Genomic DNA, 72,089 nt, shown 5'->3' on the forward strand with positions numbered 1-72,089 from the left:
GTGGGGCAAAAGTGTCAAAAAAGAGTCTAACTGAATAATTTTACGCTCTTAACATACAGCATGTGTACAATTGTACCCACACATATTTTGGTTCAAATAGTTTTTCTTTTTTTAATGTAAAATATTAGTTAATGCTACTTTTGTCATGGACGCACATCATTCCCCCCGCCCCCTCTTCTGTATTCATAATAAGATAATAATAAATTTTTTGACATCCTTATTCCTGATGTTGTACAGAAAAATAATAAAGTGAATCTTGAAGAAGATATAAGGAAAATATATGCTCTACCTGTTATGTATACGTGTATCTATGTCCCGTGACTGCTTCAAGATGATGCTCAGATTTATTGGATTTGACAACGAAAACACCCGTACATAGAGTGCTCACCCGGATAAAGCTACACCAATACGAGATTTTTGGCTAATTGCTAGATAAAAATATGAAGAAAGCCTACAAACCAGATGAATGTATCAACAACATTGATGAACAATTATTTCTATTTCGAGCCCCTACAAAATTCGTGCAATATATCCCCTCTAAATTCACTAGTTATAGAATTAAGATTTTCTTGGCTTGTGATCCATCCAACGGTAGATGTCCCACACCAGATGAATTTTGGCGAGAACCCAGTTTTGGATCTATGATATCCATAAAGACTTTGGAAGAAACGTCACCACCGAACATTTCTTTACACGTTTGTAGCTGGCTAAAGTATTAAACAGCTGGCATACTACTTTAGTTGGAACAGTAATAAAAACAAAAGATTCCTGCCAAGTAATATACAATCAATAAAGGAAAGGGCAGTTTCTTTGATCAATTTTGCCTGCCATAAAAGGGTTTGTTCATATGAAACAAAGAAAAACAAATCAGTTGGTCTTCTGTCATATATATATATATGACTGGACAAGTTAATACCACACAATTAAGCAAGCTAAAGATTGCCATGTATCATAACAAAGCCAAAGGCTCTGTAGACACGATGGACAAAATACTGTGGGAGTACACCGTTTAATGACGGACAATGAGTTGGGCTTTGACATTTTTCTATAACATGATCGATATCACTGCCTTCGCGCCGTGCATCATCTACAGGAAAAATAACCCAGGGCTTAAAAGACTGGAGGAGGAAGTTCCTAAAAGATATTGCAAAAACAGCCATGCATTGCTGCTATGTTATCTTGTTCTAGTAACCGCATTGAGAAACCGTTATTTTCAACCTGCTTTGGAAATGGGCTTATGTTAGTACACTATCATACCTCCAGAAGAAGTAACAGCTAACACAAAACTAATCCACGCAAGTCGTTGAGCTACACCAATTGTTGGCAGTTGGTATATTTGAACAATTGCAATAGTTACTTCATATAAAATATGCATATCTTTTTTTTACTATTCTATACATTTTGCAATCGTAAATATCAATTAAAATACTAAAAATACTTGTATGAATATGAGATATTGAGAAAAAATATGTTATTATTTTAAAATAATAATAACAACATGAGTTTAGGCTTTTAATAAGACATTTGGTGTAGAAAAAAAAAGAATTTTTTTATTCTTAATGGATTATATTTTTTTTTTCCGATCAATGTTGATCTTTTTGGCAATCAAATCAGTGATTACATGACATTCAAACTCTACAATTTCTATTATTGTATACACTATTCAGATTTTGAGCCGCCTGGCTCACGTTTTCGCCTTCGTCGAAGATAACTGTAAAATATGGAATTTTACAGTTTTATTTAGTGGGTGTACGTTCAAACAATCCTCGTTAAAAAAATTGCAAACATCCATTACCAATGTTATCTACTGTAAGTCAGTGAAAAAATAATTGATTTCTTTACACTGCATCGATTATCATTTGTTATTCTTATAGTAAGAATATTAAATTTTCATTTTTAATAAAAATATATTGATGCATTTATTTTAAAGATGCCTCTTTGACCGTAGAACAAACCAACTGACCTCAATTCTAATTTTGCGTCTAGTATAATTTTTAGTTTTACAATCATTTTTATTCACCAATGAAAAAATTCCAAATATGAGCTCTAGAGAGAGAGAACACAAGAACTTAATTCCACTGCAATTTTAATTTATATCATTATAATTTTGATCCCATCCTGCCTTTGCTTATTACTGATGAATAGAAAAATAAAGTTTCCAATGATTTGACGATTTATTGGCATACAACCAAGATTTAAAAGTCGATCAACCATTGGAATATTAAGGCCTCTTTTTGGCTTCGAACAAGGAGGAGGTTTTTCTTTTAAATTCTACGAATTGTTAATTTGACTTTTATAATAATCTGAATAAATATTCACCAAAAATGATTATATTTTCCAATACATTCTTCACTAACTTTACTAACCATTAAAGACTAACGCTGTTTATTTAGTCTATATTAAATGTCTAAGTAAAGAACTTGAACTCATACAAACGTCGTCATCGCAACTATTATAAGAGGTGACGTAAAAAGTGCTGAGTGCCTTTCCGCTTTATTTTTACAATAAAATTAATATAGTTAGGATTGGGTCGTCCACAAACAGCACAAACAAAAATTGGCCACCTTTTCATCTCGGTCGTAGTGATACTGAAAAATATATCAAATTTTCCTTTTTTTTACATCCCTTTTGGAGCGCTGTAACACAGAACTGGCTTCACCAAACACAAAACCCATAAATGAAATTTTTTTAAGCGTATGCTTAACCTTTATGCATACTTTAAGTTTTTTAAATGCAATCTATTAATTGTGAGATATCGCTCAATTAATACTTTAGCAAAAAAACGCTCAGAACTTTTTACTCCACCAAATATATGTTATGAAAAAGGAATTTTAAAATCTTCCAAAACGCTAGGTTATTAATTTCATACAGGGTGAGAACTCAAAAATTAAAAAAGTTGATAGGCCTTTTCACTTCTCCAAATTTTATTTATTGACATTTTATGGTAAACTTTTGAGGTAAAAGTTGGTAATTCAACAATTTTCCACACTTTTTATTCGATATATACCCTCAATTCTGAATGATGGCGTCAATACGGGAACGAACAGAAGTACAGCTGGCCTCGATGTAGTCCGAGAACAAGTTGTTCCCCTCCTCTGTGATCAAGTTGCCGGCCAGAAGACAGCCATGTTCTCCCTGCAGAAATGCTGCACCTTCTTTGACGTGTGTGGATGGACGCTCTCTTGGGTAAACACATAGCTGTCCATGGGGAACGTGATCTTCAAGCATGGCAAGACACACTTTCTTGTTGGCCTTGAAGAAGTAGGGAGGCATCTTGCTAACGTCAGACGCCACGTCGCCGAGGACCATGACCTGAGATAGATGTACTGTCCTGAAGGTTCCCTTTACCTGAACTTTTGATTCAGCCAAGAAGCGATTATTTTTCCCTGTTCAACCAGTGTTCACTGTGAAGATCTTCTTATCTGAATAAAATCATGTGCATGGAGAAGATTGTACACACTCTGACGTTTAGCTTGTTGCTTGGGTAATTTTCATTCCACAAAAACAAAACAAACATCAAATTGTATCTTTTGTCAGCTCTTTTGAATAGCGCCAAGTAAAAAATTATCATACTTTTAGTACTCAAGCTATACGGCTTTGAAGATGATTCTAATTTTGGAGTCCTTGCCCTGTATATTATACAAAAATTGTGATATCTGATATACTTGTTACTCGATCTTAAGGGTTTTTATCTGCTAAATCTGAAAAAGGAAGAAAAAATAATAAGAATCACCCTAATGTACCGGTAGTTGGATAAATACGCGGACTATTTGTGGCGTATAATTAAATGTGTTATAAAATTCGTATGACGTATTTTTTTGAGAATTATATAATAGAGAATTTATTCTGGTATAAAATTTAATATAATTACTTAATATAACCGCTATCAGCTGCTATGACACCCTCCAAGCGCCCGTGGAAGGTCTTGCCCACATTGATGATGTAATGGTTTTCCATAGCTGCCCATTGCTCATTGACACTGGCTTTCAATGAGTCCAAATTCGGGTGGCGGGTAGCACAGGCCTTCTTCTCAATTTGCCACCACACACTGTAGTCAAGGGGATTCAAGTCAGGTGATTGAGGTGGCCAAATGTTTTTGTTCCAAAATGGCATGTTGGCAGCGAGCCAATCCTGAGTCATTCCAGAGGTATGGACGGGTCTTTCTGATATTTTCCCACCTCGACAAGCTTCTGGACCTTGAACACAGTAGTCCTAGATAGTCCAGTGTCCTTGATTATCTCCTTGACAGACCCACCGGCGCGGAGGAGAGTGGCAACCATATGACGTTTGGCCTCGTCATTCATCGTAAACGACTTTGTTTGATGCGAGTAAGAAAAACAAAACAAAGGCAAAAAATTTACCGAGATACTTGTGCTAGAATTTTTTATTTCCAGTCAAGGAACATCGATATATAAGCCTTTAAAAATTAGTCCGCGTATTTATGCAACTACCGGTATATGTTAGTCAAAAAGATATAAAAACATCAAAAAGAATATTCTTGTACAAAATGTTTTCATGTTGGAACTTTAATTATTATTATTCTTCTTTGTACAACATAGGTAATTCAGTATATTAGAGTCGCATTACAATATGTAATAGTGTACATACAACACACCAAAAGATGTTTTATTTATTCTAATATCATTGGAGTAATAAAAAGTTAATCTTGGAGATTCTGTGTGCACATGTTTACCTTTCTTTTACTACATGCTATTTACTTCCTTTGTGAATTTCTGATTCTCCCCGTCTTTTATGACCCAAAGTTAGAGTTGTGAGGATAGAGATAGATGACTATTAGTTATGAACAGACTTGGAGATAAAGTGGAGAATGGGTGATATGGATTTAGGGGTATTTTATATGGAACTGGATAGACAAGGATAACTTAACTTTAGATTCGAGTAGAACCGGGTATTTGCCCAGATATTTCGATACCCGCGATTAATTTGTAGCTACTAGACATAGGTCCTGATATATCGGATTAAAATCGGAAAACTGATATATGGGGCCATATATCCCATATCTGCATCGTATCGATATCCTCGGAAACTTTGAAATTTTTTTAATTTGATACTGGCAGACGTAACCCACCCTTGGCTGGGTTAAATTTGAGCGAAAATAAGGTAATAATTTGTGGAAAAACTTTGTTGGCTCATTCTCAGTAGCCTGGAAGCTTGTCATGTTGTAATCACAGTTGTATGGCCTGATGTTCGTCAGGAAGTATTTTGACTCCAAACTTTTGCCTTGCAGGAGAGTCTTCAAGGGGTCCGGGACGATTTTTGTGAACAAATATATATTATAATAAAAATTATATATTTTTTACTTAACTGTGGGGGAAAAAGAGAAGAGATATAATTATAAGCAAGGACAGTTTAGGGGATTAGCTATTTAATCGTGGTATACATTTTCATTAGGGTGACTACTTTATTATTACTAATATAATGTATTGTCTAGCTACTTACTTCTCTGAACGCAGTAGTATATTAACAGTACTACTTCCACATTTTAACATTTGGCAAAACGTTAAAAACGATGCGTATGAAGTTGAAATAGTATTAAATTGAATTTTGGAATACTAGAGATCATTTAATTTATTTCGAGCTTCTTCTGGAATTCCGGAAGAAAGCCCAGAATAATCTCAACGGGGTGTTTAAAGCTATCTTATGCCCTATTAATTATTAATCATTTGTTTGTTTTTTCTTTTGTTATGTATTAATATTGTTCATAAAAATGGCTGACACATTTGGATGAATAAAATAAAAATTATTTATTTTGGGGTCTTCAAAATGGCACTGTCCTATAAAAATATTTTTAATAATACTATAAAGAGAACCTTATCTTTTCTGTATAAATTCCTATTTATTGATGTTGTGAAGTCAAATACAGATGGAATGATATAAGAAAATCCTCACGTAGTCAATAATCAGATGTCATTCCTTAAGGGTACATAAGGATGCGTAAACGAGTTGATTTCAAATACAAATAATTTGTGACGTAATTACAGCCTCGTGTACCTTTCTATATCTTCGCTATGTGACTCTCTTTAATGCTTTAAAACAAAGTAACGAAACGAGCGGGCTAGCTTGATAGAGATCAAATACATAGTGTAACGATACTCAATAATAGCAATGGAAATTCATTCTTTCATGCCGTGACAGCAGACAAGAGAAAATTTATAGTTGACCTAAACATTCGAAAACATAGTTTTTCCCGCTGTATGTCCAACATTTTTTTTTTTTCCAAAAAAAAGTCTTAATTAAATACTTCAAATATAAGTATAATTCTCAGATCCATCATGAAGATCGTCACCCAGAGCAAGACACGATTCAAGAAGCTGATAATTAAATTAAAAAGGAGAGTGAGGAATTTCAAGACAAGGAAAATAAATGTTTTTTGCTTCATTATTTTAATATTATGAATAATTTATTATTTATGTCTATCATGAATCTTTATATTTGTATCATATATTTAGAGGATCTTTAATGCTTTTTTGAATGATCCTTGTTAAGGTTCATTAATGTGGGTTATAATTTTATAGAAATAGTAGAGATTGACTAAATCAACTGTATTAGTCTCATATTTTATTAAAAGTGTATAAATTATATATCATTTAGGAAAACACGAAATGAGAAAATTCATTGGACCAAAGTTATGAGCATGCTCAGGAATCTTATTCAATTTAAGAATAAATAATTATCGATTCTTGAATTGAATTAAAGCCAGAATAATCTCCCAAATCAATCATTAATATTTTGATATGCTTAATAAAATTATATTTCAATTAAAAAATTGGAATTTTTTTTAACATATTTATAAAATAATCTGTTCAAAAATACTAAATTAACCAATTGGCATCTCTAAATTTAATTGATAATGCTAATAGATTATTATTATTAGAACAAACATTTAAAAAAATAAAGATATTTGAAGTTGGTCTTCAGCAATGGTAAGATGGTGTACATAAGCACCTTATAGTAGGCCTCCTGGCCTATTTTCTGTCCAGCCTTGAAAAAGAACAGAGGTAACTTTTTTCCATCAGTGGTCACAACGTCGAGGACCATTGTTTAAGCCGGATATTTGGTATGGTAAGGTAAACCCCTTGGACTCTCCTTTTGTTTCTTCAAGCTGCCGGCCGTTCTGGCAGTTGTGGAATTGATCAACTGTGAAAATCTGCTTGTCTGAGAAACTTTTCACAATTGACGCGTTTACCTTGATCAATGTGAGGATTTTGTTGCACTTCTCAAGCCTCCTGGCTTTCCGGACCTATGTTACAAGGTCCTTGTGAAAAGATGTAAGTCTAAAATTGTGTCTTATAGCCCTTCTGATGGTCCTAGGAGCCACAGAGAAGTCGTTGAAGAGGCCATTCATCGACTTAGTAGAATCCTCCTTTATATTCTTCTCCAAACTTAACAAGAACTTTCTATCCGTCATTAAATTATGCCCTCCACTTCCTGACAGCCTGGAAAGGTTTTCTCCATTATTTTTATCTTGGCCAACTTAAAAACCAGGCTCCTAGAACGATTAACAATGTCCGTAATCTTCATCCCATCAACTCCAGCACCTAGACGATCTGAGATCTGCTCCCTTTTGGGTTATTGCTCGCTCATTTTTATGAAATAACTAAATGATTAGTATAGTTTGTTTATATAAAAAGAACGGCGGAAACAGAATATCAAAAAGTAATCACTTAACCTTCTCATTGATAAATTAAACGTTAATTAATAGTACAAGGTTTTGTTGCCCTACCTTGTATATTTTTGTGATATCAGTGACTTGTTTGGTATTAATTAATTTTTATGTAGATGGGAATTGATATGAAAATTGATGCATATTCCATTGTTTTATTTTATTGGTTGTTATTTAGTTATAAGTTTTATCCATGTTGTGTTGTTGAGATACAAATGTCGGGTTTTTTTTAAAATGGGATTTATGAAGGTGTATTTTGTAAGCATTAGTGAAGAAACTTTTAATTATATTGTTTAATTATATATCTTCAAATGCATCTTCACCAGATAATTTTAGATAATTCTTTATAGTATTTGCTATCTAAATAAAGGTATATTAAAATATATATACATATATATTTACCATGATAAGAGCAAACAATACTTCTCCTATTGCTAAGGACTTTGAATATATTTTATGATTAATATGTTTAAGTCAATTTATAAAAGATGTTAAATCAAATAATTAACATTATGATGATTCATCCTTTCTGGTTGAGTCATTATATTGAAAAAAAATCTTATATCAAACAAAACTAAAATTTAGGGGAACAGGATTTTTTCCACATAATTTACATCAAAATGATCAATAATATCACAGCTTTCAAATCATGATGTTAATTTAGCGTATAATATACGGGGTTATATTATTTTTTTAAATTGAAAAGTATGATCAATGAGCTCTACATTTATAAATGTTGTTTTTATATGTATGTATATGTTAAGCTAAATTAATAAGATCCATTTTTTTAAATATATGACTAATAGACTAATCTCTCAACTGTTTCTTGTACTAATAGGTAATTAGTTATACATATAACTATACTTCTTTTAATGAAAAATATAATTAATGGTATCTAAAATACTTATTTATTGGCAGGAAAACTATTATAATTAACAAAGGTAGGATTATATCTATTAATGAAGTTTCAGCGGACTATCAAGCTTGGTTGCCTCCAAAACTAAGCATGTAGACGTATAAAATTATCAAATCATGTGTCTATGATATAGAACTAGAAATTTTAGGCAACCTTCTTTTGTCATACCTAAAAGTACCCAAAAAGTTGTGATACAGACATGATTAAAAACATCTTTTACTGGATTAATATATACGCCAAGAGTTCAATAGCTTTATGCGAGCGGTTCTATTTAGAGGCCAAAATTCAGGAGATTTTGCTGACAATTTCTAACAAGTGGATGCCGGAAAAGACCCTTATTGTGACAATGGGAAAATATATTAATCAAAAATCGCTAACATCGTCCAGTCTCCGAAACAGTTGATCGCAAAAGTATTGCCAGATTTACCAAGTAAGTTCAGTGATCTTGCCTACCTCTGTGACTATTCATTTTTAGCTCCCCAAAATGATTATGTGAATAAATACAACCCTTAAGTTATGCTTATGGTATCTGAAGAACTGAAAACTTTCAGTCTATTGACAGTGTCATTAAAGAGGATGATACAGTCTGTTACACTATTAAGTTTCTGAATTTGCTCAGTTCAATTGGTACTCCATCTCATATACTACAGTTTAAGGTTGGAGTATCAATTATACTTGTAAGAAATCTTGAACCTCAACGCCTCTGCCATAGAACAAGGCTTTGTGTAAAACAACTTTTCTGGAATAGAATTGAGGCTATATATTGACCAGATGTGTCAAGGGGACAAATATTTTTATTCCCAGAATTTCTACCATTGCTTCTATTACTCATTTCTCATTGCACTTATTTGTGAAATTTTGTTTCACCATGACTGTAAACAAAAAGCCAAGGTCAACATCTTTTAATGGCCTAATCTACCTTAGCCAATACTGTTATTGCATCAGTGAAGCTTTGTAATACATAGATTCATTTTTTAACTATATTACAAAGACATATTTAATATTAAAAATTCCTACAGTAGATCCATGACAGAGTTAAGGTTATGGACGCCGACAGCAGGTCATGTGTTGCTGATTTTGATTCATTTGTTAGTTGAAACAAACGAAACTGTTACTCCTGTATAATAACATCCACACTTAATTACTTCAATCTAAAAGGATGTTGCATTAAGGTAATTAGGGCATTTCATTATTTGATAATCATTAGACATGGGATTTGTGAGCATTTTTATTTTTTGAATAAAAAAAAAGGAACACTAAAATTTGGAAAAATGAGCGCCGAAAATATCAAAATTAAGTCATTTGTATTTAAAGAAAAGGCAGTTTTATAAGGATAATTTAAAATAATTCGTATCGTTTCATATTTACCATAGTTTATTGATAAATTTTACTATTTTGACAAATCAAGACTTAAAAAGGTTTCCTGCCGTTAATTTTGCATTCGATCAGTAATGATATTTTTTAACATACTTAAAGACCGTTCAACGCCCATAAATTAGTAGTTGGAGCACATTTGAAGTGGGCAAGATCTTCAGGAGGCTTGTAAGACAGAGGCATTTCATCATCACCACCAACAATTATACATCCAACCTTTTTCATAAATGGAAGATCAGGATTTCTGTGCATGAAAGAAGTTACTTTAATGTATTTTTGTTTTTTGAAAGAGATTGTTTTAGTTATTTTTTTGGGTTGATAAAGTATATTCATCTTTGATTTGCAAAATTGACAAATTAGCTTTGATGGAAGGCTTCCAATCATGAAATTAATGGCAATTTTCAATGGCGAGTGCATCTTTTTTATTCAATTCACATACAATTTTCCATAACTCATCAAAATAGGTTGTACAGTAGATGGAAGCCTTGGCCCATGTCCCATGACTATTAAAAGTCATGCCCCAAGTTAAATTGCACAACATTCAATCAGAGTAAAGACAAATTTGGCACAAAAGTGTTTCTCCTTTTTTGCAAGAATAATGGGGGATTATTCAATGTTAATATTGTGGCAAATTTCCTCTTCCTCTCATAAGATGTTGTTGGAATCTGGCTTCCTCAAATATCCGATCATGTAATCATAAGCCAGATTGCATCATATACAAGTTTCCCGTCCAAAACGATAGATAGTTATTTCTATTGTTTTCCCTCCTAATGAAAGAGGGGTTTTGAATTTGGACTTTCCATCCAAAAATATCATCAAAGCAATTTTTTGAGCGATTGAGGGATCGTTCACAAATCCTAAGTGAAATCATGAGATACAATCTCAGTTGTGAGTGAGTTGATATATGTAATTTGAGTGAAACATCCAATCTTTTGCAAAAAATCTTGGTAATTATTGTGAAAAAGTCTTTAAAAAATTTTATTGATTCAACTGAAGAGCCATCTAAAGAGGGAAAAAAAAATTATGAATGTCTGTGAATCATGCTAAGTAATTTATGGGTAGAAATAGATATTTCAACTGTTAACTGACAACATCTAAATATTAGTTTATATATTGATATTCAATATATAAATTTAGGATAAACAATGATAAAGACCCCATTAAATTCCTGCAGGACTCAGGGCAATGAGTCCTAGAATATATTTTTGACTAATTTAGGGGGCCACTATAACCAAAGTAACTTGAAATATAAGATATGTTTATAACATACATTGGACCAGTATTGAATTGTTGTACCATACCGACTATAATAGAAGGTTTGTTTTTTGTGACGTATTTGAAACATTTAGATAATATTAATATAAATATATAAGATTGTATTTTAATCGTATTCATAGTAATTAGATAAAATTATTATTATTGAAATTTCGTATACATCTATTTATATAGTGACTGGTGATTGAGTCCTGCAATAAATCTTGGATCAGGGTAGTTGCCATTTTTGACTCACATAATAATGTGGTTTACCAGATTTCCCTAAGGATTACTCAAGGAGAAAGAGCTTGTCATCGAAAGGTTCGCCTTGGAAAGACATCCAGAATTTGTGCAAATCACTTTCAGGAAAGCAATCAGAAGCAAAAATATGGTACTCAATTATCTCTCCTCAAAAGGTTATACATATATTCAGTTAGGTGCCCTTCTTCCGGCTCCTTGTGTATCAACTATAAAAAGGCGGATTCGAAATTTTAAAACAGTCTATTATCGAAATTGAGCCTAAACAATTTTAATTGAAATTAAATTACGAAAGTAGAATTTTTTGTCATTCAGCCACTTTATGTGATATAAATTATCGTTATAATTTATTGTTTGTTAATGAGTTTTTGGCTAAAAATATTTAAATTAGATATAATGTGACTTGCAACGATAATCATTAGACTCTTTTTGACATACCACAGGTAAGGAATATTCTATTCCTAATATTTTGCAGCTAAATCAATGTATATATTTTCAGACTTTTTAGCCATCATATCTTGAGACAGATTAACAGCAAAGTCGATAGTAAATAGTCCTAAGATCTCAGTGCCCATTCTATAAATTGAATAACGCTACAGATACTTTTTTTTAGTATTTTACAAGCTATTATTATGTGTGTTTATGCTGGGAGTTACCTATAACAGCTTATATGTATATCCATGATAATGTCAACCAATAAGAAGTTCTATTTTAGAGCTCTCAGTATTCATATTGCATCAGTGGGATACAATCCTCATCTTCTAAGCATTAACTTAACCAACAATAAAGTAATAGAAAAGAAATATAGTGAAAAAGATTCATGAACAGTACCTAACATTTATAATAATTTATTTTCAGTACACCTTTGAATATATTTGACATACCAATGAGTTTTTTCTATCTATACTATTGAAGACCTTAAGTTTAATGAACCCATATGTCTTAGCATTACTTTAATATATTTACTTAGAAAGTCAATTTCATATCTTTGCAAAATGAATTTGGCTCTTCGTATCCGAACATAAATCCTTAACTAAGAAATTCAACATTTTGAGATTGTATCTAAAAAGTTGTTCAGTTTGTTTAAAGACTGAAAAACATTTTAGTCTCAATTATTAAGATCAATCACTTGATAATTATACGTTTAATTCAATCGATGAATTTAATAGTATATTGGTTGTGACGTCACACTCTATCCACAAAGGGGAAAAAAGGAACACGCGTGGTGAAAGACACACATCAGTGTAAATATGCGTAATTGACATACCTTGTATCTCAAGTTACCTTCACTCTACCGTAAACACCTTTCTCCTATTCAATTTTTTAAATTAAAACTGTATAGACTTGGGAAAAAAAACATTAATATTTAATGTTGTCATCATTTATTTGACGAAGCGTTCTTAAATTTTTTTTGAGAGCAAACAAATCTTTTACAAATTCTTTTTACATTTCCTATCAGTACAATATTTACACTTAATACTTTTTTTAATGTTTGTATTTTTGTATTGATGATATAAGTTGCAAGACTCAGGTAAATGAGTTCCATGGAAAAAATTACATCAATTATTACAAAAAAATCATGACTTGTTTCCGCTTTTCATTATTTATGTCACAAAATACAACTGGAACACTTCTACGTAATTGATTATCGGACATCCCATATAGATAGGATATATGTGGGGGAAAAAAAGTATAGCGATTAAAAATAGAAAAACGGTTGATGTTAGTACTTTTTCTACTTTTTTTTCATTATTTAATAAGTTGTGATATGTCACGGCGTTATTTTGCTAACGCAGAAATACCCTATGTACTTTGTTATAAGCTGTTGATTCCCTACTCCGACATGATACGTCATGGGTATTTCGTAGTTTATTCTTTTTGATAAATAAATATCGAAGTAATAAGTTATCAACACTTATGCTCCGTTTCCAAAAGGACAGGAATACAATTTCTTGTGGATCCCTCGATAATTTTTGGCTATCGTATAGAATAATAAATATGTAGCTGCGCTTTTTATAAAATATAAATAACATAATTATAATAGAGTATCCACTAAAATAATATGTAGGATTTGAAAATATTATGAAATATATTTAAATGTAATTCATTTAAAAAATTATTCAGAAATAATATGACAATGATGGCTGGGAGTACTTAGGAAATAAATAGCAGCTGGTTTGATTGACTCATTTGGCTTGCAACCAGATGATTTTAGGCTTTTCTCCTGTTTCTTTTTGGAAGAAAAGTTGCATGATACAATAAAAGTAACGACGTGGTGTTCATATCTCCCTCTGAACCATGCATTATCACATATCTATGGTGTAAATTGATTTAAGAACGCTTAAAAAAATAAATAGAAATGAATTTAAATGTAATTATAATATATTCACTGCAATAATGGTATTTTACATCTAACAAGTTCTCATCTTTATAGCAGTAATTCATTTTCTCTCTCCAAAATAATAGAACAGGCAGCTGATATCAACAAGTAGTACCATATGTCTCGCTTCCGCCTTCTCCTCGCATTCTTACGAAAAAAACATCTCTAGTTATAATATATAATTATATTATAATAGGTTCACAAAATACAGAAATGGTACTGGATGAAATATTCAAAAATAACAAAAAAGTAGATTTCTTGACTTACTATCATTTATAAAGAGGGTAACTGGCAAAAAAATAAGAAACATTATAAAACTTAGCAAGTTTATATTCTCAACTTTCATGAATAATTCTAGAATCCCAGATAACCAGCAAATTACGAAGATTACGAAGAGATACTCAATAAATAGTCACTGCATGGAAGGACTACAACCTTCGTAGCAACTCAGAAAATTATACTAAAAGTGATTAAATATAGCTCTTTATTTTAGGTTCAGAATGTACTTTTGATAATATATTTCTTTTTCAAACATTTACAATATAATTTACTTACGGAAAGTATCTAGATAAAGATTATTTAGTGGCAACATCTGGCTCATTTAAATAAATTTAAATCAGTGTTAGGCAAAAATAAAGTTTATTTCTGAGGAATATTTAGAAGTATCCACATCTACTCACACTTTTTCCCCTATCTTGTTGAATTACATTTTTGTAAAAATTAGGATTCATCTGTACTGGTTGGTCCATTAAAATCTGAACACTTTGAATTTTAAACTTCAACAAGATATAATTTATTAATTTACAAAATTAATATTATAAATAATATGTATCTGAGCTCTCTCAATAATTAATTAAGCCACTCTTAGCGACAATGACGGCTTCTAGGTGGTGGTGGAAGGCCTGGCACCCGTTGGGGATGTAGTTTTCTGTCATGACGTACCAGTGGAGGTTAGCAATGACTTTAAGGCCCTTGGTGTTTGGACCCATTCAAAAAGTTTAGTCGAAAGGGTTGGCATCAGGACTCTAGGGGGCCAAAAGTGTCAAAAAAGAGTTCAAAGCAACTCAAAGGCTCATTCAAAAGAGTCTTGCACCGGAGGATATGGGTTTCTGTCATTGCTGGTGTCAAAACTAGTCTCTACATCCTCACAAGTCTCTTTCGACCCGCTTTTTGATAAATCTCTGGATAGTCTGGTCTGGAACCCCGAGATCTCTTACATGGACCCTAATAGCCATCAGGGATTCTCCAAGGCTTCTTCTTTAACTCTTCTGAGTCCAGTTTGACCTTTTTACTAAGGCCTTCTTCCTCTTTAACATTTTAGACTTCCTGACGGCGTAAACGGTGGTCTTGGAGACGTTTAACTGCTTGAAATTCGTCGATTACGTTCAAATGTAGTTTTCCAGACATGTACGTAAGAGAAAGAGCTCAGGGTTGTCTTGTTTAATAACTGATTGTTGATGCTTTAATATATCAAAACTGTAATATCCATTAAATAGTGAATTCAATTATTTGAACAACATAATATTTTATTTACTTTGAATAGTGAATAGCAGGCGACCCAGCTATTTCTACTTCTTGGTCTGGTGTCATAGCAAGGAGTGTTGGTTTCTCTCATTTAGAAGGGAGCTTGGAAGATGACTCTCAACATGTGCTCCTTTTTTAACAACTTCCAATTCAACCAAGGAATGGACGCTCTTCTTCATGAATGACTTAATTAAAGGTTCATCTTAGCACAGTTCTTTGGTGCAGTCGGTATGAAGACAGCCCCTCCACCCCTCCCGGGGGTGCAAAAAAGGGAGTTATGAACTTGGCCGACCAAGAATTATCTCAAGAATCTCCTATAAGAGATTAAATTTGTACGAATAACAATTTAAAAAAAAAGAAGAAAAGTGGTTTATTTATTATTTTCGAAAATTATAATATTTAGAATTTTGTTGATCAAAGGAAATTTTTTTATCGAGATGACTTTCAAAATTCAACAAAAGTGGGTAGAGAAATGCCCCCTTGGTCCCTATGGTTCAGGTGACACTGGTCCTAATACCCCTTACATTATAAGTACAGCCTGGGCCAACCGTTAATATTGACTCATTTTAATACAAAAAATATTGAAGTCCATGGAAAGATCCTGGGTTAATTAGGAAACAAGTTTATTAACTATTGATTATTAATTGAAACCCAAGCAACATTCTTTACTGAATGTATCTACCGTCAGAATTGAAAGTAGCTCCAGGCGCCACAGTGATGGAAGCTATTGCTCTGGAAGTACTCGGCGCTCATAGATGCCCAGGGTTTGTCACTGGAGGTCTTCAGGGCGCCGGTGCTGTTGTGGTGTCTCCAACAGGTCTTGGGCGCAACATGTTCCAAGATCGAATAGTCTATGGGGTTAAAGTCTTGGCTCTGCGCCGACCAGAAGTCTTTTGCCCTGACATATATGTAGGCCCGGAGCCACTCTTGGGTTTTCTTTTCGCTGTGGGCAGGTGTTCTATCTTGTTGGAATACACAGGGAGAATTGTCAAACATAGATTTGATCCATAGGAGAACTTTAGTGTCCAGAATTGTGGCGTATTCATTAGCTTTCAGAGTGTATCATAAAGGGAACCACACGGGATTCATGGCCTTGCGTTGGATGTAGCCAGGGCTAACATCTTCACTGAATGAGGGTGTTTGGTGGTGTAGAAATATCGTATGTACTCTATCTTATCCCAAAATGTCACTACTCGATTATTCTGCCTGTTGAAGACAAGATCAACAGTAAATGCCTACACATCAGAAAAGACTGGTCTGTCAACAGACTTTCCTCCTGCCTTTTTTAGAGCCCTGGACACCACTGATAGGACTTTTTCATGTTCCTTCCCATGTCAGTAATTGAGGAATTCGGTTTTTTCTTGAAGGCCTACGTCAGGCGGTTAACGGACATGAAGTTTTCCTTCGTAATCATGGAAGGTGTCTGAGGTCCTCCCCGATTTTCAATTGCATTGATACATTGTAAATCGTCTTGTTTGAGGCCCCAGTCTCCCCTTAGATTGCCTTCTTGGATAACTCCACACAGAGGAGTGTTGCCATCCATTTCCTTTTCTCTTATTATGTGATGATGGTGGCCACTAGGACACTGTTTTTCTTAGCAATCGACAGTTAATTATATGGTCTACATTATTGTTTATCAAAACATTGTAAAAAATGACTCTTAACCTCTTAAAATAAACATAATAGAAATCAGTAAAGAATAACAGTTGGCCCGGTATATAATTATTATTTATTCATTTTTGAAGTCGAGTAATGAATATAAGGATGATTAATTAATTGATTAATAAATAATTAACTAGGACCCCTTCTATTCCAACACTGGGGTATAATGGGTTTGATAATTATTTTCCTCGTATCTGAAACGCTTAATCAGCTACAACATAAATATTATAACGATCAAACAAATGAAATTGAGTTTTAAAATAAACATTTCCCAACTTTTCGAAAGAACTTGAGGATAAAGAGACATCCATGACTCTTAAAAATAAAAGTCTTTCTACATTTTTGGAATGAAATTACTCAGTTTTTACAACTTTGAAAAGTATTTTTCTACTTCTAACATGTCTTGAAAATAATAATAATCTATTATTTTCTGAACTTTAAAAATATTATTTAAACATTTTTATCCTTTCCACTTCTCACAAAGAACTAATATAATTTACGCTAGCTAGAAAGCTCACAAATGTCTAGCTTAAAAAAACATATACATACATCAAATCAACTTTCTTTCATTATCATCAACTCCTTGCTACATTTTTGTTACTCTTTGAGATATTCATTGCTACTATAAAATAATTATGAACGGATATTGTTCTCAAACGGATACGAAAAAAACAAATATTTGCTTCAATGAGGAAAAATATAATATTTTTAATTAGAATGGAAATATAAATGACGACAGACACTAACTAATTAATAGAAAACTAATATCCCGCATTATAGGGTTAAAATTAGTGTCTGGAAATCCATTTGCATTTTTGTAAAAATTTGAAAATTATCACAATCAAAAAATGTCCTCTTTTATAAAAATTTTAAATGTCAAAATTTTAGTAAAAAGGGTTATTCGTTCAAACTTTGTCTCTTTTTCCTAAGTTTTAGTAAGTTAGAAAATAAATTATTTTCCAAATTTGTCATTTATAGAACAAAAAAACTATCCTGTTAAATTATCCGAAAACCCCATCCCCCCCTGAAAAAAATAATCATGTGGCCTCCGCTGATGACGTCACTATTATATAATCCCCGCATTTTTCATGAAATGTCTTTAGTGAGCTATATCTCACGATTAATATGGTACATTGCATCAAAAAAAAAAACTTAACGTATGTTTAAAGGTTAAGCATACACTTTAAAAAAAATTCATTTATGGGGTTTGTGTTTGGTGAAGCCAGTTCTATGTTACAGCGTTCCAAAATGGAATTAATAAAGAAAAAATTTGATACATTCTTCAGTATCACTTCGACCAAGGTGAAAAGGTGGAGCAGGTTGCCAAAGCATTGTTCCGTTTGTGGACCCAATACAATATCGAATGCAACAGAAAAGTAGGTGTACCAACGATTCTCCAAACTCTATTTATTTACATACCAAGTATATCAAATTGATGATCATAGAATGACTCTTGAGGATCAGGAGCCTGGCTTTAATTGACCATTTTTCCCTACGTCATAAATTGCATCATAATTGAAGGAGATGTCTTTGGGGTCTCAAAGTTGATATTTTTACTACATAAAATGAACAAATTTACAATCAATTTTGATTAAACAAATGGCTTAAAAATAAAGAAAAGACTTACTAATGATAAACACTGATATTCGAATTAAATCAAAGTAATATGTATGTAAAATCTCTACAGAATGTCTAAATTTGTAAATATTTTTCTCTTTTTGATGGATAAGGGACTAGAAAATTAAGATAATTAGAGAAAAATATATTATTTTTTCAATTGTAATAGTTAATACTTCATCTAATGATGTAATAACATATTTTGAATACATTTCAGAGTCAGATTTTAATACAAAATAAGCAATAGAATGAAACAAATTTTGATAGACGTACTGTCTATCTTAAATTTGTTTAATTCCTTTTATTCATTGATCCTTTTTGACATCTAAAAGTTGACTATTTTCCTTAATATTAATAGAAAAAGGCTTTTCATTATTATAAAACGTGGTTTTGTAGCTCCACAACTGGTCTACATCAACAATGAAATGACGTCACGTGAAAATGCTCTCTCTATATATAAATTGTTGATGACGCCATATGTTTTTCGATTATGAACACCGGTACAATGACGTCATATGATGTTTAAACTAGGGTTGTGGCCACCTCTTTATGTACCCGGTAACGCCCTATAAACAAATGAACTTTTCAAGCAGAAAAATATAGCCCTTAATTGGATACCCCGAATGTTAAAATATGGAGGATGAAATTAAACATTTAAGCTTCACACATTTAATACCAACCGACCTTTGTTATAGTTTATTCAAGCTGAACGCCAGTTTGGGTTCAAAGGTATAACCCAAGAGGAAACAAAGTATGACTACCTCTACTTGCCATTGGACGATATTACGGCATCTCGAGTGGCACCTCTCATAGAAAATCCTCACAAAGACCCATATTTTACTATTAAAAGTTGTCTTCTTGACATATATAAGCCTTCAGACAATGAGAAGCTCGAGGCTTTGCTCAAAATTGAATAATTGGACTATCATACACCATTGGCATTGTTAGACAAAATAATAAATATCCTGGATGGACACGGATTTTATTTTTTAGCCAGCAATGTCTTCCTTAAAACACTGCTGTTTCCAGTCCAACTCCAACTAGAGCAAGCTGATTTTGTAGCACATACTGCTGATCGGTTGCAGTCTGTCGTCAATAATAGTGGGAATTGGCTGGAAAGATTCATTCCTCCCCGCTTGCTTAAAATTTACAATAAAATTTCTTGGAAAAACTTCCATATCGATACAGGCTCGAAAATCAGTGTAATTCTTCTAATATATCAATAGATTAAAAAAATCCTTCTTTCTGAGAGCCACTAATGGTTGGGTGTTCATCCATTCCAGTGTACGAACAAAAAAAAAAAACCTGAGCAATTCATGTTTGTATCTTAAGGTTACAATATAAAATATATTTTTGACTTGGGATTATTTTTAGAATTTATATTTTGAATCCTGTTTTATTTAAGGATCTCGATAAAACTAATAAAACCAGGGATGTTATTCATGTATAAAAACTTCCCGTATAGGGTTTAATAAGTGGTCATATCCGAACAAAAGAGGACACTTGTTCATCCCAGTTTAACTGGAAATGGAGGAAATTAATCCATTAATTGAGTTAAACTGAATTTTTTTTTGGTCCAAGTTATGAAACTACGGTCTTCTCTGAAATATCGATGAAGAAAAAATCTCTTAAAACCAAAGCGAAAAAAAAAGTATCTGATCGATTTTCCGCACTACAATTAGATCTTATCTAGTGGTACACATTTTATAATTTTCAATCCGGAATGTCATTGGTACAAAATCACAGAGGAGGACAATAACACATTCTATCTCTGAACAGAGCAAGCTGAGACTGTTGGAAAGAGAAAAGAAAATTCAAATATTTAACAAAAATTCGGGCAATGTTTTGCTCTTTTCTGATGAATTTTTTTTCCACGTTCATGCCATTGTAAATAAGCAGAACAGCCAGACAATGTCTCAGCTTCAGTGGGGCATGTCTTCAGAACAAAAAATCCAGTGGCCCATACAGGCAAAGTCTACCCTCTCATTTCTGTAGAGAGGAAGGAGCGGCTTAATGCAGACACTTATGTCGAACTTCTGCATAAAAAAGTGCTACCCTGTCCAGAGAAAAGTTGAGAGACAACTTTGTTTTCACTCAAGGCGGACTTTTGGGGCCTCAACATGTGACCGCTCTCCTCTCCAGACATGAACCCCTTGGACTACTCTATCTAGTTTTGTCTGGAGAAGAGTATCTGTGCTACCCCTCACAGGGGCGTCCAGTCTGTAGATGTTTCCATAAAGAAGGAGTGGACCAAGCTCGAGTCTGACTACATATCCAAGGTCTGCAAGAGATGTAGGCCTCATATTGAGGCAATTACTAGAGCTGATATCTCACATATTAAATAAACGTTGTGCCGAACACTATTTTCAGGTGATTTTTCTAAATAAATCCCCCACGAAACCTCTTGTTTAAATTTTACTCTTGAAAAATTGAAAATAATAAAAGCTATACCCCTAGATAAGATCAAGCACGTAGTTCAAATAAAAGCATTCTACATAAAAAAAAACTTAAAACTATGTATATAGTCAATAAGTTACTCATTTTCAAATAAATTTGTCAATGCAACGTTCCATAACAAAGAAAAATAAGTAATACATAAGTAATGTTATGTTATGTTGAAAGATTTTTAAAAGTAAAGGAAACTTGTTTTTTTAATAGAGTATTTACTTTTTAACCCTTGTGCCCCATAGTCTAACTATAAAAAAAGATGTGTCAGTCTCATATGGTATTTTACCCAATAGGCAGCCAATATATAAAGGAGAAGAAAGAGGGGTGTAAAAGGAAGAGAGAAGGGGGGGAATTGAAATATAAGAGGGAATAATTTGAAATTTCCTATGCGTTTGTTGTGTGTGCGTGCGTACGTTAGTGTAGTAGCAGTATTACTATTAGTAGGGAGTACGAGGACTGGGGCGGAGGGATGGAAGGGAAGAGACAGAATAAAACGCGCTCTTTTTTTTTCTTCTCTTTTTCTTTTTTCAATGTTCTAAAGATTGTAATTTCCAACTTTATATTTATTTAATCAGTCGGATATTGGGAGTTGAATGGGAGAGTACACAAAAGAAATAAACTTGATTTTAGCAGAAAATTATATTATATTTTATTTATATCAAAATCAGTCCAGCAATGTCAATCTGAGTTTGAGTGTTTTTAAAAGAATTGGTGGTGATTTATAGCCCGTTTGCTTGCCTTTATGCATACTATAGATGTAGATTTGGTAAGACTAATTAATATTTATTAATATAATGTGTCCCTTAAGGTTTTTTAAGGAGCTCTTCTTGATTTATAAGTTTGTGTTCAACACGCTTTTGATCGTGTTTGTACATTTTTTGGATGCAAATTTATTTCGTCATTTCTGTCAATAGCTTCCTTTGCATTTAACATCCTTTTATTGTGTTTTGCATCATGATAATCGTTCATAGTTATATATTTATATGAGAGTTGCAATGTGCAATGACAACGGTGTTTTCTTAAGCAAATGGAGTATGTTCCATAGACACGGGCGTCTACAGGAAGTGGGCAGGAGGGGCTGTACCCCTCCGCCTAAAATTAAGCTATGGATTGGGGAAAAAAATTACAAAAATTTTATTATTTGAAATTTAATTTTTCAACTTTTTTTCCAAAAAAATTAATTTTCCAACTTTTTTTCCAAAAATTTAATTTTTTGTTTATAACTGTGGATTTTGGAAATTTTCTTCCAAAAATTAAATATATTAAATTTCATTTTTGAACTTTTTTCCAAAAAAATTTTCTAAAAAATTAAATTTTCCGTAAATAACTATGAATTTTTGATTTATTTTCCAAAAAAAGTACTTTTTTTAAATTTAAAAAAAAAAAGTTTTTCAAAGAAAATTAAATTTTGAAAAGCTATTGATTTTTGAAATTTTTTCCTACAAATGAACTATTTGAAATTTAATTTTCAATTGTTTTTTGCGTATAGTTATGAATTTTTGATTTTTGTTTTCAAAAATTTTAGCTTGTCAACTTTTTTTTTAAATCCAAAAAGAATAGCCCCCACCCCTCCCTGAAAAATTGTTGTCATCCAAATATAGCTTTGTGTAAAAATATCTTCAAATATCTCCATTTTGAAAGGTCCCGAAAAAGTTACTTTATTTTTTTATCATCTATAAAATCTTGTGTGCTCATGTAACATCAGCATTGTTGATCTGGGGGGGGGTATAACAATGAAAACTCTTTTTTGATTAATTTTATTAAGGAAGAAAATTGTCAAATATGGGATGTCAAAATCCCGACTCAATTTTAAGAAAAATCATAATTGGTTGAAGAATACAAATGCATACCTAATATCGAGAAAAATCCTTCCAGGTTGCTTTTATATCGATAGGTAGCATATTACAATTGCTTTGATATTCATTATATGAATCAGGATTAGTTGCCTTGGCGTATTGATTAATAATCTAAAAAATCTGAGATACTAATTAGAATAACCTTTTGTTTAATGCCTTTTGTATTTAATATGGTAAGTAATTGATCGATGATATACCCTAATCCTGGATAGATCTGTTCTTTATTTCTATATTCGAATTGAAGTTAATTACTTCTGTATACATATAATGTATTAATTTACACAGAAATATGATTTAATTAAGCAATTTAAAAATCATATCTTCGGATCTAACTCCTTTTATGTGACTAATGACAGCTTTTTGAATATATGTATGTATCACTGTATGTCATGAGATTTATGCATATCCTACTAACATATATCAGAGTTTAACAACTCAAGGTTATACGCAATTTGTTGAGCAATTTTCTAACTTTGAATCATAGGCGCGTTCTCGTTATATTATATGGAGAATGAAAGGGTTTGTCCTCTTACATCCGGTGAAGTCTTTAGAAGAACTAAATATGTATGTACATTATTTTATGATGTTTTGTCATAATTTCTCTCTCTTTTGTGTGCCTTCATTTTCAATATCCTTAGATTATGACTCATGAAATGGTTATGTATTATGACTTCATGATATTTCGCTCTTCATTATTTCTAAATCCAGGTTTTTCATAAATCATTATCTTCCTCATTTTGGCACCTTTTCCACCTTAATAGAAGATTATAATTTGACTTTGATGGATCGATTGTTGGTGGTATATTGTCATCTAAAATTCAAATTGATTGAACTGATAGATACTTACATAATCAGTCGATTTACTTACATCATTACATGACAGTTGAAAATGTAGGCATTCATACAGTGGCGATACCAAAATGTTAAAAAAATATCCCAACTTTTTCAAGATTCACAAAAAGTAGAAAGTTTATTGCAATGAAACTTCATCTACTTAATAATTAATTAGTTTTCAAAGTAATCATCATTGCCCTCAATCCTAGCCCCGCATACTTACCCACTCCTTCTTTATTGATGCCTTGAGGTCATTATCATGAGGAATAACACAGGTCTTCTTCTCTACAGCACCCCAGATACAGGAGTAACAGTTTGGTTACATCAAATAAGATGTATGAGATATGTATTATGAGCATTGAACATATCTGGCAAAAAATTATCATATCTTTATTATAATACAAACATATTTTATTTCTACTAAGTTATATAATTTATTTTATTTATTATATAACGGAATGATTTAAAATAAGGAACAAGACCCTCAATCACGTCACGAGGGATCAATTTTACCTTCTTTATGAACCGATGAGTGGGACTGGGCTGGATTAGACCACGGGTTTGGTCCAAATTATGGTGCTTCCTCTCCTACATTGTTTGTCCAATCTAAAAAGTTTATTTTTATTTTTTGGATAAGTTGTTTGTTAATTTTTGTAAAATTAGCTTGAAGAAGCTAAATGTTTATTTTAAACTTATTTTCACTGGACATTATGGACTTATTATGACTGTGTGACTTAGTCATTCAATTTCCTCTTACTAATAAGACGGTTGCGTGCATGTTATTAGAACAAGGTTAGTAACACGAAAATTGTAGGACAAACGCAGAAGATATACTAAGTAAATCTTTTTCGTAGTACGTCATATGCTGTGTTTGTGTGTGCATTGTCAAAAAGTAAAAAAATGTAGGGATATTAAATTTGTTTTTTCCGTTGGTTCCTTATTCATTAACACTATATTTAGGGGTTTAGACTCCCAATTATGTCATCCCTTATGCTTTAGTACATTTTCATTGAGAGCTGAAAATCCTTGCTGGCTTAACTTGTTATTATAACATTGGGTTGTGTGTTTTTTGTCCTGTATCATGTATCATAATTGATTATACATAAATTATTCTATAGGCAAGAAACGTCATTTAAATTTGTTACTCAAGTCCCTGAGCTTTTGTTGTTCAGCTCAAGAGATTTTGTGTTGCTGTTAATAAAAGAAGAATAAATGCCAATTAACCTAAATAAATTTCAATGTCAACAACTTTCAATGTCCTCCCTTTTCAGCAGTCCTATCCATAAAAACAAATACATGCATGTAAATGTATTATTTGAGTAGTATGCTGTAGGTATCATTTGAAAAATTAATAAAGATTGGCAAATCGTCCTTGTATTTGAGCATTCTATAGATCATAATAATTGTGTAATAGGCATGAATATATGATATGTATATTCAGAAATGGATTAACTTCTTAGATGTTCATACTAATATTTTCTGACTCCTTAAAAATAATCCGGAAATGTAGGTATCTAGTTATTTTATGTTATCTGATTTAATGGTTTTTTTTTAAAGAATCTCTCACACAATTTGTAATAATGTGCTCATTTCTTTCTCTTCATCCTCATGGGAAAGTTGTGTTGGAGATTCTTCATCTAATGAATAAATATTAAGAAAAGGATGAATTTGAATAGATCTCTTGTCAACAATTGTGTACATTTTTAGTAGGTACTTAGTTTACTAACTTCTAGGAAGTAACAAATACATACTTACATTATAATAGTTCCTTAATTTAGAGCATAATTGTTTTTAAAATGCAATTTTATTGCAAGGTATTTATGACAATAACCTACTTGTTAAATATTAGGTTGGGCAAAAAGTAATTTCGGATGTTTTGGGTTATTTCAATGCTTTATAAGAAGAATTATAATCAACCGAATTAATTCAAGGTTAAACTGTTTTGTTCTATAACTTGTTGTCAACGAGAATCCAATTTCATAATGACCTTTTCGTAGAAGCCCTTGTCAATTAGTAAACAACCACTGTTCATAGGCCTCTATTGAGACTAAATTTGTACCCCAAGCGTGTTGGCCATAGACAGGAACTGGTGGTAGTCTCTTCGTGCAAGGTACAGACTGTAGGGTGATGATTAAGAACTTCCAATCTGAGTTCCCGGAGCTTCTGGCGCGACATCAAAGATATATGCGACCTGGCGTTGTCTTGATTATGTCTCCTATTCACCAATGCTGGCCTTTTCTGTTCGATCGCCAAATTCAAACGGTTGAGTTGTTCACAGTAGAGGACAGAATTGAGCGGAGGAAGAAAATAGCTGGAACCACTTTTGTGCAACAAAAATCGAAAGAGTTTTTGCTCCGTACACATTGCAAATTTTCTTGATCACTTTTGACGTGTTTTCCCTTTCAGGCTTTAAAAATGTAAAATATGACGAATTTCTTCCATTGAGACCTCCATACTCGACGCACGATATTAACGAGTGAACCGGCCAAGTGCCATACTCTCCAAAAAGCGTTTGTAGGATATACTCACATCTTTACAACGATTTATCTTATGATCCGATGTGACCAATAATGAACAAGATATACTTAGTTTTAAAAAAGGGCGGGAACTAAAAAATTACTTTTTCCCCCAACATAATATAATGTGAGAAATGTCTTTGAAATCATCACGTACACAATATTGTTTTTGGTTGTATTTTCTGCATTAAATATACTAAGTCAAAATATAACCTTTGGTAGTTAGTAAGTACATTTTATATGGCTTGTCAACACAAAAGTAAACCTAAATGATTTATCTCTAAATTGAGTTTGGATTATATTTGCATTCTTCGACCAATTACTTATCATTCATTTCTATCAACAAGATACACCATAGACACGTTCTTCATCTTCAAGAGCTGCCAATCTGTTCTTTGGAGAGACAGTTATTACTTGTGAAAGAGGACATGTTCTATTAAAAATATTGCTACTTATAGTATTTAAAAAAATGATTTTAAATGGTACTCTATTTATTTCATAAAAATATCTGTTTTTTTGTAATTAAGTATTGATACTGCAAAGTTTTGCGTCCAAACTATGTAAATTAATAGAAGGTATTTTTAAAAGACTATACCTACCAGGGTCAAGTTATGTATCATAAATCAAATGAAGGTTTTAAAGTATAATTTACGTTCTTGGGTATTTTAGCACATCCTATCAATTGGAATACAATGTTTATAGTTGACCGAAATGACTATGAAATATTTGACTGCATACTTAAAATATATATTGTGCATTTCTCCTTTTCTTGATTTCTGTTCATGATTGTTTTTGTGTGAGCTCAATCTACATATTTGTAGCTGTCATTATAACTATAAATAAGACAAAGCACTAACGTATTTTATACCCTTATTTTTCAGAAATAACTCGAAGAAATCTAGTCATGTAATGAACCAGAGTGATTGTGCAGCTCCACATAAATCAACATCTCACTAACCTTTGATTTTTTGAACTTTTATTTTCCCCATCTACATATAAACTTTTAAGACAATGAAAACTTCCATTTTACATCTATTTCTACTTGTCCTTGTAAAGGGCTATCCTCGACGAGAGGAGGACGAAGTGGATCATAGTGAATCCATGTCATATAAACAACCAAAGACAATGGCTGACTCAAGGAAAATATATCTTAATGAGTGGACTTTGCATCTTCCCAAAGGACTTGAGTCAGCAATAACATTAGCTTCCAAACGTAATTTAATACTCTTGGGAGAAGTTATCCCAAACTCTCATATCTATCATTTCCAATCTGTGAGACGGGGTCACAAAAGATCCAAACGACAGGCTTCCTGGCTTTCTCGACGAAAAATAATGCAAGATAAATCAGTGACTTGGGGGGAACAGTGTACTGTCGTTTCACGAGTAAAAAGAGAGGGGAGTAAAAATCAGAGAAGAAGGCATCAACATTTCTCTTATGAAATGAATGATCCTTATTGGCACAAAATGTGGTATTTAAATCGTGAAGATGATTTAAATATGAACGTTGAAGGAGCTTGGGAACAAGGAGTCACGGGTAAAGGAGTGGCTGTTACTATCCTGGACGATGGAATTGAAAAAGACCATCCGGATTTATTGAGAAACTATGATCCTCTTGCTTCCACAGATATCAATGATAATGATAGTGATCCTAATCCTAGGTATGATTTCTCAAATTCCAACCGTCATGGAACAAGATGTGCTGGACAGGTAATCAATAGTTTTTATTCCTTCCTTCAATTAACAAAGTGTGATATATATTATGTACGGTCTCCTTACTTTAAAGGTTGCTGCCTCTCCCAATAACTCATTATGCGCTGTTGGGATTGCTTATAATGCTCAAATTGGAGGGATTCGTATGCTTGATGGTCAAGTCAGTGATGCTGTTGAAGCCCGTTCACTAAGTTTTAATCCGGATCACGTGGATATTTATTCAAGCTCTTGGGGACCCAATGATGATGGGAAAACTGTGGATGGTCCAGGGAAATTAGCTCATCGAGCTTTTCATAACGGTGTTACCCGTGGCCGAAGTGGAAAAGGCTCCATATTTGTTTGGGCATCTGGAAATGGAGGTAGATTTAAGGACAATTGTAACTGTGATGGATATGCTACATCTATATATACTATCACCGTGAGCAGCACATCAGAATCTGGGCGAATTCCATGGTATTCAGAGGCTTGTGCGTCAACCCTTGCTACTACTTATAGGTAGGACATTTTCTTCTTTCTTAAAAAAAAATATATATACATATATCAGGGTGGCAGGTTTATATACATATATATATTTATTATTTTTTAGTTGGAATATTTTTGAAAAAAAAAAATTCATATATTCACAGCTATTCACAAAAAATTAAATTTTGAGGAATTTTTTTTTCAAAAATCCACCATTTCAAATATTTAATTTTTTGGAATTTTTTTTTAAAAATTCAGTTATTCACAAAAATTTCAAAAATTCATTGCTCTTCACCAAAAAAAAATCACAAATTCACAGCTATTCACAAACAAATTTAATTTTTGAGAAAGAAACTCAAATATTTAATTTTTTGGAAAAAAATTCGTATATTTAATTTTTCGGAAAAAAATTCAAAAATCCATACATAAACATTAACAAAAAAATAATATATTTGGAAAAAAAATTGAGAAATCCTCTCTTGAATACAGAAAAATATTTAATTTTTTGAAAAAAAATTCATATATTTAATTTTTTGGAAAAAATTCCAAAATCCATACATATCCATTCACAAAAAAATAATTTTTTGGAAAAAAATTTCAGAAATTCACATTTATTCACAAAAAAAAAATGAAAAATTCACAGGTTTTAACAAAAAAAAATTATTTTTTGGAAAATGATTTCAAAAGTTAAATTTCTAATAAATAATTTTTTGAAATAAAATTTCAAATATGGACACCCCTGTATAAACATTAAACAAATCATGTATCATACAAAAATTGACCTCATTTGTATTTGGGTACTATTCTATACAATTGAAGTGTGGCATGATGACATACATGAGTACATACATGCAATATGTTGTACAACATGACTACTCTGTCTCCATGCTAACACAAATTTTCTATTTCTCCATCTCTTCATAATTATTTGCATGAATTAATTGGTGTATATTTTGTTGTGCGTAAGTTTTGTGAGATTATTTATTTGTAAATAAAGTCAAACCTGAGCGGACCGTCAACTGTTTCAAGCGTATCACTAGTATTGTGTCGGTCCTTATTAGGGGTACTAACTCTCTCTCAACACCTCATTGGCAGAATTGGGACGGGGTTGTTATTTTTTTTTCTAAATATGGATTGCGTTTTCAAGAGACGGTTGGCAACCAATTTCTCCGATTTTTTAACCATTTGATCCTAAATTGAATTAGATGTATATTTTTGATTTACATCAACACAAGGAAAAAAAATTAATATCCAGCAATTTACTTTAAAAAATACAAAATTAACTGAATACAGTATGAATCTTTCTTAAACAGAAATCTGTCATGCTTACATAAAACAGTATACATTAATATAAAATAATAGAAGGTTAATAGAAATACAAGAGTATACCTTTAAGTATGTAGAACTGATGTTTGACTTCCACCACGCTTTTAATATTGTCAAAATCTGTTTTTCTTGCCCAGTGGTCGGGTATGATACATTAAATTGAAAATTCTAGCAATAGTAACGTCATAGGCTAAAGGTGGTTATGTGTTTTCTCAAAATCTGCCTGTTTTGCCTAGCAGTCGGTACAATACATCAGATTAAAAATTCTAGCAAGCCCGATTACATGATATGATGGTCTAACATTGATAGAAAGTAGAACATCCATCCTGAAATAGTGCATCTATAGAACATCCATAGAAAAATTGTAAGACTATATTTGTGCCTCAAATTAATTTCCTAGTGACATTTTTTTTAAACTCCTAGTATCACGGAACAAAGTGTGTCCCGTTTAAGCTCAATACGGGACGGGTGTTTTTCTTTCTTTCTAAATACGGGACGATTCCGTTTTTCAGGGGATGGTTGGCAACTCTAGCCCTTATTTAGGACCACAGTTCAGTCCGGTCCCAATTAGTTCAGTCCCACTTGTTGGTACTTAAAGAACGTAAAACCATCCCTCGTGACGTCAATGAGGGTGTTTTTCCTTTTATTCATTATTCTGTTATACCATAGGATCAATTATATAACTAGTTAACAATATAATATGTTCGTATTATATTATTTTATAATGAAAAAAATAATATTTTTTGCAAGATATGTGCAATAATCTTACTATATATTTCATATATCTTATTTGGCTTAATAGACCCTCGATATTTGTATGAAAAATTCCAAGCACAGGTCTCAAGGACAGACTATCTTAAGGAACGGTCCCAATGATTGACAGTCCGAAGGACCAATAGGACTGGCCCTAATACTGAACTGAACTTACTAAATAAGGACCGAAACACCACTCCGTATCAACGTTTTAAGCTGCCATATCCAATTCCCACGTAATAATTTGGTACCAAAAGAAGCCCAATTCTATGTAAATTAGCACTTCCAAAATCCGCTTTGATCGGTTTTGGCCAAAGCCTGGATTGAAAGTAATTACTCATTTGATGAAAACGAGCCTCTACTAGGAAGTATTGCGACATGAGTTAGAACAACAGAAGGAGATTAAATCAATTATGATGACGCAGAAAGTGTTGGTGAAACAATACAGCATCAAGTAGATGTAATTTCGTATTCAGAGTCAAAAATCGAGAAGAAAGATCGGAACAAGACATTGGAGGCGCTAGAGGATAAGGAGAAAGTGTATGTCAACCCATTGCTACTATTTTCTAGGTTACTTGTACTGATCGTGAGAGAAGAGGATATACGAAGCTATTTCCAGTACGAACTCACTGCCGTACCTACCTTACTGTTTCAGAATAAATCCTATAAAGTTCAACCAAGAGGCAAATAATATAAGTAATTTGACTATTGATTGAAAATAAATAACTGCACAATCATAGAAATTCAGAATTTGTCAAGTGTTTTAGAATTAAAATCTGTTTTTAGTGTTTGGTCTCATGAAAGTTGGATAAGCGTATCTTCTATGTCAGATGTCCGATAGTTAGCTGTAGCGGTAAAAAGGGGTTATCCTGTTATGTTTTTGTGGACCACTATCTTCTGAGAAAATACTTTTTAAAATGAGCCAAAAGAGAATTATAAAAATATGTATATTATCATTATTTAAGTTTTGATACCATAATTTATATAATATTCTTCTTTTTTGGAAATAATATCTGGACCACTCTGTTTTGTCCCACTTCAGAAATATAGGAACCACTGCTTTATTGTATTACTTTATCCACTTTTTTCAACGATTGAATTGTTACAAATAGCTTGAGAGGTAACATGTACAAAGCGGTCATTTTTTCAATTTTCCCAATATAGGTTTTTGTAACAATTTTACAATTGTATAACTTTTTTCTTCACATTTGGAGCTTCTATATTGGAGTGATTTCTTAATCAAAATGAAAATAAAATTACAACTCGCCAGAGCATTAGTCAGTTCAAGTGCGCTTCCGCTCAGTTATTAATTTTATGAGCACGTCACCGCTCAATTAAAAATGAGTAGAGCTCATTATTTCGCTCGTGTGGGTGTATTTAAATTTGAAGACTTTTTATGAGTGCAATTAAATGCAATATATTGCAAGTTCAAGTGTACCGTACGCTTTGTGACAACTATACAATATTTGCAAAAGCTTATAATAATTTAAATGACTGGGTTTATTGAAATAGGGATGTCAAGAATTTTTTATTTATCGTTTTGTGTGACTTAACCACAAAAAAATTTGCGAGCCTGTATTTCCGAGGTTTCGTATAATATCATGCATTTAAGCCTGATAATTAGCTTGAGCATGTATAGAGATTTCTCAAGTTTTTGGACTTATGCTTGCGTGAAATTTTGGGATCTTATGTCAATTTACTACATAGAAATATAAGAAACTTTGTATTTCAGTTGTTTAAATTCGTTTACAAATATTAAAGATGTATCTTCCAACGGTATCTCCACAAAGGAGGAGCTGGGGGTGTCTCTAGGTGAACCGATAGCTGAGTGTTCTTAAAGTCGCCAGCTAAATGAAAGGCAACCCCATTAACTGTAAACAGCAGAGAGTCGCAGATACAGCAAAAAAAAAAAAAAAAGATTCTAGCTTATCTTGAGTCATAACGTCAACAGTCTATTCTTACAATCTTTAAAATTATTTTTTGTCTCTCAAATTTTTGATGATGTCTCATAAGAGGTAGAAACAAAAAAATTATACAAACTTATATCAAATGAGCAAAAATTCGAGCGATTTTATCGCTCTTCTCAAATAATGAGCGCCCTCCCCCTCAAGAATTTTGAGCGCCGCTCACTTATGTATTGCAACTCGCATTGTACAAAATAAATAATGGATTTCACAAAATATAACATTAATTAAGTCAACAATTATTGGATTGGTGATCTTTTACAAAATGCGTCATGTTTTCACAAAATATCAGATAAATACATAAGTTATGGCTTTTATTTTGATAAACCAACACATTTTTTAAGATGCAGTTCCTTCTTGAAATTTTGATCAACCATGTACGAGTCCATATTCGACATATCTCTTCTACACTCGCTATAGTAGTCATAATTGAAGAAATAATGCATAATCATCAATTATGTATTATAGTAAATATCAATTAGTAGTATTTATATAATTTAATTATGCGTAGAATAAACTTGTTTCTTTCTATATTTAACATTTAATCCTTCTATATAACTCAAATTATGAGTAATGTTAGAATTTGAGTGGAAAGAACATTCTTTAGCTCTCCATGTTCTAAATATACGCCGCAGTTTGGGAAAGGGAACATGACCCCCTCTTCCTCCATCACCAGTTTCAAAATTCTAGTTGTGCCCCTGATCTATTTATACACATAATATATATACAGAGAGGCTAAATATCAATTCATAACGTTGATGGTAGTAATTGATATAAAAGAACACAATGAATGATTTAAATTTGTGACATTTGTTCATAACATAGACTGCAGTACCGTTGTTGCACTGGAGAAATCGGGAGAGTAGGTTCGGTTATGTACAAATGTTCGAGGTATATGGGAGAGAAAATAAACCTTTTTTTTACTTGATGCGTCATGGCTATTTTATAATTTATTCTTTTTGATAAATAAACGAATTAGTTAGAATACTATTAGTGGAACAGGACATCTACCTCTATCCTTTAAAATCCTACCAAGTACACCCCGTCCTTTTTATCTCATAGCATTTCACTCCTCGAGCCATCTGGCCCTCGAATCCTTTACTATCCTTTTTTATCATTATTATTGAGAAGTACAGTTAGTAAATGATAGAGGGCTTAAGTAATAAATGAGTTTTTGGAGTCGTTGTTGGGCAATGTAACTAAGATCCATAAATCCTCAAAATTAAAAACATTTTCAAATGAATTGCTTCGCCATAGACATGATATATAAGCTTCAATAGATATTTCTACTTCATCCCATGACAAATAATTGGGAAAACATTCAGTTTAGGGAAAGATTAAGTTATAATAAATGTTTGAGTAGGGATTTTCGGATAACTCCTTAAATACGGTAAAGTAGAATAATGAATATCAAAAATGAATACTTAAATAGGTTAATTATATCTAATTTATAGTATATGTATTCTTTCAACATTTCAAAAGTCAAATATGTAGAATTCTCCCAAATCTTCTCAAGTAATATCAACGACATAATCGTAATAGAAAGTTTCAAAATACTGACTTAGATATATCTCATATTTGATTAAATCTATTAAAATGTTATAATACAATTATTAGAAAAGATCGATAACGTAGAAAATCCAACTTTGAACCCCCTTGATTAGAACATTTGAAGGTCCAAAGTATTAATTGATAAATGTATTATCACTAGAGGTGGTGGATAAGACTCGAGACTTGCAACTCAAGAAACTGAAATCAAGAAAAGCATTAACACCACAGGCCCTATATAATAATTATGGACTTGAAATGTCTGAAATTAGATAGAAAAACATCTGAGGACTCGAATTAGACTTGATAAAAAGATTTAAGGACTTGGAAAGTGGTTCTGATCGTTTGAGTATTCAAAGTATTTCGTTAGGCTACAATTTATTTTTCTTCAAAATGAAAAATAAGGATTATATTCTTATTTATCACCGCAGAAACGGAACTTTTGAAACTCAACAACATAACTTTAAAATTTAAACTTCTGAATCTATTTACAATTCGACAATGTCGTTAAAAAAAGTAATTTTCAAATGGATCTAGATATAAAACAACGACCTTAAACTTTACAAACATTACTTTTTGATTAAAATACAACAGAATATCGAATTAACATGTCTCCCTCAAAATTGTACACCTTAGTACACACACGAAAATAAAAATTTAGCAGAAGTTTACCTTTTTTGTGACCTTTGACCTTTTATATGACCTTACAACTGTACTGTTTAAACTTTAAACTGTTTTATAACAATTGCTTCAATCATAAAAAGGCTTTAATGATCAAGACATTTGCAAGTTTCTTCTTATTACATTAAAAATGGATTTAAAATATACGTATTCATTGGTGAAAAAGTAATTATGGGCTTGGGTCCTTTCTTCCCATAAGACGTCATTTCATTCGATGTACAGTTAACTGAGGTACGTTTAGTTCCTTACAATTTTCTTGTATTGCAGATTTCGTTGGGTTCTCAAAAATGCATTCAGATATTTTAAATCATTTTTTTCTTTTTTTTAAATAAACACGCAGAATAATAACAGTTGTATAATAATTATTTATGAAACTTTTGGATTGCAATACATCATGCTTAGCAAATATGTTAAAAATTGTGTATGAATTAAATTTACACTCGATAAATACATTCATTTTGATAATGAAATAATAATATTTTGACAATGCAAAATCCTTATTTTTCAACAACTTGTTTAAAATTAGAACTACCAAGGGGTCAATTTTGATCCCCTTTTAACTTTGAAAGTTAATTTTCTAACCGTCGAATAATAAAGGATTCTAAATTTTCATATGAGTTCCTATTTTAGAGTCTACCAGTAACATAATAAAATTTAATACCTGTACAAATAGTACATCTTATATAACTACCAAAAGGTTTGTTTTTGTCCTCCAATAGTAGAAGTTATTATATTATCTATATAGTGATATCTATGGAAGACTATCTCAAGGATCTTCCACTTATTTTTGTTTGTTTAATAGACTGTATTCAGGGGCGTCCGCAGGATTATATTTTGTGGGAAGGGCCTTGTTTTATGGATTTTTTTTTTTGAAATTTTTTTCCAAAATCCACTGCTTTACACAAAAACTAAGATTTTTGTAAAAAAACTTCTAAAATCCATATTAATTCTCAAAAAAATTTAAAGATCCACTGCAGTTCACAAAAAAAAAAAAATATGATGGAGAAAAACTTCAATTATTAAATTTTTTTTTAGACTAAATTTTGTGAAGAAAAATTTCCAAAATCCATATTTGTTTCCCAAAAAATAAGATTTTCTGGAAGAAAATTTCAAGGATCCATAGATATTCTCCAAAATTTCAAAGATCCATAGATATTCTCCAAAATTTCAAAGATCCATAGATATTCTCAAAAATTTCAAAGATCCATAGATATTCTCCAAAATTTCAAAGATCCATAGATATTCTCAAAAATTTCAAAGATAACATGCTGTTAAAAAAAATTGAATTTCTTGGACAAAAATTCCAATTATTAAATTTTTTTTTAAATTCAAATACTCGAGTTTGCGAAGAAAAATTTCAAAATCCATATCTATTTACAGAAAATTAAATTTTGTAGAATTAAATATTAGAAAAATGATATTAAATCTCAAATATTATTTTTTTACAAATAAAAAGCAAAAATTCTGTAATTGGGGAGGGGTGACTCCGGGCCACCCCCTGCAGACGCCCTTGCTATTGTATGACTATTGGCGTCTTTTATAACTTGCAATCGAGTGACTACGTTCTTCATAATATGGAGCGAAATTGCATTAAAAAAATATTAGCTGCAGGATAGTGTAACAGTCTGTAGCTTGAGCGCGCAACATAAATAATGTAAAAAGGGCAATTCTCTTTCATTTTCAATTAAATAAAAATTCACCACACCCTTTATGAGAGTAACATACCTATATTTTATATTAAATAATATTATCATTCAGGGAGTTGTATTGTTTTGTCGTTAGAAGACAACACTCTCTATTGATTTGCTTATAAACTAATATAATTGAGCAATGCGCATGCCTTATTGAAGGAAACACCATTTTTGTGCCTCCAAATTGAAATTTTTACAACATAAAATGGACAAATTTCCTATACATGCTAATTGAACTCCATCTAATGACTTTTATAATTTAAAAAAAAATTCAACACCTGCATTGAATACTAATACTGAATACAAGTGATAAACACGGATATTCATCGTGTTGATCTAAGACTGGACTGAACCGGACCGACACAACACTAGATATTTGAATTAAATTAAAGTAATACATACTAAAAATCACTATTAAATAGTTAGACTTGCACATTTTTTTATCGATTAGGGAAAGGCAAAATAGTATATTTAAAGAAAAATATATTTTATTCTTTCCATTGTAAAATGTAATTCTTATCTCTACAACACGGTAATCAGATTTTAAACGATGTCATAACCACTCATGTGGAAATTGTCTAAATCCTCAAGAATGTATTAAAAGTATATGTCGGTAACTTTGATGGACGACGACATATCTACTGAAAAATGTCATTAAATAAAGTATAAGTGCTCCTTACTCGCTAATACGTTTGAATTTTCTTAATTGGGAGAAATTATTAACAAGAGCACTACTAATACCTTATATATATATATACAAACATCTATATATTTAAATGTATGCTCGCAAAAATTCGGACAATTTTCACATGCCCAAGTCATAACATATTTTAAATACATTTTGAGGTCAGATATATCATAAAACTATTCAATAGGGGCATAGAAATTTTGATAGACAACCAGCTTTTCGTTCTTTTTATTTGTTGATCCTATTTTGACATCTAATAGTTCACTAATATTAATGAAAAAATGGTTTTATTGTTTAAAACTGGGTTATTTAGGTGCTAAAATGTGCTGACGTCACGTGAAAATGATATTTTTACACTCATTTGCTCTGTTGGTTCCCTATTTGCAATCTTATGCTTGTACCTCTGCAATAAAATTGAAGAAAAAGTTGTCGAAATTAAGTGCAAAAACTGTTTTTGAAAGTAAATATTGGTTATGTATATTCATATGTAACAAATCAATTAATAAATTGGTTTATTTATTAAAAAACTATAATGTTTTCAACGACAAGTGTAAAAATGTACCCATTGGTTGTTCATATGGGGTCAATTGATTGATTTTTATGTTAAGTTGCAACAAAAATAGTGAAGGGCTGAATTTAATTGTCGTAGAAAAATATTAAATCCAAAATATTATCATAAGTAAAGGTTGACTAGTATTTCTAAAATGTAAAAAGTAGTGATGGGAATATTAAAAAAAAAAATCCCAATGTCTATTAAAAATTCGCATTTCCTATTCTTTAATATTTTAAATAATAGTTAAAAAATACGATTTTGTTATCCGGGGGTCCATATGATTATATTTTAGAGTGTCTCTGATTTTGAAATTTTTCTTTTTTTTTTAAATTTAAATATACAATATATTGTTGTTTTTTTTCAAAAATCCATAACTATTCACAAAAATTTAAATTTTGGAAAAAAATTCAAAAATTCATAGCTATTCAATTAGAAATTATATTTTTTGAAAAAAAGAATTGGAAACTAAATTTTCTGGCATTTTATTTTTTGGAAAAAAAAATAATCCACAGCTATTTACAAAAAATGAATTGTTAGGAAATAAAGTTCAAAAATTGAATGTTAAATATTTAATTTTTTGAATATAAATTCAAAAATTCATAGCTATTCATTTAGAAATTAGATTTTTTAGAAAAAATACTGGAAAAATTAAATTTTAGCTCGTAATCGAAATTTTCAAAAATCCACAGCTATTTACAAAAAACGAAATGTTTAGAAAAAAAAGTTCAAAAATTGAATTTTTTGGATAAACAATTCTAGTAAAATGAAAAAAATCCTAAATTGGGGGGGCTATAAAGCCCCTCCATCAGACCCCTGTCTATAGTATACATTTTTGTATAACTCAACTTATACCCGAAATTTGAGTAGAAGGACCATAATTGACTTATGTATATATATATATACAGGTGTGCGCGTACGGCTTGAGGGTTTGACGAGGGGTTCTCTTGTAGACCTGAAGACCAAGATCTTTCTTAACTAACCGGTCCATGGTCCTTCTGCTGACGTTGAACTCCCTGGAGAGGCCGCTGACAGTGACCTTGCCTCTCTTGTCCTCGACAGACTTTTTCACGGCAGCAACCATTTAGTCCGACCTTTGAGGCCTTGACTTAGATCTTGTGGTCACCTCAGGAGTCCCTTTGGCTACCACGCTGTAAACGGTGGTGCGGTTGCATCTCAGAACCTTGGCAATTTCAATGGGAGTTTTTCCCCGCGCGGAAAGTTCCAAAATTGCGACTCGACGTCTCTCCATATTATCGGCTGTTGTTTCTCTGTTGCTATTTAGATTTTGCTGGAGTTTTGTTTATAACTAGTCAAGATCCTTGTCTCGAAGTATAAACCGGTTTCAACTCAATAAAATCACGAGTATGTGCATGGTGTAAGATCTAAAGGAGTATTCAGTTTTAGACGCGCACACATGTATATGTCCATATTAATTAGTGGGTTGTACAAAGGATAAATTGGACATATTTTTTCCTTTTTCTTGCTTTTTGTTCAGGATTGTTTTGTGTTAACTCACCAAATATATATTTATATACAGGGTGTTTCATCCAAATCCGGTACTTCAAATAATATGCTTTTTCTGGCACATCAAAATTGTGCAATGCTTTTTTTAATGGTGAAATATACAAATAAACGTTTCACTTAGTAATTAAAAGACTGCAAGAAGTCAACCACTGAAGATTTTTTTGCCTATTACATTTTCAAAGTCAGAATTTTTGTAAATAAATGTGTATTTTTGAAGGAAAAAAATTACAAAAAATTTCAAATTTCTAGCCTATTACATCTTCCAAGGGATAATTTATTGTTAATGGCTATAGATTTTTGATTTTTTTTTTTTTTTTTTCAAAAATTTAAATTTTTGGTAAATAGCTGTAGAATTTTGAAATTTTTTTCTAAATACTTTGATATTTTAATTTTTTTACAAAGATTTAATTTAGTATTTGGTTTTACCCAACCTAAATCCGATAGATTATTTTGTTTCGAGTAACATTGAGTCAAACGTCATGAGAGGTCCATACATCTCCACTCCTTTGCAGGAGTGTAGGCTGGAGGGTCTGTAGCCCATCACTGAAATTAAGTAATTTTTGTTTTTCTCTAGAAAATTTAATACATGCAAAAAAAAAAAAATTGAAATTTTTTGAGAACAGCTGTGAACTTTTCATATTGGAAATTTTTTACAAAACAAAATAACATTGCAAAGACTTTTAATTTAATTTTTGAATTTTTTCAAAAAAATTACAACCCCCTCCACCCTCCCCCCCAAAAATAAAGTTATATATTTAGAAATGTAATTCTGCGGACGCCCCTGCATTGTCTCTAGTTAGTTTCTATGGCCTGCACGCGGTTCATGACCCGAGTCGAGGCTATGGCTGTTTGAGATATATTTTCAATAATAATGTTCTTGTTTTTTGGTTTTTTTTTAATAAACCTTAAAAAAAGGACCACTTTATCTGAATTTAAAGTAGATAGATCAAAAGAGCGGGATTTTGTTGTTATACCCAGTATAGTATTGTATAGTCTACAAATGTTTAAGAAAATACATGTGTTTCATTGATTGATCTTTTCTTCTTTCATTCGAATCACTCATATGAACAATTATAAAGAATATGACGCATATGGCTATATTTTTAAACAAAATGAATATCTATGTATGTAAATAATAAATTTCCATTTTCGGAATAATCATTATTTTCCTTTATTTTTTCCTTCTCTCTCAATAGCTCTGGAACTACCTCGGAAAGACAAATCGTCACGACGGATCTTCATCATAGCTGTACCTTAAAACACACTGGTACCTCTGCCAGTGCACCAATGGCCGCAGGGATTATTGCTCTCGCCCTTGAAGCGAATCCCAATCTTACATGGAGAGATGTTCAACACCTCGTCGTTCGAACTTCTCGTCCAGCCAATCTACGTGCCCCTGATTGGCGGATGAATGCCATGGGACGACTTGTATCTCATTCATATGGCTATGGACTCATGGATACAAGCGCTCTGGTCAAAGTTGCTAAAAAATGGAACTCTGTCCCTGAGCAGATGAAATGCAAAGTGGAGTCACCCTACTATTATAAAGTGATCCCTGCTATGGGATATATTACTATTCATCTGGAAGTGAAGAGTAGTGCCTGTCAGATTAAGCATTTGGAACATGTAAGCAGCCATACAGCCGTAGTGTTATAGATATATTATAATTTATAAATGTTCAATTAACATTTTTCATTTTTAAATATCTAATTTAACATCTGGTCTTGCATAATCAAATAGTCTCTTTTTTCTTCCTTACATTAATTAACTGGTATAAAATGTGAACATTGATGCAGATTCTATTTATACTTTTATGTGTAGTACATATTATGTACAGGGTGGTACAGATATATTGGGAAAATATTTAAAGGCTTATAATCACCGAACTAGATGGGATATAACTTTGCCAGTGTACTGGTTCTGGTTTTTTACTTATAATTTACACCTTCCAACAAGACAATGCACCAACCCACAAAGCCACAATAGTACAACATTGTCTAAGCCACAAAATATCCTCACTTTTGGAACCCTGGATTTTTGACCTGCAAAGAGCCTGGTCCTGAACCCATGCAATTTTTATCTCCGGGGGAGGGTCGACCATGAGGCTTGTGCCAAGTATCATACGCCTGTGGAGGGCCTCAAGAAATCAGTTACCAGTACATTGGAAAAGCTGGATCCCTAGGAGGTCGCCCAGCCTTCTAAAGCTTCTTGCGCCGTGTTGCCGAGGTTATCGAGAGAAGTAGATTTCATTATAAATAATTGAATAGGATTAAACGTAGCTCTCATATAATTAAAAAATATAGTTATATCCAAGGTTAATAGAAATATAAGTTTAGACCATAATATAATCGGGCTTGGTAGAATTTTCTATTTGATGTATCGTGCCAACTGCTGGGCAGGAAAGACAGATTTTGACATAACAAGCAACCACTCATACAATATGACGTCAATATGAAAAAGAGTGGTGGAAGTCAAATATCAGTCGTATATGGGTTATGATATAACCTTGCATTTCTATTAACCTTGGCTCGAACCTGTTTTGTTCGTTCGTAATAAGCCTTTAAAGATTTTCCTAATTTATTTGGACCACCTTGTATGTTAAAGTAAAACTAAAGAAATACTAATTTGGATATTTGCATACATGCGTATATTGAACTGATGTAAATGTGTTACATAGAATAATCACTTATTCTCTATCTGCTCTGCTTCAAAAGAATCCTTGACAAATATGATTAGAGACGGGACCATGCCTTTCATCACTATAAACGATACTGTTTTCTTACTCGCTGACACGTTAGAATGTTAAAATAGGAAGGAATCTATTAAAATGCATTATGTACTTTATAGACTAAAAAGACTATTCCTAGCTCAAATGGAATCCTAGAATGTTTACTTATAATTAATCAGTGCAACTCCATTTAATCAATTAAAGGAACTTTCGATAAAGTTTAGTAACGTGCGTGTGTACAGAGGGGATGCTTTAGTCTCTCGAATAAAGCATCCCCTGGATCAACACGTCATATTAAAAGATATATTTATTAAGATGTTAGTATTATTATTATAGGAGAGAACATTTAATTATTGAGTAACTTCATGAGAATGTGCTCCTAAAAATTGAAGAATAACAGCCCCATGATTTCTTAGGGAGTTATTTTTTGTATATTGTTAAAGCAATCATGTGACTCAGTCTTACTACATATCAAATGTATCCCCAATGATTGAGTTTTGAATTTTAATGAAATTATGTCAACTGATGGCTAATGAAACAATAACTCAAATGATATAAGTTACAGCAAAAACAATTTCAAATGATATAAGATACAGCAAAAGCAATTTCAAATTATATAAGTTACAGCAAAAATAATTTCAAAAGATATTGCTCTTTTAAAAAGAATTGCTTTTACGTGTATAGTTTACAAATGTTCCGCACATAGTCGCCAAGTCAAGCAAAGTGACACCAATTATATATTACTGCCTATAGGAGTAGAGGATATGGAACAAGACATCCTTAGAGTTGACATTGTTGTAAGGAAAAATTACCTTGGAAATTTAGAAAAGGAAAAAATGTTCTTCTCTGTGCTCTTTTTTTTTCATTGCAGCTAATACTAACAAGGATCTTAATTTATGTGTACCATATGTCTCACTCCAGCCTTCTCCTCGCCCCCCTTACAAAACATGTCAATTCTTCCGTTACTCCATAAGGGACGAACTCACAACTCCTCCACATATGGATCCTTTCATCTTCTTACAAGATAAAAATATTGATAATTATCCGAATAACTCAAAAGAGTTGCGTTTCATCTCCTCCTTCTAATAATGTATAACGCTTCACTTAGGGAAGTTCTTTAATATTATTAAAGGTTGCCGTAATTGAATTGTTATTTTCCGCTTATGTTGTCTCCTATTTCGAGTTAGAACACGACTTTACCCCTCTAACATAAAACTACCCTATGTATTTTATTGTCCGCTGTCAATTCACTCATCTTACTTGATACATCATGGCTATTTCACAATTTATTATTATTTTTGATAAATCAACAAAGTAACGAGTTATTCTATTCTTATGCTCCGTTTCCAAAAGGGCAGGAATACAGTTTCTTGTTGATCCCTCGTTGTATATATTATATACATCTATTGGCCATTTTGTTATTTCTATGAAGACATTTTGGCTATTGCACAAAAACTTATGTAGAGCTACGCTTTTAATAAAGTTTTATTAAGCAATATCATAATACAGTATCTAATGAAATACATTTTAAAAATTGTGAATAAATTTTAAGACATTTATAGTTACATTTGAGATAAATAGCAGTTGTTATTTTTGACTTATTTGGCTAACTACCAGATGGTTTTTGACCTTTTATCTGTTTTTTTCTTGGAAGAAAGCTTTCGTGATGCCATGAAGGTAACGACATGAGAAAGATAAAGGATGATGTAAAGGAAAACTTGTAAACTATATCCACTTATACTCCTCAAATCCGTCTCTATCAAATATCTCGAAGGAAAGTTGGAAAAAATTAGGGGTTTTTAAACAAACATCTGCATTGTATTATAATATAATTTTTGTGGCCATATCTTTTTTGATATTCAAGACAAATGGCCTCTAGCAACTATTCTATGTCCCCTACATTTGCATTTAATGGGAAATGAATTTAAGCTAATGCATCTTTATATGGTTAGTACATAAATTAACTAACAAAAATGTAATTGAAGTATTCTCCTTAAGGAAGAGCATTATACGTGCAGATGCTAGATCTTAAAAGCGTAAGTATTTGTTTGCAGTACTTGACAGGGGAATCCTTGAAAACTCTACTTAACTTAATGGAATACATAGTTACTGTTCTCTGCTCAACTCTATGAACTTTTAGTGTTGTTCAATTATACAATTTGGAAATCAAAAACGAGTTTGTTCATATTACATACTATACACGTTTGATGATTTCATTCATATTTGAGAATCCCTGTTGACTTCTTTTTTACATTGTGTATTAAACATATAAGGAGCGGGTCAACACAAAAGCAAGCTAGAGTCTGGAGGAATGTTATTATGCAAGGTTAGTCTGCAATGATTTTCTGTTCTCTCTGAAAATGTACTAGCATAACGTATGCCGTCATTGGGACCCTAAATACAGGAATATGTCTATAGTAAATAATGGAAAAACCTAAATATTGTTCCTATAAATAATGAATCAATGGATAAAATAAATTTAATATGTCTACATTTTTTACTTTTTACCTCCGCCAACGAAGATGAACGGAGATAATATTTTTGCCACTGTTTGTTTGTCTGTTCTTTACCAGGATTATGTTCAAAGTTTCATATTTATTTTGGTTAAACTTAATATGAAGATAATATAAGGTCAGAGTATGAAGCTATTAAATTTTGAGAGGCAAAGGTAACAAAAGACGTATAAAATGCATAATCGACCATAACTTTGGTACAAATTGAGATACATAATCAATAATATTTCAAGCCGAGGTTTTGCGCTCTACTTGGAGCCCCTTCTAGTTATGTATTATATTAACTCAAAAATACACCCATGACGTCATCAAAAAGAGAGATACTTATGTATAAATCTGCTGTTTTTGCTCTACGATTTTCTTGTTTAACCATTTTCACGGCGTTAAGGTGGATTACCACATCTAGCGAGATTTTGTGAATATACGTGTATAAGTTTGGAACGGACCAATAGACTATGTATTTTTAAGGACTTTGCGTATTATAATCCTCAAACCTCAACAATTCTTCATTTCAAAATCAAGAGGTTTTGTGATTTAAAATTAACCTTGTTTGGAGGAGAGAAAATGCCACAAGAAATAAATTTTGGAAGCACTTTAGTTACTCATATGCAAAATCTCGATGGATGTGGTAACCTCTCTTTACCTCGCTAGCACAAAAATACCCAATGTATTTGCTGTCAGCTGTCAATTGCCTCGTTTCACTTGATACACCATGACCAAGGTTAATAGAAATACAAGGTTAGACCAACCTGTAATCAGGCTCGCTATAATTTCAATCTGATGTATTGTACCGACTCCTGGGCAAGACAGGCAGATTTGTACAAAACACGCAACCACTTATAGTCTATGACGTCACGATTGCTAGAATTGTCAAATAAATGTATTGTACCGGCTGCTGGGTAAGATAAACAGATTTTGACTAAACACGCAACCACTCATCTACTATGACGTTAATATTAAAAGCGTGGTGGAAGTGAAACATCAGTCGTATACGCGTTATGGTACAACCTTGTATTTTTATTACACTTGCATCACGGCTAAATTTCTATTTCATAATTTATTCTTCTTCATAAATAAACGGAGTAAAAACTTATCCTACTAATGCTCCCTTTCAAGAAAATGAATACAATTTCTTGTTGATCCCTAGTAATCGTTGTAAATAAATATATATATATGAGTCATTTTATTATTTCTATGAAATTTTTTTGGCTATCATATACAAATAGAAATGTATAGCTACTCATATAATAAAATATTACTAAGCAAATTATAATAAAGTATCAAATAAAATACTATGTAGGATTGTAATACTATGGATATAGCTCTATATAACTCATTTTAAGATTGTGCAGATATATTATGGAAATAAGTCATATTTAAGAGATAAATAACAGATGGTATGAGTAACTTATTTGGTGAAAAGCCAGATGATTTCGGGTCTTTTTCTGTTTCTTTTTAGAAAAAAGATTGTGTGATAAAATAAAGGTCACAACGTTTTTTCTAATAGCATTGTATCCCTTGGGTGTGCTGCAAATTGGTCATTAAGGAGCACAATGAAAGAATTTGAAATTGATGGGCCAAATGAAGATGGATAACCCTTGTCAATATTCTTGGGTATATCATCTCATTTAAATACAAGGCCGATAGTTGTAATATTGTACTGGCCGGCCTAGGTATAAGATGTAAAACAGGATTAATTGAACATTTTTCATTTTCTTGATTTTCCCTCTAGATTGTTTTGTATTAATTCATCACATATTTAATACCTTTCAGGTCCTTTCTCCAATACACGTCGCAACGGGTCGAAAGCGTGGAGACCTGCGAATTTATCTTCAGTCTCCCATGGGCACACGCTCAACTCTATTAGATGCTAGACCTCAGGACTATTCCTCCAATGGTTTTACGAATTGGCCTTTTATGACTGTTCATTCATGGGGAGAGGATCCAAGTGGAACTTGGATTTTAGAGATCCACAACGACGCCTATTCAAAATTGACAATGCACGCAAAGTTCTTCAAATGGTCACTTGAGCTCTATGGAACTGCAAATGATCCTAACCAAAGTGATGAAGATAAGGATGTCAATGTCATTCGTGAAGTTCCTGATACAGACTTTCTTGACGTTATTCACTCAGTTAAGTTCTCTTCCTCCACTACGACGACACCCACTCTCCCCCCGGTCTTGTATTCTTCTACTCGAAAAGCTAGTACGACGGAGCTTTCCTCAACAAACAGTCCTTCAAAGAGTCATGAGCTTATCGTCGTGACCCCATCTAAAAATGTTATTTTACCTTCTGGCTGTGTGAGTTTCAATATGAAATGTACTCGAAATGTGTCTCACTGTCGCACGTTCGCTCATCGCTCCGTCGCTAATATATTTTGCAAATGCATTGATGCATGTTTGGAAGTTGCAGTTTCCCTTAGCGAGAAAGACGAGGATATATTTAATATGCAATGTGACAGTGCTGGCTCTAAGCCTCCATCATCGACCAAAGTTCCTTTCTTTTGTAACTTGTTACCATTTTTAAATAATTGACGTGTGGACGATCCGACTCTACTCAGTTCTCTCGTCATACCTACATAGAAGAAAAAATGGGAATTATTTATTTAATAGTGTGTATACATGTTTAATAGAATTATATTATTTTCATAATTAAATATTAAATTATTATTATTATATCTATGAAAAAGTAGCTGTAGTACAAAAAGACACCCTCAAACAGAAACACAAACAGATAAGAAAGTTAAAAAAATATACATAAAATACTTATTATATGAGTCTATTCCAGTTCATTTAATCATTCAGATTTTACTTTCAGTATATGGGAATTTTTTTTGTTACAAATACTTATTTTTGGAGAGACGAAAGGGATGAACGAATAATCAGGTGGGTTTGTTACTTCAAATGAGGCATGAGTGTTGTTAGGGGTCTTACATAATGATGAAAGTCCAGTCTATAATGGACATGTTAACAAAAAGAAACAGAAAATCAACATGGTAACCCTGACAATTAGAAGAATGTTTTGGAGATCAGCTGTGACAATGGAGGAGGGGGGAAAGAAAGAAACAAGGACAATGGCATTTGGCAAGAAATACTCCGATGTCGATCCACAATTTTACTCTGACTCGCATGAGGGTGCTCTCCGTCTTTTATGATCATACACGAATGTTCAATCAGGGGTTTGAATATGATTGAATCTATTTCGGAAAGAATGTTCACTACTCAGGAATTAAATAAGAAGGACAACTGCTAAGGAAAAGAAAATGCATTCTTTAAATTACCAATTACAAATTAACGAGCCAGCAAAAAAAATGCACACGGTTAACATCACTGGTCATACATATATGTAATGATGAAAATTGGGTGTATTTTTTAGCTCAGCTCCCCGAGGTTTTTGGAGTTGCTTATCTATATGATGAATATTCTTTTCCTTAGCATTTGTCATTATTATTTTACTCCTGAGTAGTGAACATCCTTCCCTACTACATTCGATTTCATAAAAAACTTTATCGAGCATTTTTGTCCAAGAATAACCTTGAGGATATTTTGCAGAGTTATAATTCTAAGTCCTTTCTTGGAATCGGAGTCGAATTGAAGATCGACATTGGAGTTAGTCTTGCCAATGTCCTTGTTTATTTCTTTATCCCTTTCCTTCCTCGTCAGAGCTGATGGTAGCTAATCTAATGGAACGTCACGACAGATAAGCCTTCTTCAAATGGTCAGAGTTACCATGTTGACTTTCGGTAATCAGCTTGAACAAGCTGTAGGGTGTAAAAGCTACGATGCTAACAGGGAACAATCTTACAAAAACAATTAAGTACAAAAAAAATATTTTTGAAGCGATTCAAAGGCGCAACTTATTCGATATCGAATCTCGGTCTCTTTTAGATAGAGAACTATCTATATACATACTATATGTACAGGTATTTTAATTTCAACACATTTTTATAGTCAAATGGATTAATTGTATTTCTAGAAATTTATATATTGATACCCATTCGTTCCCTCCGTTAGTGAACATCCTTTTCATGACGCAGAAACGGAACTGAGTAAACATTAGCTCCGAAAATATTACAATTACAATATAAACGATTATAATTATTACTTCATTTAAATTTAGTATCATTTTTTTTAATATTTCATCCATTTTGTACTCGTAAATATATATTAGAATACTAAAAATACTATTATGAATATAAGTCATGGAGAAAAAAATAAATCCTTATTTTAAAATAATCCTGGCAAACTGTAAAGAAGGATAAGGCCCGGAAATTGAATTCCCACAACCTTTTTTGGCTGTAAGGAAACCTTAAATAAATAAATTTTTGATATATATTTGATAATTAGCATGAGTTGGAGCAAAATGAAGTAAGTGTATTAACATTGAAATTATGTGTAAAGAGTGGACGCTCAAGGCAAGGAAGGTAGGGTTTAGTAATTCTCAATTCTGATTGGCTTAAAATTAGAAGCTGCTAAATGTTCCTCCAGCTGGGCACACAGCACGGGGGGGGGGGGATGTGAAGGTGTTCCCATAGTGAAAAGATAAGAATAAGGGCGACTCAGTTAGCTATAATTGTTTATTTTCCCCTTGGCCGCTCTTTCCCTTGAGTCCTTTAGCGTTTCTTATTTTCTTGCACATTAACGGAGGGATCATAGCTTTTAACTATGAAATTAAACGTTTTCCTAGCTATTAATTCCATCAATTTAAAAATCATAATATAATGTTACTGTGCATCAAGTACTTAAAGTACAAGGCCCAGTATATATATTAGTCTTCTTCTATCCGTAATGATAGTGAAGAACGCAAAATTTCAAATTTTAACTTATTGTAATACGAGATAATAAAAGAAATTAATTCTTCTATTTTCGTCATCAAATCGTTTGGCTCTAGACTCTAGTCTTCCTCCCCAAGAATAACTTACAAAGAATCTATGATGTTATGAATTGCATCAACAAACTTAACGTTATTTGAGCTCAAAATATATACAAACATTGACATTGGAAGCTTCTTATGATTTAGATCAGGCTTGTAAGTGTTCCGCTATTGTGATATCATTTTCTATAAGTTCTTTGTTAACCTTTGACAATACTAATTTACTTTGGTACTCCATTGACTTTTTGATAGTATAGTAAGTATAAAAATGATGACAGCTTTTGTAAATAAAAACAAAATGTACTCTTCCTGATTCAAGTCTTGCATCTCTGGTAATATCCCAGTTCACTTACGGAGGGTTAAAAAATAGCCTGTATTCCCTTCATAATATTCATTGTAGTCCACTTAAAAAACATTTATTTATTTCAGCTGCCAGTTTATCAATTATGCAAAGGAGGGAATTTATCCTTAAAGTTTGTTCATGGATAAACTTGAAATGATGGTCATGGGTTGACTTCATGGTTATCTTTTAAACTTCTAGTAGTCAGTAGTGTCTTTGTTCTTTTTGCTTTTCATGATATTTCAAAGAACATAAAATTATATTTTTGGGGTGAGCAAATAATTAATTCACTTTGAATGAAGTTTCACCAATATCTTTTCCTATTTTTGTTAAGTGTTTATTTGCTTGACTTAAAGTAAGGGAAAAATGTTTAGAACCATACCATACTTAATATGAGAATACTCCTACATTTGAAGAAAAAAAAGTTGATAAATATTAAGAATTACGACATTCAGTCTCGAAAAGTTCTTTTGATGAATTTCTTGTTTGGGTGTAAGTACTCAAAAGAATTGATGCTGTAGTGATCCATTTTGAATTGTAAACATTCCCTTGATATTTTTTGAGAAATTAGCTGGTAACCGAATCTGGTCCATTTTGAGCAATGAAGCAAATTTCCTTGGTAAACATGTTCTTTTGCAACTCATTCATGATCGGAACACATCCTTTTATTTCTTCAAATTGTATTGGATCATTATGACGAAATAAATTTGATACAAGGTTCTTAATACTCCTTTAAAAGTTTTGGTCCACATAATTTTCCATTATACCATTTAAAAAAAAAAACTTTTTATAAGGCAATTCATTGAAATGAAGAAGAAAATTACCCCATTGTAATGGAGAATCTAATTTTTTTTCCAGAAGTCTAGTAATAATTTTAGATATGAAATTATTTGGAAAAAAATTTCAAAGACTAACAGCTATTCATAATAAATTTCAAAAATCCATAGCTATTCTCAAAAAATAAAATTATTAAATGTTGTAAAGAAAAATTTCAAAAATTCATAGCTATTCACAGAAAAGTTTATATTTTTGTATGAAAAATTTGTAAAATTATATCATATCTCAAATTTTCTAATAAAAAGCCAAAATTCCTTAATGGGGGGAGGGAGGGGATACATCCTCTCCAGCCTATTCTCTGCGTACGCCCCTGAAGTGTTGCATTAATTATATTACCGAAGCACAATTGAACTTGACAAATTTTTAACAAAAGTAGCCTGTTGCATCAAATCGATACAAAATTTCATCCAAAATTGAATATAGAGGCGTCATAAGTTCTTAGTCTAAATCAAGATCAAGTTGCTGAAGTGGGGCCTAAGGTTTTTATTGATAAATTAACCAAAGCACATGAATTGGATTTTAAATTGTAAGCATTTTCGATATGTAAAAGAACCTTAAAAATGAACAAGGTAATATTCCAATTAAATGTATATTTGAGATCAAAAAAGCTTAAGGTCCATGACATTTCATTAAACTACTTTTGTGAAGCATAAACATGAAAAAAATAAAAGAAAGTCCCACTCCGCATGGAGATATACATTATTAGGCCCGCCCGCAGGATTGTATTTGAGGGGGGGGGGAAGGCTTGGTTTTTGGATTTTTTTTGATAAAAAATATCCATAAATTAACATTTTTTGGGGAAAAAAATTTAAAAAGAAAAAAATTCTAATATTTTATTTTTTGAAAAAATATTGCAAAAATCAATAGATATTCACTGATAATTATTTTTTTGGAAAAAAAAAATATTAAATTTGATAGAACATTTTTATAAAAATTAACAGATATTGGGAAAAAATTACATTTTCTAGTAAAAAATTGAAAAGTTCGTTGCTATTCACAAAAAAAATATAAATTTTTTGCTCTGTTGCATAATTTGCCCGAATGACCTTGTTTTTTAAAGAAAATAAATCTTTAAAAAAAAAAAAATTATTTTTGCGTAAAATTTTTTCAATAATAATGATAACATCCCTTGAACATAAAAAAACACTTTTCACTTTGCCAAAAACAACAAAACTCGAATGTTAAAAAATACTTCGTATTTGAAGCTATACATATGACCTTCTCCTATCCTTGGAATTGAAGATCGTACTAGTTATGCTATCTTGGCCCCAAAGTTGGTTTTTATGTAAACAGGGCCTTGTGCATAATAGTTTCACTCTTTAGAAAATAAAATGCTTTCTTTTTAAAACGGGATTTTTTAATAAATACTATGAATATGTAAGTAAAAAGTTTTTTATAAAAGGAATACTTATTTTTTAACGATTTTTGTTTGTTTAGTTTCTATAGTCTTACTTTATAAATGTCTGTTTATTGTTAGTGTCAGGTGTGCCGATAGACCCTTTTTGTGAATATGGGCTCATGCTCCCCCCACCCCCCAAAAAAGATCATATTCATACATTTATTTTTTAAGTATATATGTATACTAAGAAATATACCTGTAAGTAACTAGCAGAGGGTGCCCACGTTGCAGGTCTGAAGAGAGTACCTTTAAACAATGATGTAAATCCGGTGTGTTTTTTTAGCTGGCCCGTTAATTTGTCATTGGTAGCAAAAACAAAGAATTTTCTTTTCCTTAGAAGTTGTCATTATTATTTAATTTACTGAGTAGTGAACATCCTTTCTTAAATAGATTCAATTATATTCAAAACTTGATAGAACATTCGTCTCTGCTCATAAGGGACGGAGCGTAACTCTGAGGATTTGTTTGGAATTATAATTGTTGGACTCTGAGTAGAATTGGGGTCGACATCGGAGTAATTCCACCAAATGCCCTTGTTTTTTTTCCTTTTCTCCTTCCCCTCTTGTGACAGCTGATTGTAACTGATCAAATGAAACGGTATGAGAATTATTCTTTCTCTTCTCCAAACATGGCCTTACCTCGCTAACACAAAAATACCCTATGTATTTTGTTGTCAGCTGTCAACAAAATGCCTTGATACGTCAAGGCTATTTCATAATTTATTATTTTTGATAAATAAACAGTAAGTTAAAGTATACTTATGCTCTGTTTCCAAAAGGCCAGGAATACAATTTCTTGCTGATCCTTTGTCGTATATGTAATATATATATTATACATTTTATTATTTCTATGAATACATTTTGACTATTTCTTGATAGAAATAATATAAGAATTACTCTTTTAATAAAATATTACTAAGCAATATTATATTACAGTATCGAATTAAATGCCACAAATATTTTGATAATATGTAATTCATTTTAAAAATGGCGATGAAATAATATTACAGGGATAGTCTGGGAGTATATAAAAGATATTTGGCAGTTTGTATGTCTGACTTATTTGTCTAATTACCAAATACAATCCTTTGAAAAATGTAAAATTTTGTTCGAGAAAAACTGTCCCCTATTATTGGAGATGGAGGAGCCCTCGTTGATGTTATTGCTACAACAACTTTAACTCTCAATCTAGAAAATTTAGGAGATTTCCAATGGAAATTTATTTTGGTACAAAGTGGTCGCCCAATTTTGGGTGGGGATTTTTTATATAATTTCAGATTTAGAATTGATATCTTCAATAAGAAGTTATTCCGAGATTAACCGTGCTTTATTACAGAACTATCTAATACTCAAGAAATCAAATATAAAAATAATGATGTCTTTAATAACGAAAGTTTCACTGAAACTTATGTTGCTCATGGAGTTAAACACCATATCCAGACGATAGATCCTCCTTGCTTTGCTAAATCACCCAAGTTGGATAGTGAAAAGTTTAATTTTGTACGAGACGAAATCAACGAATTGTTGAATAGAAGGAATCTTACTATCGTTTTCTTTTAATGTTTCTTCCGCTATTCACGTCGTACCAAAACCCAAAGGAGGCTGATGCATATTTGGCGACTATCGTCAATTAAATAGGTTGACGGACTTTGATCGGTATCCCCTCCCAAATCTAAGAGATTTAGGGGATAATCTAAAAAGTATGACTGTTTTTAGTAAAATGGATTTACACAAAGCGTATTACCAAATACCTATGAATAACTCTTCTATAAATAAAACTGCAATCATTACGCCATTCGGTTTATATGAATATTTGATGATGCAACTCAAACATTTCAGAGATACTTTGATTTAATTCTACGAGGAATTCCAAATGTGTTTGTGTAAATTGATGCATTGTCGCTTTAGAGTCAATGGATGAACATTGTAAAACATTGAACGGGGGTTTATCAAGACTTAAAACAGCTGGTATGATCCTGTCTCCTGAAAATATGTGTTTTTTATGAAATCTGTAGACTTTCTTGGACATTTTAATTCATCAAAAGATTTTAGGTCTCTAGAATGTAAGATAAAGGCAATCCAAAAAGTACGAACTCCAAAATCAAAAAAATGAACTGCATATATTTTTGGGCATGGCGCAATATTACTCTCAGTGCCTCGAAAGATTGTCTCAATGGACAGTTCATGCGTACCCCTGTTAAAGAAAAATTTACTTAAGTTTAAAATTAAACCTTCTTTTAAATACATTGTAGGAACCCTACTTACTGTTTTTGGCAATGTTGACGCATTCGTGTGCATGTGTCAACACCAGAATTGCGTCAAAGAATGGTGCATTCTGCACACAAGGACAATCATCCGGGATTCAAAGAAACGTTAAGGAGGATTTCACTTTTTTATGCTTGGCCTATTTTTCGAGACGACGTCAGAAACTTCACTAGCGAGTGTCTAACGTGTCAGAAAACCAAAGCTTTCAGGACATCAAAACCAACGTTGTCCTTCAATCCTCCATCTGAAAGACTTTCCTTTATTCACATAAACATAATCGGTCCATTCCCACTAATTCAGGGACAGCGCTATGCCCTAACTATTATGGATTGTTTCACAAGGTGGCCAGAAGTGATACCTACCCCAGATACCTGTTCTAGAAACAATTGTGTTTGACCGAGAAACACAGTTCATTAGTACATTATGGATAGGTGTTTGCAGGACACTTGGAATTGCAAGTAAGAACACAGCCTCGTATCATCCAGAGTCCAACCGATCATAGATTTCATAGATCTTATAAGACCAGGCTTGTAGCACGAACGCTGAAAGAAAAAGGAAGACTGGAGCAATGCGCTACCTGTAGTCTTATGGGGATTGAGGAACTCAGTAACAATAGACCCGGTTTCTAAATATTCACCTTTTCAATTACTCACAGGTTGCTCAGGATCCATGGCCGTTAATTTCTTTAATGCGCCCAACTTTCCTTCTGGCAACATCGACGTCGAAAGTTTTTTTTAAAACAATGGATAAAATAACACACTTTAATAAAACAGCCATCAACAAACATTTAAAAAAAAAATCGAATTTGTTTTTGTTAAAAATTTACCCATAAAATAGTATCTTTCTCCAACTTTCTTGGGCCTGTTTTGAGTGATTGATCGTTACTATAGATTGTACTTTTGATCAAGAACTGACAATGTCTTGATGGATAGACTTTGACCTGCATTTGGAGTTCCAAGTATCCTTCCAGCGTCTCCGACTATGAGATGCACTATATCTACAGCTCGAAATGATCAATTTTTTTATTTATCGATGTTATTTATGATGAAGTTTATTGTGTATTGGCTATTACTAACTAGACGATCTCTTTATTTACTCTGTCGTCTAGGAGGAGGAGTGTAGAAGTTTGACTTGCATGGAGAATATTAATTGTTCTTCATAGTACCTTATTTTCCTTCTTTTTTTTTTCATGAAAAGGAATTATCCTTTTACTCAGTTAAAAAAAAAAAGATATTTAAAGCCTAACATATATTTTAATTTGAATAAGTATCGAAATGTCGATACTAATATTGATAACGGAACTGGTATAAGATATTATTACCGTGAAAACACTCAAATGAACGATTTCAGCCACGGAAGTATAATATTTTTCTCAGCTTTCAATTATATATACAAAGATTAATTATGACTTAAGCATTATTTGGCTCCCCCGTTTGTTGAGTTGGCTACATACAGAGTGTTGTTTTTTTCATTTTCCTTAGCTATTTTTTTTCATAGTTGATAATAAATGGATCTTCCAGTAGGCTAAAAAATAAAGGGAACATTAACGTGGTCACCATGACAGTTTGAAAAATAGTTGTGAGTAAAGTAGCGTAGCTGTCATGACATTATATTAAATTAACTGTGAGCAGCTACGAAGCTATGAAGGAAATACATACACAGCCAACTTAGTATCTATTGTTATTTTTTTGTATTTCATGCACTAGTCATAACTTTATATATTTGTGTTCTCTCTTAAAGAATAAAATAATAACAGTTCAAAATAATAAAAAAAAACAAAAAAAACCACCTATTCATATAGGAACTACAAAAATTTGGGCCTCTTCCATTATCATATTATTTTCATTTATAATCATTATATTATTTAATTCTCTTTTTTTTTCTACTACATACTACTGAAACCATATTGTTGATTAATAAAAAGCCAGATTGAACATTTGTATGTGCTCTAAAAAACAGAGAGTAGCCTTGAGGATTTGTTGCCGAGTTATGGTTGTAAGTCCTTGACGGACGCATAGTAGATTTGAGGATCGCCATTGGAGTAGTTTTTGCATATGTCAGGGGAATCCCCAGGGAATGGGCTGGATGGGCTGTAGCCCCCTCCAAAAAAAAAATTAAGAAATTTTGCTTTTTACTAGAAAATTGAAAAAATGTAACTTTTGAATGTTAATTTTTTAGGAACAGCTCTAAATTTTTTAAACATTTTTTTTTCTAAATATAACAAAAACCACTTCCCTCCCAAAATGTAATCCTGCGGACGCCCTTGTAGGTTCTTGTTTATATCCTTCTCTCTGTCCTCCCTCGTCACGTCTGTTTGCGGATGATCTAATGTAATGCCATCTCTGCTAAGCTAATTTCCCCCCAAACATTCTTCCAATTGTCAGAGTTACCATGTGATTTTCGGTTTCCTTTTTTTAACATACACAAAATGCTCCTGATTTTCAATACTAGAGATTATCCAACGATTTAAAAAAAAAACCCATATCGTATTTTTTTTAATTTTTTGTTCCACTTGTAATGTGATATTTTAAAATTATTATTGGCTTATTTTATACTTCCATTTTAGTCTTTCATGATTGCTTTGCAATTTAAACCATAATGTTTATTTATCCACATACTTTGTAAATTTTTTAATGAGTGGTGAATTTAAAAAAAATTACTTATAAACACGATGTGAGCACACAGGCTTAACTCTTTATGTATTATTTTTATTAAATTAATTTATTGTAAAAAAAAATATCATAGGGAACTTCAATGAGCACTCTGTAAAGTGCAAAACATCAGCATAAAATGAAATTGATTTATGTATCTCAGTTTGTTACAAAGTTATGGTCTAATATGGATTTTTACATTTTTTGTTACTTTGACCTCTAAAAATTACATGATCTCTTAATGTGACTATATATAATCTTCGTACCAAGTTTGATAAAAATCAAATTGTTCCAAGCGCCAGGGTGTCTTTGGTTGTCCTTCAACCTAGAATGTTTCTGAACTTTATGTAATAATTGTGCAAAAAGTTATAGGCTTCCTGACGTTTGAGGCTATATAGGACAATACTTCTATTTAACAATCATCAGAATTTATTTTATGGATTTTCTCCTAAAATAACCATCTCATTTTAATAAAAACCAAATGGAAGCTGAATATATTTTTTATTATTATTGAATATAATCGCCTTTGGGTTCAATACCGCCTTCAATTCGATATCTGATATGGAAGCAGGTCTTGATGACACTTTGCTTTGGTCTGGGAATTACGCCAGATCCTAAAAATTAGTTCGGATTCTGTACTGCAGGAGGATTTGTTTGCATGCCCTCAACTGCGCCCCAACACAAAAAAATCCATGGTGTTGTGGTCCGATGAGCTTGAACGCCAAACAATGTCCAGTTTTAAGAAGTTTGCAATCCAAACATTGTCTCGTCCGGCATATATCGCAACAAGGACACTGACTTTTCCACGATCGTAGACTAAATATTTCATTGATGGACGCCATTTTTTTAAACTGACACAAAACACTGCCGACTATTTGGCAAAACAATAAACAACGTCCTACCTATGCATGAACTCAAAGTTCGTTGTTAAATAACGACCGCACACTCTACACTTGACATTTTTTATTATATGATGGAACCCTTTGTCTTGCTCAGTTTTACCATGAATTCCTATAAAAATACCCATTGAGGCATAGTGACTTTCTCTTTAACTCTAGGCTCTCTTTGAATTTCAATACTAAGCTTAATGCTTTTGCCCGTTTCGAGAGGGTCTTTAATATAGAAAAAAAAATAATAATTTTGTACCCCTTTGAAGAAATCCAACTTTCATTTGTACTAAATTGTTTGAGGGAAGAATGATAAAAAACTATAACTTCTATTTAAAAAAAAAAGAATTTAACTTTGGTAATTTGTTTTAAATTAAACTTACCATCTACACATGTATTTTTGAGTGATGGAGTTGCCCTTGGAGATAACCTTTCTATAGTACTGCAATAACGTCAGTTGAACACATATACCGATACGGTTATTAGTACATATGTCAAATTTTACTGCGTTGTACGTCAGTTTTCATTTTTTGTTTCAAGTATGTATTCCTAATCGACAAATTTGCATTAACAGGGCACGCTTTGTTCATTAGTAGAATTGGTCAATATTTGAGTGTAGGGTTCAACTATTCTTTCAGCATAATTCATTATTTTGTAGTAATATCTAGGATCTTAATTATCCATCTCTGGACGATAGACCAGAAGAGAATAATAAGGTATCCTCCAGCTTTGCAAAACGTTGGACACAAAGACTTTTGTTGGAGGGGATTGTAAGGAACTGGTAATGATGGTAATTCTCTACATAAGTGAGGGAAAGGATAAAAGTTTCGACAGTTCACCTGACCTGGGGCCTTCTACAAAGCAAGGGTTGATGTCTAAGCTTCTTTACGCTATAATGATCGATCTGCTCAGCCAATATATACTTAAAGAATTATCTAAAAGGATTGTATTTGTGACCGGATAAAAGCAAAAACTAAATTGCTTTGTAGGCTTTTTAATTTTAGGTTACTTGTCTTGGTGGCTTACCATTGGCAGCTCCTTTGAATAATCTCATACCAGTCAATATCTTGATTAGTTATATGAAGATCAATAAAACTTGTGTAGATGCAGCAATGAAGACATTCTTGACACATTTGTGGTAACTAACTGAAGAACTCGTACCATTAGCATTATTTTTTGATAAAGTTAGAAATTATATCAGAACTTGGTATCAAAATTACAGACTTTAAGACTTCCCTTCCAAATCAAAGAAATAGGAAGCAAAAAAAGAAGTTAATATATATGTGTAAATTAGTTACCAATTTAATAATAATTATAAATTCATATTATTATATAAAGATGATAATTAGTAAAAAAAGAAAATAACTAAAAAAGAAAAACCATGATTATTTTTCTACACTTCTTTTCTGAACTGAAGTTTAATAATGTCTTCATTATTTGATAAACAGTCTGGGCGCGCAATCACATTGCTTGATATAATGAAGGAAAGGGAAATGACAAAAAAAAAAAAAAGAATAACACAAGATATTCTCTATTTGATTATAGAAGTATGTTACTGATCTGCATATTTTTTATAAAACCCAGGATAAAAAAGTTTTGCTTCATACGCATTTAGAAATTGCAATTGTGAAAGAGGTAAATGTTAACCAAATTTGTTAAAATTTTGTATTTGTGTTCTAACTACGTAGCCGTTGTACCAATGTTAGGTTTTGCTGATTCTGATAATGCTGGGCCAACTTCATCACCTTAATGAATTATATTATTGATTTTTTTATTTTAAACATTCTGGACTAAGTTTGAGTGTAATGCGTTGCTCTTGTTATTAATTTTTAATCGAACACTTAAACTACAAATATTTATTTCCCAGAAATCTACAAGCGTATCATGACTTATAATAATTACATGATAGATTATATGAAGGTAATTAATAGCAGGACGATTAGAAGAGACAATGAAGAACCATGGAATTATATATGTAGACACAATATGAATTTCATGAATGAACGCAACATAAAACAAGAAAAGACGGGAAGAAAATTCATATGTCTATGCTCTTCTTCAGCTACGTCCCTTGTGTGGAGAAGACGGGAATTTTTCTTATAACTAACCATCATGAATTCTCACTTTTAAGTGAATTAACAATGTAAATTCAAGAAAGTTGAAGAAAAAATGAAAAAGTGACGTCATCTGTGTATAATGAAAAGTGTAATATCTTACGTGGAAAAAGGATATTAACATCACAAAGAAAATAATCTAGTTAACAGATAAGTAGAAATTTTTTCCTTTAAAATTGGAGGAACATGAATGGGCTTTATAAGACGATGCAACAAAATAAAAGTCTTGGAGCGCCTGACATTTTTATTGTTATTTAAGCTGTATAACCATTACAACTTTCAACCTTTACAGGTTTGCCCTTTAAAGCCTTTAACTAAATGAAAGACATGAAAGAACTATATGGATGAAAATAACAAATTGATACAAACATTTCAGCATTTAAAAATGAATTATTTGTTACTTTTTCTGGATTACAATTAATATTAAATGTTTATAACCACCAAAAATAAAATAAAATAAATGACCTTTATTTGAAACAAATATCTTTTTTATTTTCTCTTCATGTGCTTTAAATCCCAGCGAATGTTATAGAACATACCTTATATTTCAATATTGAAAATATTGCCTAAAAAAAGTTGATTTGGATTGATTTTTGGTTAATTTTCTTTATTAAGAAATTGAAATATAATAAGCTGGTTAGGTGGCGTGAATTTAAATTAAAATAATATTCTGGGGAAAAAATTCAATCGTTTATTATAATTAATATTCAAATAATTAACAACGGGGATTAAAACAAGTTTATAGATGCTTCATATTCAAACTAATTGATTAATTGATTGTTATACACTCACAGGCAACTCCTTTTTTCCTCTGGAATATTATTGTAATCTATATTCACGCAACCTAATCAGCTTATGAGATTTAAATTTCTTAATAAATATTCAAAACTAAATTGATCAAAAAGAAAAATGATTATTACATTTTTTATGCATTGTAATCAGGATAAGGTATTTTTCAAATGCTGAAATGTTCATATCAATCTGTTATTTACTTTGATTTTCTTCTATATAGTTCTTTCATGTCGAAATGTGGGAATGAATCGTAGTTAAACCCAAGAAGAACTTGATTTTAAAAAATAACCTTTAAAGGCCAAACCTGTAGAGGTTGAAAGTTCTAATTATCATTTTCGTGTTATAGGGATACTTGAGTATAATAAATGTGGGGTTCAGCCTACAGGCCAAAATACAGTTGCATGTTGAAATTAATGCAGTATGAATTACCATAAAATATAATTATAATTTATTTCTTTGCAATGTGAGAACTCAAAACCGATTCGGAAGTGTCCTTCAGTTTTCGAACAGGAGAGAACGGGTCAACAGAATGTTGGAATTGCTTCATCACTATAGGTAATTAACCTCTATCATGCAATAGTTTGTGAATTAGCAATGAATTTTCTTTTAAAATAAATTTAATACGTGCATGCGTATACAAGATATGCTATAAAATCATCAACCTTGAAATGATGGTGAATGTAGCATTTCTCTTTGTGGACACAAAATAATTGTTATAAAAATAGAACATGACAATTTTTTAATGTCTTCTAAATACAAATTAGACGAGAAATCGTTGCTAAATACACCTACGTTCTACCCCACTATATATTATTCCCATAATATAAAAGTATTTGATGATTTAAATATAATATTTTTCTTTTAAATTATATAATATTTGTCATTTTTATCTCTCCAACGACGGTGGATTTTTCCCTTTATCTCACATAAATGAGTTATTTAATTGTATCTTACATTCTTTCAACAAGATAATATTTTATTTACTTTGACTAGTGAATAGAAGGAGATAAAGTCATTTTTATTTTTTGGTCTAGTGTAGTAGCAAAGATAGTTTGTTTCTCTTATTTAATGGGAGCTCTGAAGATCCCACTCAACATGTATTCTCTCTTTATCTTCCAATTTAACTTAGGAATATACATCTGTAGTTCAATCTGAGGACAGTTCTTTGGTCCAGCCCAGTAAAGAGACCCTCCATCCATCTTAGAGGGCAAAAAGGGGCCTCTGAATTTAGGACACGAAGAACTATATTGTTCAAGCTTATCCAACGACTTTAGCTAGGTTTAAACTAATATTTACTCTTTGTTTCGAACTCTTGAAGTAAAATCGTTCATCTTTATTCCACCAGGAATTATCAGGCCGTCAAAAAGGTTTGGAAAATGACTTAAATTGCATTTCGAGTGGCTTTGGTTAATTTTATCCAAAAGTTGCATTGACAAAAACAGAACAGCTGATTGTTTACCTTTAGAAAGCCTTATTTACCAAGTCTCTAGGATGAAATATTAATGAAAATGGGGCAAAAAAGGCAAAAAGTCGCTTGTTTAGTCCGTACTAGATTTAGAAATTCATATATTGTAAAGACACTGAAAGTCTGCTGAACCACCGTCTAGAGGATCAGAGTTAAGGTCAACAATGATGATGAAATCATTGATTGTCATATATGGGGAAGGCCGATCAAATTAATGCCTGAATTAAAAAAAAGCTTTTTTGAAAAATCCAAAGAGAACGGAATTGGCGAAGAAGCGGTCTGTGAGCAGTTCCACAGTGTCCAATGCCGTTAAAAAAAGCTTGTAGCAAGTCTCTCTGACATATTGAACGACCCTTGTTCACTCAAAAACACAACAATGACGATTTGATTGGTACAAAAGGCTTACATGAGGTATCACGGAAACTTAATTTTGTTCTTCTCGGACGAAAAAACATTTACAGTGGATCCCATTTCCAATAGACAAAATGATCGGGTATTCTGTTTTGGAGAAGTCAACTGCAATTTCTTTGAAGTGTCCACCACCTAATAATGTCTTGTCTCAGTAATTATGCTCGGTATTGTTTCATCTGAAGGTCACAAAATGAAGGCGATCTTGTTCCCTGTTGGAACCAGATTTACCAGCAAGGATTATTTGATGATTTTCCAAACAAAAGTATTTACCTAGGTTTGCAAGATGACGAAGCAATCAAAGAAAGCCGATTATTTCTTTCAACATAAGGCAAAAATTGTACAGGATTGGATGGCCAAAAAATGAATTTCTTGCCATAAGACTTTTGGCCACTGCAAAGCTCCAACCTCAATCCCCTTGATTACAAAATTTCGTGGCGAATTGAAAACAAGGCCTGTAGACTACGTCACAGTAGTATTAAGTGCCTAAAGTAATCGGTTGAGAAAGAGTGGCGACCAATATCGAAGCCCTACGTTGTCAACGTGTACAAAGCGTTCTGGGGTTACATGGATCATGCAATTGAGGACGAAGTTGCTCGAATTCATAAATAATGTTCTTCAATGAGTAATAAACAAGTTCCAATAAAAAAATTATCAATAATTTCATTTCAAGCCACTAGGTGTATTTTATTGTTCAACGTCTATTATTTTCCAAGACATTCGGACGGCCCGGTAGATAAAGGTTTTAGAAAAGATTTGAGACATTATTCCGCTATTCCAGCATAACAACAGAACCCTTTTTAAGTCTTTTATTTTGACCAACCACGAGCTATTTTTTCTATACTAGAATACTTATAAAATGGAGAAGGAAATTAAATAAATATCGTAAGTAATTCTAAGAACCTTATTTAAAAATGATTATTCTGATGATATAGAATTAATAGATAAAAAAAGGCAATTTTAATTATTTAAGACATGCATTACACGATTGTTTTAACTCAATTTCCCTACTTCAAGTCATGACTATTCGACAGATAGTTACCGGGTAATCTATTGAAATCTAAACACTTACTTAGTCAATAAATAATAAAGCTTGAGTGATTGGAATGAATTAATATTTCAATATATTAAAGCATGAAGAATTAGTTAACAAAACAAAACAAAGTTGACCTCCCTATCTTACTTACAAGTGGAGAAAATGACACTCGAAAATGATTGACGAATTTCCCATCGCGCACTCAAAGCAGTTGAGTGTTTCCAGGACCACCGTCTACACCGTCAGCAAGTATGAAAGGTTTGAAGGAGGAAGGGCGTTGTAAAAAAAGGTCCAACTGGAACCGGAGGAGTGAAAGAAAGCAGCCCAGGCGAATCTCGTGAAGTGAATGAGGGTCCATGCAAGAGATATGGGAGTTTCACAACAGAGTGTCCAGAGAGCTATAAAAAAAGTGGGCGGAAAGTGTATTTTCAATTAGTCTTTTCAGTTCTTTCGACAGCCATGTTCCGAGCCCTCTCTACTACATATTTTGGGTCCATGTCGACGAAAGGCCTGAAGTGTCTGTCATCCAAACACAGAGGTCCTCAAAGCCACTGTCAGCCACCACTGGTACGCAATGACTAAGGACTAGATATTCAGCGGGTGCCAGGCCTTTCGCCACCGCCTGGAAGCCATTATTGCCGCTAAGGACGGCTACATTAATATTGAGATAGCTCAGACACACATCTATTTATAGTGTTCAATTTGTTGAAATTACATTGTTAATTAATAAATTATATCGTGTTAAAGTTTAAAATTAAGATTGTTCAGATTTTAATGGACCACTCGGTAAATTGAAAAAGTGAGTTTGTGTTCTATGTATTGAACAGTGGCGTTGCTAGTCTCTTTCGAGGGATAGGAAACTCAAGCCATCAAAAACGCTTCTGAAGAACCCTCACCAAAAATCGTATCATATACAGAGTGGAGACCCAAAACTTGCAGTACCATTTAATTACGATTTTATTCGCGTAATTTAAGCTTACAATGTTTTGTTACACAACCAAACGATAGCTGAAAAAAAATAAACAACTTGATTTTTATCCCATGTCTCTAAATATACAAATGTAGGAGCAACAACAAAAAAGACAACGCGTGTACAATGTCCTAAGCAGGTAAGTGCCAAAAAGGCTACAGAGACTGTTAGAATCTCCATCCGTACTATTTACGACATCAAGAAATCAATTACAGCCTCATACAACCAAGAATAACCAAACTTATTTTCCAACAATATGGTTTACTTCTGGCCTGTCTCCATTCACTAGCCCTGCCCTCAACCTCCTGGACATAATAGTTTCTAGGAGAATAATGTCTGCCACACTTCTCATCTAAATTTGAATTCGCTCCAAGCTTCCATAATGTTAGCGTCGTACCCCATGAACACTGTGATAATCTGTTCGCTGGCGTTGTTATTTCTTGTGAAGAGATACATATTGAATAAAAGGATGCTTCATCATGTCATAAATTGATTTTGAGTTGTCTATTTTTGATTCCATAATAAAATGGTTTTTTTTTATATTTTATGTTCCTTTAATTGGTCAGATGGAGTTGTAATGATTAATTATAAGTAAATATTATAGTATTTGAATTACTCTTGCAGTTGATCTGGGAACTGTCTTTGAAGTCTATATATATATATATATTTACTTCTCTAAGAACGACCGAAATGCGAATCTACAAACATTGAGTTCCAGAGATTTATTTCTCCCGATCACGTAAAATACGTAATTCCATGGCCATTTATCGTAATTTAGTCTTGGTATCGCAAGTTTTGGATCCCTATTCTTTTTATAACATTTTTTATTAATGTTTAGGATAAATTATTTTTTAAATGTCTAAAAGAATAGGAAAAATCTATTTAAATGGAATGTAGTCATTTTGCCGATCTGTCTGTTCCTCTGCGTATCACAGCCAATGAGAGGCTACTGATATCTACAAAAATTTGTAAATACGTTTTTTTACTTAGATTAACAAAAAAAGTGAAAATTTAGATGACCAAAAAACCTACAGGGTTTGGAAGCAAAACGTGGACTGAATAATTAATTTTATAAAAACGTCAATAACTTTATTTTTTGATAAATAATTTTGAGTGTTTGTTTACAAAACTTTGAGAGATGACTTTTGTGAATATGTTCACTTAATATGGCCGCCCTCAGCAGCAATCACAGCCTTCAACCCGCGGTGGAAAACCTTACAGGAGTTGATGTATAATCTTATGACAAGTTGTTCCACTCCTTCACAATAACGGCCTTCAGGGAGTCCACGTTCGGGTGCAATGTCTGGTTAGTCTCCATTTCAAAAGTGGCCTACATAGTAAAGTCAAACGGGTTCAAATCCAGGAAAGATGATGGCAACATGTCCTTGTGCCAAAAATCAGACATGTTCTCGGCGCAGAACTTCTGGCATTTGGCCGATGTATACGAGGGTGCACCATCTTGGATCCACACATGGTTGTTCTCTGGGTAGGTGTGCTTGAGCCATGTCAATATGGTGAACTTCAGCACCTTGTAGTTCGGCCTCCTGACCGATTTTCTCCTCAGCCTTAAAAAAGAAGGGAGACATCTTCTTGCTGTCGGACGCTACGACCTCCAGGACCATTGTTTGAGCCGGATATTTTGTAGAGAACACCCCTTTGACCTCCTCTGGCTATTCCCCTAGCCAATGGTCGTTCTGACGGTTGTAGACCTGGTCTACGGTGAAAATCTTCTCGCCAGAGAACTTTTTTATTGTGGATCTATTTGCACAAACTTTATTGCACCTCTGCAGTCTCCTTTCCTTCAGAGTGTCCGTCAACAGGGGGTGTTCGATCCCTGTGGAGGAGGACACCCCCGAGTGCTCCTTCACAGCCCTCTTGATTGTCCCCACGTCCACGTCAAATTCGTTAGAAAGGCGATTCATGGATTTTGTGGGATCCTCCTTGACCCAGAAACTCAGATTCCCTTTTCAAGTTGTATCCCACTCTTCCTTCTTTCCTTGAGAGGTCTTTTTCATCCTTTTTTATATATGGAACACTTCACAATGTCCATAATCTCTACCACTTCAATTTTGGCATCCAGAATGTCTGAGATCCTTTACCTTTTGGCTTCTTGCTCACTCATGATAAAAGATTTGAGAATTGTTTATTATTGTTTACCTGTGCAGAAATGACAGGACATTCGGAATATGTAGGGGGAAATCACAAAACCTCTCTATCTTAATGACATAATTAGCATTTATTAACAGTCCATATTTTGCTTCCGAACCCTGTATATATACTAATTTTATTTAAAAAAATCAATAAATTGTCTTATGAAAAAATATGGGAATGAAAATTTAGTAGGAACTAATTGAAAAAAATGACTACCAAGGTCATTTTTGGACGAGGGTAGGTTTAACAATGGTAATATATAAATTTTTATGGTAGTAATTAGTATTTCTATGTTTCTTGCTTGAAAAATTACTAGGAAAATAACTCTTTCTATTTCTATGTATCATGGAACTAATTATTGGGACTGTTTTCCAAGAGTGTTTCTCCCAAAGTTCCATTATGTATAAGATATAAAGAAAATTGTTAATTGATCAATAAAACGAAGTATGAATATGGAATTGCAGATAAAGAGGTGAGTTGAATACATACAACAAGGCACGAAAGAATTTGCTAACGAACAACTCAAAAATAAATTTCCAAGGGACGATAATAAGCAATTCTTAAAGCTAGTCATAGTATTTCATAGTGCTTCTCCTAAGTGAGGATTTAAATTTAAAATAACTGGTTATCAAAAGTCTAATATATGTAGTATTAAAATTTGGATGTTTAAATTAACTTACAGAGATGAACAAGGATTGCGAGATATTTATGTTTTTAATGAAGAATATATACTAAAGTTTGAATAAATGCAACTAAGATCTCAGACACTCCTTAAAACGACCTTAATTTAATGAAGGCATTAATAAAATACTCAACTATAAATAGTCAAATTTCCAAATTCACATCATGCAAACTTTCCCAACATTTTTGGTACTTGTCGGAGGAACTTATAGGACTCATATTTTTTTTATTGTCGAGTACGTTTGTCCTCCAAAAGGGGGTTGCTGAATTCTTTAAAAGTAAATAGTAGGTACCAACAACAGTTCTAAAAAAAATATGTACATAAAAAATTAAAAAACTTTCTCACAGATAAGAAAATAAATTTTTATGAAAATTATGGACTTTTAGAAGCGTATCCTGTAACCTGGAATGATAGGAAATCATTTCATGCAGGCATCAGAAATAATTGAGTCTCTCAATATTATTACTGATTTTGCCAAAAGGGGAGATGTTCTCAAACAAAAATATAGTTAGTGGCTTGTTACCGAATGACAAATCGCAGCTGCAATTAAAAGATTCTATCCTGACTCAAAGAAGATATCTTAAAAAAACTATACATTTTTTTTCGATATTATGTTTATAAAAAATTTAAAAATGAAATCATTATGTAAATACACGTATAAATATTATATTACTCGGAAAAAAACAATTTTGAGAATTACAAATGAATACTTTTGTTTTGTTATTTATTATATGACAATGTGCTACATTGCAATTTTACTTATTCACTTACAAAATTATATTTATATTGTTAACCTCGTTCTTGGTTTTTTTTTTTAAAGTTAGCTCCTTCTTAATTTTCGCTGTCATATTTTTTTATAAGAAACTTTTTTTTTATTTAATTTATAAAACTAGGCTATATAGGGGGTTTTTCTCAAAAAAGGTCATCATAATTGAACTTTTTTTTTGTTGACCTAAGTAACAGAAGATAATTGCAAATTTTTTATAGATATCAATAGCCGCACATTAGCTGTGATAAGCAGATGAACAGACAGATAGGCAAAAAGGCCACATTTCATTTAAGTATTTTTATCATTTTTTTAGACACGTAAAAAATAGATAAGAGATAGATATTGAAAGATAAAAGAAAAATTACTTCTTCTTTTAAATTTAGATATCAAAAACAGCCTCTGAAATAGATCGGAAGACAAAAAGCATGTATTATAAGAACATGCTTGGATATTTTCTGCGTATACTTGCTAAATTTCAGACTGATTTGTTCCACCGTTTGGATTCCATGTGTGAGAAATCCAGAAACAGTCTTATAAATACCTATATATAAGATTATAACTGTGTTGGAGCTAATCCCAATGATGAAAGTTAGCATCCCATCTGATCATTGTATATATTTAAATCTTAAAGAAAACATATCTAGAACTAAACCCTCATTTCTCAGTGAAGAGTGGGGTCCGAAGTATGTACCTACTATGTCCCCTAAAACCGACCTTGCTTGGGCCTAAAAATACTTTATATAAGGAGAGAATTAGTTTTGCTTAGTATATCGATTCAGGGACGCCCTCAGGACTATACTTTGAGAAGGGCTAGGCTTTTAGATTTTTTTTGAAAAAAATTCATAGCATTTCTCAGAAAATTAAATTTTTTGGAAAAAATTTGTAAAAATTATTATTTATTTTTAAATGATTGAAAAAAATCCATAAATATTAACAAAAAATTAAAATGTTAAATTTTTTTGTAAAAAAAAAAAAACTCAAAAATAAACAGCTATTTCTAAAAAATGTACATTTTGGAAAAAAAATTCAAACCTTAAATAAAAAATATTAAATTTTTGCTCTGCCGCATAATTTACATTCATTTTTTTTAGGGAAGGGGCTACACCCCTCCAGCCCCTCCCCCTTGTGGACACCAATGCAATTTTATAGTGGTGCCGATTTATCCTAAATTGATATTGGAACCGGTACTTACAGCGCCATTAAGCTATAAATAAAGTCCTGTTGTGACACAACCCCCAAAATTTCTGAGGTAGAAAATTGTACTGTATTAAACCATACAAGATTATCGAAATATGGAATATATATAGAGAGAGAGGAAAATTCGTTTTATTTCGCTCAAAAAATAGCGTCTTAATGAGCTCAGAGGACCACAAATATATCAAAGGAACATGCTTTCTTATTTCGTACATCTACTTACTAAATTTCAGACTGATGTGTTCGACCGTTTTGCATTCCATGTGTGGTAACACTTAAAACAGGCATGTAAATATGAGATTATATAAAGGTGTTAATATTTTTATTTTATTTTTTGAATTGGACTTTTATTAAAAATTAATACAACAATATAAAGATTAAAATAATAATAAAATACGTTAAAACGGATTACGATAAAATTAATCATAAATAAACGTTATAGTATAATTTTAACCCCTAGATCAAAGCTCAACCCTTTGAATATTAACAACTCATATTTTTACAGACTATATAAAAAAACTAATGTCTACCACTACAAAATATGAGTACAAATATACGAAATGATAAGATTAAAACAGACAAGCAAACAACAACTTTGTCTTTGATGTTCTTGTCCTCAACATCAGGTATCTTCTTACAAAACATTTAAGGATTGTGTAGAACTTATATGACCAATGTAGGAAAAATTGAACCATTTCTGCAGCGTATTTCCATAATCTATTCTCATTACGGGGGATCCTTATGGAAAAAGCTTTGTATCTTGCTGCAGATGCAATGAAAATTTTCTTCGGAGAGTGGAAGCTTTTTGGAGACCCAGAAGTGAGGCAGCTAGCTGTGTATGCTCCAGCGCTAACTAGAGCAAAGCATGCAGCCTAGTTTCTGGGTTCCCCTTTTCATGCCCTTTGGGCATTCCAAAAAGAATGTAGGCAAAAGAGTACTCAGGAAGGTAGTCACTCAAATTAAAAATATCATTATTCAAATGGAAGAAATATTGTAGACCAGATAATGCTGGGTATCTTACAAATGCATGGATGACTGAGTTAAAATTCTTACCACAATCCTTACAGGGAGAGTTAAGAAAAATACAGCCCGTCTAAATTTGGAAATGAGCACTAAATTTCCTATCCTCCTCAGCAAAAGTGATGGGCTCCATTATTACCATTTTCCATTTTTGCAGGAGATCAGGAAGATCAATATATTTTTGACAATTTTTCTTAGCATTATGTTCTAAGGGAGTCTGATGTAACATTGTTAAATGCCAAGGTATAGGGGGTTTATGAAACTTAGCTGATTTCGGCAGGAGAATAAAATTTTCCAGACTTAACCCTTGACTCTTGTATTATAAGACAATTTTTTGGCCTAACTTCCTCCCCTTCCCCATAAATAATAAAAGCCAGCATCCCCTCATGTATAGAGTATTCTTCTATTTTTTTTTATAGTCTATGAAAATTATTGTTTTTGGTAAATGCTCAGAGCATTTTTCCTCATAACTATGAAAACTTTTTGAAACATTATCCCTTTCGTTTGAATTTAAAATTGAATTGAATTTTTGCAAATTAAATAAAACTAGATAGGGGCCCTTAAGAAAACAAATGCAACATGACACATCAACGTAGCACCCTTATCAATAATATGTTAACACAGAAACACACACTCTCATAAAAATGTCTATATATTGGACAATCGGACACAAAGGTCTTTGAACTTTATCTCCAAGCAATGTAAGTTAATAAAAAATAATGTTTTAATAAGAAGGAATAAAAAACTGTATCGTGTTCTTGGAAAGATTAATCTTTATTGGAGGTCTCAACATGTTTAATTCCACTATTTAAAGCTATTAAACAATCATGTTCTGAATAATAATATTACTTTTTATCACATACAAAACTCTTGAGTTATTCTTTAAATTAGTTACAATTATTAAAAAAGTTAATTTTTGCCAAGATAAATTTTGAGTAATAGAATATAGGGGAAATATGATGAGTGAACTAAGATGGTGGACTCAGACTCGTCTAAATTTAGTGCGAGTCCCGAATCCTCCCTTCAGTTTTGTATTATTCATAAAAGTTTATTTATATCCCCGTAGCCTGGCCTAAGGGAACTTGTCAAAAATTCCCCACTAGCTCAAGAAAAATTACATTGAAGGATACAATCATCTATGTCGAGAATGGACCTCTACTCCGAGAAAAAACAGCATTTGACCTAATAAAAAAGATGCTTCATGTTTTGTATTGCCTTTTATATACTTTTAGCTCATGACGTAGGGATTTGTTTTAAATAGATAGTAATGTACCTTTTGTTTTACGTGTTGATATATTTTAATAGTTATGTCTATGTACATCCTTTTAAATGTAATCCCTTATAGAATATATATTTAGTGTATGATTGTACCCCCAATCAAAAGGTCTTTTTTGGCTTTACTCCGGTCCGTTACTTCCGTCTGTTGGTGGTGTTTGCAGAACACTACACTTCCATGTATTCATCGGACGTTCGTTCCCTTGCGTATACATTAGTGGGAATGTCATCGTCACAAGTGAGCGTCGAACGATTGTTCTCTGCAACGAAATTAAATTTAAGTGCCCACAGGGTATCAATGAAGGAAGGTCGTTTGAGTACATTCCTTTTTTTCAACAGCAAACTGTGATATGTTAATTAAATTACTTCTTTGATGCATTTTCTTATATAGTACTAGCAAACAATTACTCAGGATTGCTCGGGTAAAGGGGGAGAGGGAATCCAAATTAAAAATGGTCAAATCTGAAAATACTTATTTATACTAATAATTATAATATG

At 32.1% G+C, this 72,089-nt stretch overlaps 1 protein-coding gene across 1 annotated transcript; it reads left to right on the top strand.

Annotated features, from left to right (window-relative positions):
• The first annotated feature begins 21,686 nt into the window (after positions 1-21,686).
• On the top strand, positions 21,687-47,236 carry LOC121129007 (furin-like protease kpc-1). The gene is made up of 5 exons (XM_040724648.2): positions 21,687-21,883; positions 27,205-28,030; positions 28,107-28,528; positions 40,420-40,849; positions 46,238-47,236. The coding sequence occupies exons 2-5, from the start codon at positions 27,335-27,337 to the stop codon at positions 46,997-46,999; spliced, it is 2,310 nt and encodes a 769-aa protein (XP_040580582.1). The 5' UTR covers positions 21,687-21,883; positions 27,205-27,334; the 3' UTR covers positions 47,000-47,236.
• Positions 47,237-72,089: the final 24,853 nt, after the last annotated feature.

The sequence above is a fragment of the Lepeophtheirus salmonis genome, chromosome 14 (genome assembly GCF_016086655.4).
Source record: "Lepeophtheirus salmonis chromosome 14, UVic_Lsal_1.4, whole genome shotgun sequence".
NCBI lineage: Eukaryota > Metazoa > Arthropoda > Copepoda > Siphonostomatoida > Caligidae > Lepeophtheirus > Lepeophtheirus salmonis.

Bases quoted from the DNA above. Each gene is read 5' to 3' on its own strand.
- LOC121129007 (XM_040724648.2), top strand. From the start codon at position 27,335: ATGAAAACTTCCATTTTACATCTATTTCTACTTGTCCTTGTAAAGGGC. The intron at 28,529-40,419 runs GTAGGACATTTT...CTCTCTCAATAG, and splicing joins ACCCTTGCTACTACTTATAG to CTCTGGAACTACCTCGGAAA. The intron at 40,850-46,237 runs GTAAGCAGCCAT...AATACCTTTCAG, and splicing joins AGATTAAGCATTTGGAACAT to GTCCTTTCTCCAATACACGT.